General features: G+C 37.7%; 4 protein-coding genes and 2 pseudogenes across 4 annotated transcripts; all 6 read left to right on the top strand.

The window, feature by feature from the left end:
• Positions 1-4,036: 4,036 nt before the first annotated feature.
• LOC140240315 (uncharacterized) lies at positions 4,037-7,400 on the top strand. Its single transcript, XM_072320098.1, has 2 exons — positions 4,037-4,320; positions 6,743-7,400. Exons 1-2 carry the CDS (start codon positions 4,037-4,039, stop codon positions 7,398-7,400), a joined length of 942 nt encoding a protein of 313 aa, XP_072176199.1.
• A 7,174-nt stretch (positions 7,401-14,574) lies between these two features.
• LOC140240152 (uncharacterized) lies at positions 14,575-16,174 on the top strand. The gene is made up of 2 exons (XM_072319958.1): positions 14,575-14,858; positions 15,509-16,174. The coding sequence occupies exons 1-2, from the start codon at positions 14,575-14,577 to the stop codon at positions 16,164-16,166; spliced, it is 942 nt and encodes a 313-aa protein (XP_072176059.1). The 3' UTR covers positions 16,167-16,174.
• Positions 16,175-22,489: 6,315 nt separating this feature from the next.
• LOC140240306 (uncharacterized) lies at positions 22,490-24,107 on the top strand. The gene is made up of 2 exons (XM_072320089.1): positions 22,490-22,773; positions 23,414-24,107. Exons 1-2 carry the CDS (start codon positions 22,490-22,492, stop codon positions 24,069-24,071), a joined length of 942 nt encoding a protein of 313 aa, XP_072176190.1. The 3' UTR covers positions 24,072-24,107.
• Positions 24,108-33,145: 9,038 nt separating this feature from the next.
• Positions 33,146-34,783, top strand: LOC140240120 (uncharacterized). The gene is made up of 2 exons (XM_072319931.1): positions 33,146-33,459; positions 34,126-34,783. The coding sequence occupies exons 1-2, from the start codon at positions 33,176-33,178 to the stop codon at positions 34,781-34,783; spliced, it is 942 nt and encodes a 313-aa protein (XP_072176032.1). The 5' UTR covers positions 33,146-33,175.
• A 6,661-nt stretch (positions 34,784-41,444) lies between these two features.
• LOC140239705 (uncharacterized) lies at positions 41,445-42,728 on the top strand (annotated as a pseudogene).
• A 2,949-nt stretch (positions 42,729-45,677) lies between these two features.
• On the top strand, positions 45,678-46,498 carry LOC140240311 (uncharacterized; annotated as a pseudogene).
• The last annotated feature ends 25,591 nt before the right edge of the window (positions 46,499-72,089 follow it).

The following is a 72,089-nucleotide window of genomic DNA, read 5'->3' as shown; positions in this document are numbered from 1 at the left end:
TAATCCCTTTTTCTTCCCTTCCAGGTATTACGCAAGGAAGGTGTCAACGAATTCATCATAGGCATTCTTACTGAAAATAAAATACCTCAGTCTCTCTTTGGGAGCTTACATGCTGAGATATCAAAAGATAAGGTAGATCCCCTTTTCATCAAAATTTGATGAAAGTTATACCAACCAAGGTATCAAACGGATGATTGGTAGGCATCTAGCACTATACATAACTAGAATATTTCACATATTCAAAATTAAGTAAGTGAAGTTATTTACATGATTTTATATTTCCGTAACTTTAAGTTAAATGTGTTTAGAAAATGGCTTCGGACATGAAAATGCCTTATCTTAGGTAGTTTCATGTCCGAAGCCATCTTCTAAATACATTATTAACATTTTTCTGCTGTTAGAAAATACTTCGCAAATGAATTATGTCTGTATTAAATCATGTGCTTTTTCTTCTCTGCCTTAAGATGAGGAAAATGTATTACAATGTTATCCGTATATAAAGTATAATATATATTATAAGACTATCATTGTAATTATGTACAGTACCTGACTGTAACACACTGTATAGGTGATGCATTGATATCTGATTACAATTCGCGTCATTTTTTTTTTGTCCCCCTGGAAATCGAAAATTTTTCAAATCGATTTCATTTTTGTACCAAACAGATTTTAAAGGTGTATAGCTGTTAAACCAGAATAGACTGCTGAACTGCTGATCTCATACACTTACAAAGTAATTGATGGATAAGTTTAATGAATGATGAAAAGTGATTATTTTATCCATTTTCTTGTCATGGACTTTGGACAGTGTGTATGACTCATGGGGGCTTCTGTGCCAAAATGGCAGCTAAAGCATGCCGAGGGTTAAGTTCACCCAGTGTTTTTAAGGTTAATTTCGACAACATCCTTAGGTTGACGCTACAGAATATGGAGTGAAATCACTTTACCCAATTATTCTTCCTTCTCAGTGCCCTCAGTGGTGTTACAGTATTGTTTACCATGGGGAGCAGTGATTAAAAAAAAGTTCCAGTTATCACATCAATTTTGATGCATATGTGTAGGTCAGTTGTATCACAAAATATCTTACCGTATAAGAAAGTTCGCAATAAAGCCGTAAAAACAAGGAGATATCACTATTTTTCTCAATGAACCATTTTTTTGTAGACGGTATATTTTAGAGACAATTTTATTATTACTATTGTTCACCTTGTGTATGTTTATATTTAAGAATATTTGAACTTGATTATACTTAGTATCAGTTGTACATTGGTTGTTCCTATCCCTCACTTACATTTTAGAATTACATTGAAGCATTAAAGCTGGGTTGTTGGTTTGTTTTTTTTTTCATCTGCAATTGGTAAATAATGCCTTTCAGTTGTCTTAATAGAGTTTTGGAGAAAAGGTCCTATTGCTTGCTTAGATTTCTTATCTGCGATGAACAAGCACTTACGGCTCTCTACCCCCGTAGATGTAAAAATCAGCCGGAACAAGATAAATGCAATTCCTGAAGACTGGCTTTCTCGGATAGGCTTTAGTCGCCGTCCATTATAGCATTATACTGCTGCTTTTAATATCTCCACGGTGATAACGTGAGCTAGCCGACTTCCTTGAACGCTCAGATTTCTCAGCAGGACCGGTCATGCATGCTGAATGAACGTATGAATGTCTGGAACACATTTTTATGCCTACAGCGCCTTTATAAAGAAATGAAACCCGAGTCTTTGTAATTTGAAAGTAGTACTTTTTTTTTTTCTCAAGAAAATAACCAGATACTCACTGATAGTCAATCATGACGTTTCAATATTAGATACACAGGGGCTTAATAATTTATGCAATTACCTGTCACACTGCGGATATATTTTGAACCCCTTATAAAGGTTTTCGTTTCATGATTTGTTCCAAATGAAATGGAAATGGAATGAACAAATACTGGTTATATCATTGTTATCTCATCTTCAAGTGAAAAAGACTAAAATACCCAAGTTGTTCACGACCTAACTGGAAAAAAGTATCCAATCTATATGCTGCGACCGACTTTTGTAAAGCTCAATTTTATCTTTCCAGGCTGTCAAGATGGTGATCCCTATGTGCAAGTTTACAAGATGATTATGACCTTGGACATGACCTTTAACCCTTTTGAACAAGGTGAAGGACTGCTAACAAGAATCCTGTGGTGGTGTCGACAATTCTCGAGGAAAAAGCAGTTGAAACAGCCTATTATAGGCAAGAACTGCGGAAGGTTATCAATAGTAATAATAGTAGCAGTAGTAGTATTAGAAGTAGGCTTATAGTAGTTGAATTGTAGTAGTAGTAATGATAATAATAATAGTAATAATAAAAATAATAATAACAATGATAATAATAATAACAATGATGTTAAAATAATCATTATCATACGAAAAATAGAAATTATTGTTATCATGTTTTTTAATGACAATTTACCTTTCGCCTGTCACTTAAGAGTTCCATCACATCATGTCGTCATTTTATTATCATAATTGCTCTTTTCAATCGGTTACCATTTCTTGATTCTAATTATGATAAAACACATTACTCATGATTGTGTTCCGAAACTTTTTTTTAATGTGGACGGGAGACAGCTGTTCTTTTTAAATGTTCTTGAAATTTTTAATTCATTTAATTATTTCAATACCCAGAGGAAGACAGGTAGTGGATTGTGATTATTTTGGAGAAAGAGTGGATTTTTGAAGACTCTTTCTTTTGTTTGAAAGTGTTTGTGTGTTTATCAAATGGCCAGTGACAACTGCAAACCTCTTTAAAAGTTAGATTTCAAACTACGTAGTCAATTATTGTCATCAGATTTTTTTTTTCTACAAATCGAAGGAATAATTATATGTAGGATTCTACCTCAGGACTACAATTTACATTATCAACTAAACATACACAACATCAGCCACAGATCCAACTATAAATGATCTGTTTCAGCAATGCACATTTCGATAGACGTTATTTGAAAAGTAAATAGAAGAACCAAAGAAATTGAAAAAGTCTAAATCTTAAACAGACAGGCATCGTCATCGTCTATGTTTTCATAGTGTCTGTGAAACGAGTGTGTGTTTTATGTATATTATCCATATTACTTGTGTACGTCATTATTTGGAAAATTAACAACGGAATTAGTGGAACTTCTATCATCAAATCAGGGCGCTTATGCGACGTTAAAATACGAAGATATATACGTATCTATGAATTTGATTATATGAGATTAAAGCTTCTGGAAAACAGGGAAAGCAGAATATGCATGATAGTTGTAATGACATCTTAAAAAAATATTGTCCCTTAATGAGTGCAGTACCACACAAGGACATTAAATAACGTATAGATCCAGGTGGTAACGACCATTACACTATGACCACCTGTAAAAACTGCTCGGGAGTCTTCTTATGCACAATCATGCAATCTAAACAGACCTTCTACGTGTAAACAGAGAAAACAACCTCTTTCAAATATTTTAAATCACGGCGGCGATTGAGATCACCATTAAAGGACTCGTGTCAGTGAGTCGTCTAACTATTACTAGCATATCCATACCAATTAACTCTAAGATATTACGTGATGTAACACAGAAATGTTTCTATGCTTTTGATAAATTGCAAACTCTTTCATTGTTACGGGAACTTTATTTGTCATATTCCGTCATAGAACCCTGTTTTTTGATATGTAACTATTTCTACATATGTATGCGAACACGTCTGTTGTGTGTACGGAACCCTTCGTTGACATAACGGAGGAGAATATACTAATATATGCAGATGATCAACTTTAAGTAGTCCTGTGAAACGCTAATAAGGGATTTAGTGACCTGTAAACAAGAATACGTTCTTGTCGCTTTTGTTTATGTGCGGTCGTAATCTAATGGTCGATACAAAGCGGGTCTAAAGGTTGATTGTGGGTTGAACTGTGTGTTTTAAAATATTGGGGACTTTGTTCCATTGCGCACAGCTGTGGAGGACTTTGCAGCAAGATACAACGTACGAGGTGATCTGGCCTGAGCGACAGATTTCGTATCGCAACGATGGCTCATCAACCTACCAGAAATCCCGCTCCTACTGGCAAGGCTATCCTGTGGATGACTCCTCGCATGATCTCCACGGCTTTTGCCAAGTGCCTGAGTGGTGTTCCCGGCTGCCAAGTATGGATAGAGCCTTTCGGCTTCTCCTTCTTTGCCAGAGAAGAAATGAAGAAAGCAGGTATCACCGAACTACCTTGGTGCTACGATGGTCACGAGAAGGAATTCAAAGTGGCGTCTGAGAACCTCGAGAAGGTTTTCAATTGCTACTTCCCTACAGGAAGACTACCGTAAGTTATCAAAAAAGAAACAAGAAATTCACGAAGGATTAATAAAGAGTTGGGTTTCAAAAGGTACTACATCCATGATTTCAAGTTCTGAGAAAAACTTAATTTTTTGATTAACATGTTCAGCAAGCTCAGATTGGAATAATATTTCTTCCCATTATATATTACAACACTAATACCACTCTAAAAGAAAATCCAGGTGCTTCCTTTTTTTTAAATGAATTAATCATTTTTATATTTTTGTACTACCTTATGAAACCGACATTTCACATACCAGAAATGGATTCATTTTGATATCATGTGATGTTTCATGGATTTATTTTTTTCAGCCATTGCGTTGATGGGGATGGGATATGAGGTCAAATGGACCAATAGGTAATTGGCAATGCCCTGCCCCAATTAACAGCTAGAATAACAAAATAGTTCACATCTAACCCGCTTCTCCCTTGCTGACCAATATTCTGAATAAATGATTGTCATTGGTCATGAGCATTCAAACAAATTCCGTCCGCTTTAATGTCCTGGATCCATCGAGCATGAGGGGGGGGGGGGGTCCATCATGCACTAAATGTAATAGTAGGGGAGGAGTCACGAAAGGACAGCGCCCCAATACAGGATTATTCAACCAGTGTGCGAGGACATTTGGACATACGGTACCTGCTATGTTTCCCTGCTATTTTTTCCTCCACAGACTTTATTTCTCGTCTTCCTTCTACACCACCCGATTTTTTTCTTTCTGCTTTCTTCCGATTCTTGTTTTCTTTTTCTTTTCACCGTGTGATTTTTCTTTACCCTTTTCTCCCTTTTTTCTCTCATGGATATTTCTCATGATGTTAGTGTTTCTTCTTTGTAATCATTTTTTTTTTTTGCTATTTTGCTTTCTGTGAGTTATCCCGTCAGGTGTCCCTAGAACTCTACCATTGATAGTAGTAACACAGTAACTGACAGTAAACGCAGTGCATGGGACTACACAAAAGTTACTTATTTTTCCAGATTCGCCACTTTTTCTCATTTGCTATTGGCCACTCCTGTTCATCCCTGCCCTGGTCCTTTTCTTGGGATGGTTTGTTATGTAATTGAATTTTCCTTCATTTTTCCCCCATTGCTTGATCAAATTGTGATGAAATTTTCCAAGATATTTGCCAGATTTGCGTGGTGATTTTAACAGGAAGCCAAAAGCCAAAAGGCAACTTCTATTGTTCACAGTTTAGGTCAGTAATACAAATGATGCACAGGACAGAGTGGATCGGTGAGATTTGGATGAGCGAGTTCAACTTTGGAAGTGTTTAAACCCACGAGCGCAGCGAGTGGATTTTAGACCGTTCTATAGTTAAACGAGGGCATCCAATTCTCACTGATCCAGGAAATGGGCCTGTGCATCATTTGTGTTATAAAATGGGCCCGTAAATTCATGAAATACAACCACTTTCCCCATCATGCCTCCGGTACACCTATCACACTATACAAGACTTGAGTCGTGCGTTCGGATTTTACCGGACGCATGGCTCAGTGTGGCTCAGTAAAAATCTATGCATGACAATAGACCAATCAAATTGCAGAGATTCTAAAGCCCATATTTTTATAAAAGGCAGTGGTAGAGCGATCAAGTCAATACTCCTCTCTGATTGGTCAATTTTCCTATGATGTCAATGGAATGGATGTAGTACCTTATGAAACCGAACTTATTTTTTAATGTAATTCTTCAATACTTTCTGGTTGGAAATTCAGCTTTATGTTCGGATAAGTGTATTCAAAAGAGGTCCTAAAATGAGTACATTCAGACCAAAAGTGGTTTTAATAAAAAATGGATGCATTACCATTTTTTTTTGCAACTGAGCTCTTCAAAAGTACAAAAATGTTTATTGGCCTAGGAATTCGGCATATCTCTGAGTAAAAAGGACGGAGAGAGAGAGAGAGAGAGAGAAAGAGAGGAAATAAGTTTTTCATCTTGCCTTGCTTTGTTTTGCCTTCGTACTTTAATATGTAAATGTATTTTGGTTCCGTTTATTGCTGGTTTATTTTTTCTATAGACCATCAAAGCCGAACGAGTGCATATTTGCTGAAAGACAATACTGTCAAAAACTATAGGTTATCATTGAATCAGTTCGCGTCTCAGTCAGCACAGTACGTTGCTTCAGAACGACGAAGTTAACGCGTTTAATTTATTTGATTTACATGGAGATGAAGACCGAATGGTTTTGAAGCGCCATGCCCTTTCTCGATTAGGTATGCATGTAAGAAATCCATCCATCTTTCCTTTCGCAAGACGTGCCCGCCATAGTAGCAGAAATTTCACGAGATGTGAATAACGCTTTTTTTAATCAAACCGTAATGACATGAAGAGTATCATGAACTCTTAATTCCTAGATCTGTTAATGCTCACATGAGGAGATGGTATAGTTTCAGCAATTTGTTTCATTATCAGGTATGCAAACGTAAAAAAGTCCCTGGAGGAATCTGACAGCAAGTATGTATTCGTGAAGGATGAAAGCGTGTCGATGCAATCCGACGACGCCAGGAAGTATCTCCCAACTGGCTACAAGCACTCTTTCTTACTTCGGCACCCTCTCCTGGTCTTCAACTCCCTCCGAAAGGCATTGTTTAGGCAACTATCTGCCAGCAACATCCTGAAGGATGAGTCTCACAAAAGCGAGGACGTGTATGACTTGCGCCTTTACGTCCGTGACTACTACGTCGAAGACCTCTTCGAAAACCATTATAACATGTGGAAGTACGTGAACGAGAACATCGATCCATCCCCTATGGTGATCGACGCTGCCGACCTCCTCGACCATCCCCATCAGGTGGTATCCAAATACTGCGAGTCCGTGGGTTTCCCTTACTCGGAGTCTCTGCTGAAATGGAACCCTTCGCCGGAAGTAGCTACTGCCTGGAAGTGGCCGTCGGACACTTTGTACCGCAACAAGATTTTTGGGGGTCCATCTATGGAGAGTTCCGAGTTCACCAAAGCGCCACCTGTTCCAGCGAAGGAGCAGCTTACCGAAGACGTGGTAGAGCTCGCAGAGCAGGCGATGCCATTCTACGACGAAATGTATCGTCATCGACTGCAGATTTCTGCCTAGACCGTCCTGAGTCAAACGTTATCTAGAGCTCAGTCGGATAAAATTTCAAAATTGATATCTTGAAATAGATGTTAAAGGGATGGCATAGTATCGATTGAGATGAGGTTTCAGCTTTAAACTTTTTGCCACATGCTTACAAACCACTTTATGAATGTTAAAGAGCATACATTTCTAGAGAAATGCAAAGTTTATTTGATGAAAAGCAGTTTTGGAATTGCTGTGCTAAAAAAAAAAATGTTAAACAAAACGATCGTATAGTAAAAACAAAGTGGGTCATATCTCGGCCATGAAAACTAATTTTCATCAAATATACTCTGAATTTTTGTTAGAATTATATGCTTTTACATATTTCATATCATATTATATGAGGTTTCTCATCATCTTAAAAAAATCCCCCCCCCCCTAATAGTTGAAAATCTGAAGTCCCATCTGACCTGGAACTATACCATTTCTTTAATCTAAGAGTGTTCATGGGATACACAATTTGAATAAGAATTATTCCACATTAATCTTTGCTTCCTTCTGATCTGGCGAAACGAAGATAAAATTTTTACTGAAAGGTTATGCTCCTCAGCAAGTTTAATCCTATATTTTTCGTTTACCATAATTAACATCTTCAAAAGTTTGACATGAGGGTTCGTATACGTTATCAAATCAATCTAAATACAAATACACTGTAAGTAGTGCAATGACATCGTAATAATTGTCACTGAAACAAGGGAAAGTTTCCTGGAGTTTGCAACTTTCCTAGACTGCACTAGCCTTTCGTGAGATCTCGTTTAGGTGCATAATAGCTAGATAACACACTAGTACGATACCTTTGATGCTGATTCCAATCTCCCAATTAATGCGGAGAAAACATATCCTAATTTCAGTCTTAACACGGACAAGGTATGTTTACACAGTGCATTTATAATGACTACACATTCCTTTGAACACTCCGTATTGCACTTAGCGTTTTTGAAAGTAATGGAACAGTGTGACCTTTACTGTCCTATCACAACTCAAAATAAGGACGAGTTACTATCATTAGAACAAAATCAGCGCTTGCTGAGCAATTACTGTTTGATATCTCTGAGCTGGATATAAATAGACATATGGCTTACCATTCTATGTAAAGGTGTTGAATTATGTCATCAGAGTAAGAAGTGCTCGTATTCTTGAAAGATAACTTAATTTGTAGACCCGATGAACTATGACAGAAATTTATCTGCCCATCTCTCAATTTTTCTTTACATTTTGATAAAGAGATGCACTGTATTCTTCACTACAGCTATAGGAATTCGAACATTTCTTCATTCACAAAGTTAAGACTGTATATAATACATGCATTTTGTATCGCACTTAGTAATAATTTAGAATGAAGATATCTAGGATTAATAAGATTTGCAGTCTTTATATACCGAACAGTTAACGTTGTCACCATCATGAACGTCCGGTCACTGTACGACTCTAACTTTAATGATTTTACTCCAATATCCCTTATTTTGCTGTTTTCTTTTCTACAAAAGTAAAGATATTGGGCACATTGTACCAGTAATATTATGTAATCTGAATTTGTATCAAATTGATGAATATTTCTCTTTTCTTTTGCAGCTTACCACGGCATTGGTTTACAAAAGAAAAAAAAAAATCAGTCACAGTCTGCTTGTCATTACGTTTGAATGTATGGGGTGGCCACAAATTATCTGAATCGAAATCAGTTAAAGAAATGCATAATTACGTTTTCATGCTTATTTCGTTTCTGGTTCTGTACTTAAAGAGTGAGACAATTAATCCTAGTTTGTTTGATATTGTAAGTATTGACTTATGTACATCATGTCAAACATCGTCTAGTTTTTAGAAGGTATCATAATTTTGTTGAAATACCAATGTTATAGAATTACTTCAAAGGGAAAACCAGGCATTCTAGTACTTTAGATTTACTTCAAAGGAAAAACCGGCCATTCTAGTATGTCTGTCAGTTGACATTGTTGTTTTTTTTAAACTTTTTTTCGTATATCTGTTTGTAGTTTCATTAAGGCATTGTTCGTTCTCTTATGTATGATCTGAGGGTCCCATACGGTACAGGCTTTGTTTTTTTAGTGGGACCCTCCATTTCCATTCAAATCCTTGAATTATGCATATGTATACCTTACAAAAATGAATGTATGTTGTTACTTGTTTGTTAATGTACGTTTTTGAAATTATTACAAATAATATTATATTCTGTTAATGAATTGTATATAATTTTACCTATTTATTCAATGGAAATGAAAAATAGAGTTGACTAATTGATTGATTGATTGTGTGCTCTTGGTGCATTTCTTGTTATTGAGTGCATATTTGTCCACATATATTCTCATTTGGAAGTTATTCCGTGAAATTCTTAGATGAAGACCAAAATTGAACCAGCACACAAAGTCTGGTTAGTACCCCTCAATTACGTTCAGACGGTGATCCTTAACCTGGAGAAGAGCTATCTTCGAGGATATTTCGTAGTGAAGAACAGCATAGACGAACTCGAAGGTAAGCTAACTTGAGAAGTTAACTGCAAGATAGCTAACCAGGAGACCTAATGGATTAGCGCTCTATCAACGAGCTGCGGGGGGGGGGGGGGGGGCACTCGTAGTTTAGCACTGTGTGAGTGGACAAGATAATCAATGTGATGAACTTGTAGATAAGCCTGACCTCCTCATAAACTCAGTCCCCAGCCCAGCATTTTCCTCTGCTTCCGGGCCGATTTAAATGCACAACATGGACAATGGTGGATGGAGTCGAAACATATTACAGTACTCTCCGCATAATCGGATAGGCTCGGGCAGAACGTTTCTTACCCGGTTAAGCACGTCTCATTCACAATTGACACACACAATGTGTATGTACATGCATTGTACACTGCACCAAACACCTACACTGTATGCTTAAAGATAATAAAAAGTTTTGGTACCTCAAAAATTTCCTTGTCTTAGTTTGTGTTTCAGGTTAAAGTACCTTTCATATAACTAACACTGTGAGACTTACTCACCCCAAAGTGCTCTCATGTCTTAGTAATCATGCAATTAACTGCGACCAGCAGCCCCATACGCATAGCGACAAGCAGTCCCATACGCATAGCGTAATCGGGCTTCGCATTGTAGCATTCAAGATCATGACAGATTTAGTATCGCGGGATAAATGTTAACTTAAAATACCAAAAATTCTTCAATTTGAAGACTTACCAATTAAGTGAAGTATTGAAAACAGGCTTCGGGCAACGTTTGGTTCTGCCTATAGTCCCTTTCTGTTCGAATTGATGACTGAATGTGACTCAGCCGAGAGGACCTTGGGAGAGCTACATACACCATGTACACTGAATACTACAGCCAGTGCATGGGAACACATCACATGCGCACAAATTTCAAATCCCATATCAACGGATAAGATGTTTGTGTGCGCATGCGCTGGCCGTAGTAGTCAGTGTATGCATCGGTTCATGGTGTATATAGCTCTCCCAAGGTCTTCTCGACCGAGTCACATTCAGTCATCAATTCGAAAAGAAAGGGACTATATTGGCAGAACCAAACGTTATTCGAAGCCTGTTTTCAATAATTCATCTTAATTGGTAAGTCTTTAAATCGAAGAAATTTTGGGATTTTAAATTGACATTTACCCGCGATACTAATTCTGTCATGATCCTGAATGTTACAATGCGAAGCCCCATTACGCTATGCGTATGGGGCTGCTGGTCGCAGTTAGCTATGCGTACAATGGGCTGCACGCTGCTGGTCGCAGTCAGTGGTTTCGTACAATATTATTTATCGACGCTGTACGGCGACGGCTCTGGACGAAACCATTATTGCATGATTACGAAGACATGAGAGCACTTTGGGGCGAGTAATTCTCACAGACAACGTACTTTAACGTGAAACAAAAACCAAGACAAGGAAATTCAGGGAAACTTTTGAGGTACCAAAACTTTTTTATTATCTTTAACCGCGTGCTTGCACGGTACATTATACATACCTTACACTTGCTCAGTCACGAGCAATAATTTACACTCTTTTTTATGGACAAATATGTCTTCAGAAAACTTTGTCGTTTGACTATAGCCTCCTCGCTAAACACGCAGGCATTTTCCAAAATGAACACGTCTCTTTGCGCGCAGTAGTCATGTAGAACGTCGGGTTACTTTTCGAGAAGTGACTGGGGAAGAGCAAAATTATGGAGCTGGTGCGTGGCCTGATTTTCGTTGCAAACTTCTCGTACCATGAACCTTGTTAGCCATTAATGTTTATGTATATCCATTTATATGTATGGTACCATCAATGTATTATGTGTATGTATCTGCATGAGTAATGACATAATGCAGGAACCAATAAAATCAAATCAAATCAAATCAAATCAAATCAAATGTTGTTGTTGCGGAGCAAAGGGAGAAGCGCAAACTGTTAAACTCCTGTCTGTAATTTGGGAGTGCCAGCTACATGTGAAATGTTCGTTTACGTGTGGCAAGTCGGTACGTGTGCATGTGTTTTCATGTTTAATCACTCCCCAAATGATCGGTCTTCTTTTTGATTAAGCGGAGAATGCGATTAGCTGTTGAAAATTTGACATTCATGATTTCTTAAAGTGTTATATCTGCGATGAAATGTAGGTCGAAATTAGATTAGAATAAAATTATTCACCCATTTATGCGGAGAGGCAACCCGATTATTGGGTAATTATTTTTAATGTGCATTGGAACAGTCTGACATTATTACTCAATTAAACGGAGTACCCGTTTAAGCGATACCCGATTACGCGGAAAGTAATGTATTACACCCTCGTTACCATTATCGCGAAACTTCTGGTTCTGTCAGTGTCTGTGTTTTTATTGTCGAGTGGGACTCGCTCGTAGTTACGGGGGCACGGGCTTATCCTAAATTATAGCTACCTTCCAGAATAAGCTTCTCTTTTTGAACGGGCGTCGTAGTTAGGCAAGGTATCAGGGCTTATCCTTGAAGATAGCTATTCTCGAGTTAAGGATTACAGTCTGAACTTAACTGTAGTGCTTGCACATGCATTATGGATTTTTTTTTTCCTCGTCAGCAATCCAAGCATCTTACCATTTAGATACAGGTCAACCATACATTTTTTTTTTCTCTAAAAATACAAGAAGATTTTTTTTTTTTTTGTCAACAAGTTTGTAATGGCTATTATCGTCGAATTTTTCCGCAATGTCCATGTTGAATAGTATGAATGATATGAGTAATGAAATGGATGTGTTGTGTAATTACACCCACGCACGGAGGATGTATACATATCCGTACATGCCGCAAATAGCTAAGAAGATTATAAGCCTGATATACTTACTTCTAAACTCACAAACGCCCAAGTTGATACTTGATTTTGATGCGAATGAGACCTGCCCAACAGATATCACTTGGAAGATAATGAAATTTCATCATCTTATTTAGAATCAAATAAATTTATTACACGTATTTCACACTTTAATATCAGGAGTCTGTGATCAATTCCATGTGTTCGTGAATAAAATCAAGTTTGACAGTCAAGTTATCGGAATCAATGAAGACTGGAAAGGAAACATCACCTTTTTCCCAATTTACCCATTACTGGTTTCACACTATTCAGTGACAACAAGACCGGCAAAAAACAAACAAACAAACAAAGTAACAAAAAAACCCAAAACAAAACAAAAAGGGTGGGGATGGGCTTTACGTCACTCAGGATTTTAATATGCAATTATTTTAGATATAGGTAGGTGAGCGAAGGTGTCGTGTGTACGAAACCCCTTCGTTGACATAACGGAGCAGATATGCACATATGCAGATGATCAACATTGAGTTTTGCTGTGAAACACTGATGAGGGTTTACGTGACTTGTAGATATAATGAAAAAGCCTTTCTTGCCGCTTTACGTGTGGTCATAAACTAATGGTTGGGACAATTTGCATCTACAGATTTGTTGAGGGTTATCTGAGTGTTAAAGGGAGCGTATAGTTTTGGTTGAGACCTAACTTCAGGTTTCTAATATTTTGATGAGATAATGAGAAACCTCTCATAAGATATCAAACAGCATGTAGTTCCAAGAGGGATTCAACATTTGTATGATGAAAATCGGTTTCAGAATGGCTGAGATATAAAAAAGGGGCATTCCGAATAAATAACGGGACACACCTTTTATTACGATCGCTTTGTCTTACTTTGTTATTGGACGTCCCAGGGATTGCAAAACCAATTTTCATCTAACAAACTTTGGATTCTTCTTAAAATGGTATGCTCTGTGTTAATTCATAAGTGATTTCTTGGTATCTCACAAGTTAAAAGCCCAATTCTCATCTCCCCCAGTACTATACAAGCCCTTTCAGATATTAGAGACTTCTTTGCATTAATTGCGCATAGTTGTAGAGGACTTTGCAGCAAGATACAGCGTAAGAGGTGATCTGGCCTGAGCGACAGATTTCGTATGGTAACGATGGTTAATCAACCAACCAGCAATCCCGCTCCTACGGGCAAGGCTATCCTGTGGATGACTCCTCGGATGATCTCCACAGCTTTTGCTAAATGCATGAGTGGTGTTCCCGGCTGCCAAGTACAATGGATTCCCGTTATAAAGAAGTCCTCGGGACCGACAGTTTTTTTGTCGTTATACCGAAATTTCGTTATAACAGAACAAATAACCAATAGGAATACACAGAGCGGTTAATGTTGCGGTCTGAATTTTTACTTCGTTGTAACCGGAATTTCGCAATAATCGTGTTCGTTATAACGGGATTTCACTGTATGGGTAGGGCCGTTCGGCACAGGTACGTTTCTGCACTTTCGGAAAGTTATGGTGAGGACCTTTGTATGCCATATTTCGTCGAATAACAGAACCCAGTTTCTTTTAACAACAATTTTTAGATATGTGTGCGAGTATGTTGTGTGTACGGAAATATTTTGTTGATATAACGGAACAGACATGCATATTTGCAGACTTTCCACCTTGAGACTTCATGCGAAATACGTGACTTGTAAGAAGACTCCCTGTCCCCTTTACGTGTGGTCATGAATTAATGGTTGTGACATTTTGGGTCTAAAGGTTGATAATAGGGGTCTTACTGAGTGTTTAAGATATTCGAGACTTCGTTGCATTGCGCATACCAGTAGAAGACTTTGCAACGAGATACAACGTAAGCGGTGATTTCGCCTGAGCGACAGATTTCATAGTAACGATGGCTAATCAACCGACCAGCAATCCCGCTCCTACGGGCAAGGCTATCCTGTGGATGACTCCTCGCATGATATCCACGGCTTTTGCTAAATGCATGAGTGGTGTTCCCGGCTGCCAAGTATGGATAGAACCTTTCGGCTTCTCGCACTTTGCCAGGGAAGAAATGAAGAAAGCAGGTATCACCGAACTACCTTGGTGCTACGAGGGTCACGAGAAGGAATTCAAAGTGGCGTCTGAGAATCTCGAGAAGATTTTCAATTGCTACTTCCCTACGGAAAGACTACCGTAAGTTTAAAAAAGAAGAGAGAGAGAGAGAGAGAGAGAGAGAGAGCGAAGAAATTCACTGATAAAAAATGTACGAAAAAACACTGTTAATTGGCCTAGGATTTCAGTATACTTCGGAGCAAACACACACACACACACACACACACACACATATGATAGAGAGAGAGAGGGGGGGGGGGGTAAATATTTGGTTGTTGTTGACTTTGTTCTGACTTCATACTCGTGTATATTATTGTCGGTATTTCACTTCTTCAATCTTTCGTTGTTGTTTTCGGTATAGGCCGCCAATGCAAAGCCAGTGCATATTTAGCTGATACAATGTCAAACACTATTTAAGCTGAAATATGAATTTTAATCAATTCATGTCTTAATCAGCAAAATGCGTAGCTTTGGAACAACTATGTTACCGCATTCATTTTGAATTATTTATTATGGAGATGAAGATCTATATATTTTGATTAGGTAAAGGATGCTTGCAAAAAGCCATACTTCTTTCCTTTCATAATTATGGCGTGCCGCCGTAATAACAGGATTTTTCCTGTGAATATTATTGTTCTTTTTTTTATTAAACTGTTATAATATGAAGAGAATCATGAACTTTTTTATTTGTGAGCGCAGACTATAGTTTCAGCAATTTGCTACATCATCAGGTATGCAAACGTGAAAAAGGTCCTGGAGGAATCCGACAGCAAGTACGTATTCGTGAAGGATGAGAGCGTGTCGATGAAAGTCGACGACGCCAGGAAGTATCTCCCAACTGGCTACAAGCACTCTTTTTTACTTCGACATCCTCTCCTGGTCTTTAACTCCTTCCGGAAGGCGTCGTTTAGGCAATTTTCTGCCAGCAACATCCTGAAGGATGAATCTCACAAAAGCGAGGATGTATATGACTTGCGCCTTTACGTCCATGACTACTACATCGAAAACCTCTTCGAAAACCATTATAAGATGTGGAAGTACGTGAAGGAGAACATCGATCCGTCCCCTATGGTGTTCGACGCTGCCGACCTCCTCGACCATCCCCATCAGGTGGTATCCAAATACTGCGAGTCCACGGGTTTCCCTTACTCTGAGTCTCTGCTGAAATGGGACCCCTCGCCGGAAGTAGCTACTGCCTGGAAGTGGCCGTCGGACACTTTGTACCGCAACAAGATTCTCGTGGGTCCATCTATGGAGAGTTCCGAGTTCACCAAAGCGCCACCTGTTCCTGCGAAGGAGCAGTTCACCGAAGACGTGGTAGAGCTCGCAGAGCAGGCGATGCCATTCTACGACGAAATGTATCGTCATCGACTGCAGATTTCTGCCTAGAGCGTCCTGAGTCAAACGTTCTCTATAGAGCTCTATCGGATGAAATTTCAAAATCGATGTCTTAAAATAGAGGTCTCGTTAAATAGAGAAATTCAATGTTTATTTGATGATAAGCAGTTTTGGAATTGCTGTGATAAAAATCAATGTAAAATAAAACGATCGTAACACAAAATGGGTCCTTCCTTTCAATATACAGTAGCTTTCTTTGTTTTGTATATATTTTAGCCAGTTTAAAACGAATTTTCATCAAATAGACTCTGCATTCTTGTTAGAATTTTACGCTGTTACATATTTCATTTCATATTATTAGAGATTTCTCATCTGAGCCAGAACTATTAATACCATCCCTTTAATCTAACAGAGTTCATGGGATACATAACTTGAATAACAGTTGTTCCATCATAATCTTTACTTCCTTCTGACCTGGTGAAAAGAAGATATTAATTTCTACTGATAGGTTATGCTCCTCCTATTTTTGTTTACCATAAATGAGACCTTCAATAGTTTGACATGAGGGTTTTTAGTTATCAAATCAAGTTTATAGAATGAATTGTAAGTATTGCAATGACCTTGTAATAATTGTCATTGGAACAAGGGAGAGTTTGCTGGAGTTTGCAACTTTCCTGGACTGCACTATATCCTTTCGTGAGATCTCATATAGGTGTATAATAGCTATAGATGACTCATTAGTATGATACCTTTAATGTTGATTCCAATCGCCGCCATGTTAGCGCGGAGAAGACATATCCTAATTTCAGTCTTAACACGTACAAGGTATGTTTACACCGTGCATTGATAATGACTACACAATCTTTTGAAAACTCCGTATAGAGCACTTAGCTTTTTCGAAAGTAATGGAACAGTGTGACCTTTACTGACTGATCACAACTCATAATAAAGACGAGTTAATATCATTAGAACAAAATCAACACTTGCTGAGCAATTACCGTTTGATATCTTTGAGCTGGATATAAATAGACACATGATTTGCCATTTTATGTTTAAAGATGTTGAATTATGTCATCAAAGTAAGAAGTGCTCGTATTCTTGAAAGATAACTTGATATGTGGTGATATGTTGTGATGAACTATGATAGAAATTTGCTTGCCCATCTCAATTTTTCGTTACATTTTGATATAGGGATACACTGTATTCTTCACTAGTTAGCTACAACAGTTTGAGCATTTCTTCATTCACAAAGTTACGACTGTACATGATAGATGTGTTACGGCGGTGAGTTGGCTCAGTCGGTAGCTCGTCTGCCTCACGATCACTCGGCCCGGGTTCGAGCCCGAGTCTGGACTGAGCAATGTTGTGTGTGAGCATACCGTCCCCTTTAGCAAGAGGCAAAACACTCTGTCCCTCGGATAGGACATAAAATGGGGGTCCCGTGTATGAGAGAGTAACAACTCATGCACGTAAAAGATCCCGCTTCATTCATCGCAAAGAGCAGGGTGTTTAACCCGGTGAAGTGGTCCCACCTCACATCCAATCGACCCCATGGAAGACCAGCTTAACGTAGCTGAATATGGGCTATCCAGCTACCTTCTCAGAAGGAAAATGAACAAACAAAACAAAACATGTATTTGGTATCGCACTTAGTAATAATTTAGAATGAAGTTATCTAGGATTGATTTGGAGTCTTAATGTACCAAAGAGTTTGTATAATGTTGTCACCATCATGAACGTCCGGTCACTATACAACTCTAAATCTAATGATTTTACTTCAATATCGTTCTATTTCATTTTTGTTTAAGCAACAGTAAAGACCTTGGGCACATTGTATCAGTAATCTGTAATCTGAATTTGTATTAAAATGATGAATATTTTCTTTTCTTTTCCTGCTTATAACAGGCTTGGGTTGACAAAAGAAAAAAGAAATCAATCATAGTCTGTTCATCATTAAGTTTAAGGGGGTGGCCACAAATTTTCTGAATCGAAATCAGTTGAAGAAATGCATATTTACGTTTTCATGTTTAATGCGTTTCTGGTTCTGTACTTAAAGAGTGAGACAATTAATTTTAGTTTGTTTGATATTGTAAGTATTGGCATCATGTCAAACATCGTCTAGTTTTCGAGTTCTTAGAAGGTATAATTTTGTCGAAATACAAATTAATAGATTTACTTGAAAGTGAAAATCACCCATTCTAGTATTTTAGATTTACTTCAAAGGAAAAACCGGCCATTCCAGTATGTCTGTCAGTTGACATTGTTTTTTTTTTATAATTTTGTTTCATATATCTGTTGGAAGTTTCATTAAGGCATTGTTCGTTCTCTTATTTGTATACCTTAAAAAATGAATTTACGTTGTTACTTGTGATCACATGTATTTTGTTAATTTACCTTTTTGAAATTATTACAAATAATATGTTCTGTTAATGCATTGTATGTAATTTTCCCTGTTTATTCAATGGAAATGAAAAATAGAGTTGACTGATTGATTGATTGATTGATTGTGTGCTCTTGGTGCATTTCTTGTTTTGAGTGCATATTTGTCCACATATTCTCATTTGGAAGTTATTCTGTGAAATTCTTAGGTGAAGACCAAAATTGAACCAGCACACAAAGTCTGGTTAGTACCCCTAAATTACGTTCAGACGGTGATCCTTAACCTGGAGGAGAGCTATCTTCGAGGATATTTCGTAGTTAAGAACAGCGTAGACGAACTCGAAGGTAAGCTAACTTGAGAAGTTAACTGCAAGATAGCTAACCAGGAGACATAATGGATTAGCGCTCTATCAACGAGCCGCGGGGGGGGGGGGGGTGGGGGGGGGTACTCGTAGTTTAGCACTGTGTGGGTGGACAGGATAATCAATGTGATGAACTTGTAGATAAGCCTGACCTCCTCATGAACTCAGTCCCCTGCCCAGCATTTTCCTCTACTTCCGGGTCAATTTAAATGCACAACGTGGACAATGGTGGATGGAGTCGAAACAGTACTCTCCGCATAATGGGATAGGTTCAGGCAGAACGTTTCTTACCCGGTTAAGCGGAGACCCGATTAACAGAAGAACACGTCTCATTCACAATTGACACACACAATGTGTATGTACATGCATTGTACACTGCACCAAACACCTACACTGTATGCTTAACCGCGTGCTTGCACGGCACATTATACATACCTTACACTTGCTCAGTCACGAGCAATAATTTACGCTCTTTTTTATGGACAAATATGTCTTCAGAAAACTTTGTCTTGACTATAGACTCCTCGCTAAACACGCAGGCGTTTTCCAAAATGAACACGTCTCTTTGCGCGCAGTAGTCATGTAGAACGTCGGGTTTCTTTTCGAGAAGTGACTGAGGAAGAGCAAAATTATGGAGCTGGTGCGTGGCCTGATTTTCGTTGCAAGCTTCTCGTACCATGAACCTTGTTACCAATTAATGTTTATGTATATCCATTTATATGTATGGTACCATCAATGTATATGATATATTTGTATGTATGTCCATGAGTAATGACATAATGCAGGAACCAATAAAATCAAATCAAATCAAATCAAATCAAATCAAATGTTGTTGTTGCGGAGCAAAGGGAGAAGCGCAAACTGTTAAACTCCTGTCTGTATATATTGTGAGTGCCAGCTACATGTGAAATGTTCGTTTACGTGTGGCAAGTCGATACGTGTGCATGTGTTTTCATGTTTAATCACTCCCCAAATGATCGGTCTTCTTTTTAATTAAGCGGAGAATGCGATTAGCTGTTGAAAATTTGACATTCATGATTTCTTAAAGTGTTATATCTGCGATGAAATGTAGGTCGAAATTAGATTAGAATAAAATTATTCACCCATTTATGCGGAGAGGCAACCCGACTTTTGGGTAATTATTTTTAATGTGCATTGGAACAGTCTGACATTATTACTCAATTAAACGGAGTACCCGTTTAAGCGATACCCGATTACGCGGAAAGTAATGTATTACACCCTCGTTACCATTATCGAGAAACTTCTGGTTCTGTCAGTGTCTGTGTTTTTATTGTCGAGTGGGACTCGCTCGTAGTTACGGGGGCACGGGCTTATCCTAAATTATAGCTACCTTCCAGAATAAGCTTCTCTTTTTGAACGGGCGTCGTAGTTAGGCAAGGTATCAGGCCTTATCCTTGAAGGTAGCTATTCTCGAGTTAAGGATTACAGTCCTGAACTTAACTGTAGTGCTTGCACATGCATTATGGAAATATTTTTTTTTCCTCGTCAGCAATCTAAGCATCTTACCATTTAGATACCAGTCAACCATACATTTTTTTTCTCTAAAAATACAAGTAGATCTTTTTGTCAACAAGTTTGTAATGGCTATTATCGTCGAATTTTTCCGCAATGTCCATGTTGAATAGTATGAATGATATGAGTAATGAAATGGATGTGTTGTGTAATTACACCCACGCCCGGAGGATGTATACATATCCGTATATGCCGCAAATAGCTAAGAAGATTATAAGCCTGATATACTTACTTCTAAACTCACAAACGCCCAAGTTGATACTTGATTTTGATGCGAATGAGACCTGCCCAACAGATATCACTTGGAAGATAATGAAATTTCATCATCCTATTTAGAATCAAATAAATTTATCACACCTATTTTACACTTTAATATCAGGAGTCTGTGATCAATTCCATGTGTTCGTGAATAAAATCAAGTTTGACAGTCAAGTTATCGGAATCAATGAAGACTGGAAAGAAAATATCACCTTTTCCCCAATTTACCCATTACTGGTTTCACACTATTCAGTAACAACAAGACCGGCAAAAAACAAACAAACAAAGTAACAAAAAAAAAAAAACCCAAAACAAAACAAAAAGGGTGGGGATGGGCTTTGCGTCACTCAGGATTTTAATATGCAATTATTTTAGATATAGGTAGGTGAGCGAAGGTGTCGTGTGTATGAAACCCCTTCGTTGACATAACGGAGCAGATATACACATATGCAGATGATCAACATTGAGTTTTGCTGTGAAACACTGATGAGGGTTTACGTGACTTGTAGATATAATGAAAAAGCCTTTCTTGCCGCTTTACGTGTGGTCATAAACTAATGGTTGGGACAATAATATTTGCATCTACAGATTTGTTGGGGGTTATCTGAGTGTTAAAGGGAGCGTATAGTTTTGGTTGAGACCTAACTTCAGGTTTCTAATATTTTGATGAGATAATGAGAAACATCTCATAAGATACCAAACAGCATGTAGTTCCAAGAGGGATTCAACATTTGTATGATGAAAATCGGTTTCAGAATGGCTGAGATATAAAAAAGGGGCATTCCGAATAAATACTGGGACACACCTTGTATTACGATCGCTTTGTCTTACTTTGTTATTGGACGTCCCAGGGATTGCAAAACCAATTTTAATCTAACAAACTTTGGATTCTTCTTAAAATGGTATGCTCTGTGTTAATTCATAAGTGATTTCTTGGTATCTCACAAGTGAAAACCCCAATTCTCATCTCCCCCAGTACTATACAAGCCCTTTCAGATATTAGAGACTTCTTTGCATTAATTGCGCATAGCTGTAGAGGACTTTGCAGCAAGATACAGCGTAAGAGGTGATCTGGCCTGAGCGACAAATTTCGTATGGTAACGATGATTAATCAACCAACCAGCAATCCCGCTCCTACGGGCAAGGCTATCCTGTGGATGACTCCTCGCATGATCTCCACAGCTTTTGCTAAATGCATGAGTGGTGTTCCCGGCTGCCAGGTACAATGGATTCCCGTTATATTGAAGTCCTCGGGACCGACAGTTTTTTGTCGTTATATCGAAATTTCGTTATAACAGAACAAATAACCAATAGGAATACATAGAGCGGTAAATGTTGCGGTCTGAATTTTTACTTCGTTGTAACCGGAATTTCGCAATAATCGTGTTCGTTATAACGGGATTTCATTGTATGGGTAGGGCCGTTCGGCACAGATACGTTTCTGCACTTTCGGAAAGTTATGGTTAGGACCTTTGTATGCCATATTTCGTCGAATAACAGAACCCCGTTTCTCTTAACAACAATTTTTAAATATGTGTGCGAGTATGTTGTGTGTACGGAAACATTTTGTTGATATAACGGAACAGACATGCATATTTGCAGACTTTCCACCTTGAGACTTCATGCGAAATACGTGACTTGTAAGAAGACTCCCTGTCCCCTTTACGTGTGGTCATGAATTAATGGTTGTGACATTTTGGGTCTAAAGGTTGATAATAGGGGTCTTACTGAGTGTTTAAGATATTCGAGACTTCGTTGCATTGCGCATACCAGTAGAAGACTTTGCAACGAGATACAACGTAAGCGGTGATTTCGCCTGAGCGACAGATTTTCATAGTAACGATGGCTAATCAACCGACCAGCAATTCCGCTCCTACGGGCAAGGCTATCCTGTGGATGACTCCTCGCATGATATCCACGGCTTTTGCTAAATGCATGAGTGGTGTTCCCGGCTGCCAAGTATGGATAGAGCCTTTCGGCTTCTCGCACTTTGCCAGGGAAGAAATGAAGAAAGCAGGTATCACCGAACTACCTTGGTGCTACGAGGGTCATGAGAAGGAATTCAAAGTGGCGTCTGAGAATCTCAAGAAGATTTTCAATTGCTACTTCCCTACGGAAAGACTACCGTAAGTTTAAAAAAGAAGAGAGAGAGAGAGAGAGAGAGAGCGAAGAAATTCACTGATAAAAAATGTACGAAAAAAACATTGTTAATTGGCCTAGGATTTCAGTATACTTCGGAGCAAACATACACACACACACACACACACACACACACACACAGATATGATAGAGAGAGAGGGGGGGGGGAAATATTTGGTTGTTGTTGACTTTGTTCTGACTTCATACTCGTGTATATTATTGTCGGTATTTCACTTCTTCAATATCTTTCGTTGTTGTTTTCGGTATAGGCCGCCAGTGCATATTTAGCTGATACAATGTCAAACACTATTTAAGCTGAAATATGAATTTTAATCAATTCGTGTCTTAATCAGCATAATGCGTAGCTTTGGAACAACTATGTTACCGCATTCATTTTGAATTATTCATTATGGAGATGAAGATCTATATATTTCGATTAGGTAAAGGATGCTTGGAAGAAGCCATACTTCTTTCCTTTCATAGTATATGGCGTGCCGCCATAATAACAGGATTTTTCCTGTGAATATTATTGCTCTTTTTTATTAAACTGTTATGATATGAAGAGAATCATGAACTTTTTCATTTGTGAGCGCAGACTATAGTTTCAGCAATTTGCTACATCATCAGGTATGCAAACGTGAAAAAGGTCCTGGAGGAATCCGACAGCAAGTACGTATTCGTGAAGGATGAGAGCGTGTCGATGAAAGTCGACGACGCCAGGAAGTATCTCCCAACTGGCTACAAGCACTCTTTTTTACTTCGACATCCTCTCCTGGTCTTTAACTCCTTCCGGAAGGCGTCGTTCAGGCAATTTTCTGCCAGCAACATCCTGAAGGATGAATCTCACAAAAGCGAGGATGTATATGACTTGCGCCTTTACGTCCATGACTACTACATCGAAAACCTCTTCGAAAACCATTATAAGATGTGGAAGTACGTGAAGGAGAACATCGATCCGTCCCCTATGGTGTTCGACGCTGCCGACCTCCTCGACCATCCCGATCAGGTGGTATCCAAATACTGCGAGTCCATGGGTTTCCCTTACTCCGAATCTTTGCTGAAATGGGACCCCTCGCCGGAAGTAGCTACTGCCTGGAAGTGGCCGTCCGACACTTTGTACCGCAACAAGATTCTCGTGGGTCCATCTATGGAGAGTTCCGAGTTCACCAAAGCGCCACCTGTTCCTGCGAAGGAGCAGTTCACCGAAGACGTGGTAGAGCTCGCAGAGCAGGCGATGCCATTCTACGACGAAATGTATCGTCATCGACTGGAGATTTCTGCCTAGAGCGTCCTGAGTCAAACGTTCTCTATAGAGCTCTATCGGATGAAATTTCAAAATCGATGTCTTGAAATAGAGGTCTCTTTAAATAGAGAAATTCAAAGTTTATTTGATGATAAGCAGTTTTGGAATTGCTGTGATAAAAATCAATGTAAAATAAAACGATCGTAACACAAAATGGGTCCTTCCTTTCAATATACATTAGCTTTCTTTGTTTTGTACATATTTTAGCCAGTTTAAAACTAATTTTCATCAAATAGACTCTGCATTCTTGTTAGAATTTTACGCTGTTACATATTTCATTTCATATTATTAGAGATTTTTCATCTGAGCCAGAACTATTAATACCATCCCTTTAATCTAACAGAGTTCATGGGATACATAACTTGAATAACAGCTGTTCCACCATAATCTCTACTTCCTTCTGACCTGGTGAAAAGAAGATATTAATTTCTACTGATAGGTTATGCTCCTCAAGAAAGTTGAATCCTATTTTCGTTTACCATAAATAAGACCTTCAAAAGTTTGACATGAGGGTTTTTAGTTATCAAATCAAGTTTATAGAATAAATTGTAAGTATTGCAATGACCTTGTAATAATTGTCATTGGAACAAGGTAGAGTTTGCTGGAGTTTGCAACTTTCCTGGACTGCACTATATCCTTTCGTGAGATCTTATATAGGTGTATAATAGCTATAGATGACTCATTAGTATGATAACTTTAATGTTGATTCCAATCGCCGCCATGTTAGTGCGGAGAAGACATATCCTAATTTCAGTCTTAACACATACAAGGTATGTTTACACCGTGCATTGATAATGACTACACAATCTTTTGAAAACTCCGTATAGAGCACTTAGCTTTTTCGAAGGTAATGGAACAGTGTGACCTTTACTGACTGATCACAACGCATAATAAAGACGAGTTAATATCATTAGAAAAAAATCAACACTTGCTGAGCAATTACCGTTTGATATCTTTGATATGACTTGCCATTTTATGTTTAAAGATGTTGAATTATGTCATCAAAGTAAGAAGTGCTCGTATTCTTGAAAGATAACTTGATATGTGGTGATATGTTGTGATGAACTATGATAGAAATTTGTTTGCCCATCTCCTCAATTTTTCGTTACATTTTGATATAGGGATACACTGTATTCTTCACTAGTTAGCTACAACAGTTCAAGCATTTCTTCATTCATAAAGTTACGACTGTACATGATAGATGTGTTACGGCGGTGAGTTGGCTCAGTCGGTAGCTCTTCTGCCTCACGATCACTCGGCCCGGGTTCGAGCCCGAGTCTGGACTGAGCAATGTTGTGTGTGAGCATACCGTCACCTTTAGCAAGAGGCAAAACACTCTGTCCCTCGGATAGGACATAAAATGGAGGTCCCGTGTATGAGAGAGTAACAACTCATGCACGTAAAAGATCCCGCTTCATTCATCGCAAAGAGCAGGGTGTTTAACCCGGTGAAGTGGTCCCACCTCACATCCAATCGACCCCATGGAAGACCAGCTTAACGTAGCTGAATATGGGCTATCCAGCTACCTTCTCAGAAGGAAAATGAACAAACAAAACAAAACATGTATTTGGTATCGCACTTAGTAATAAGTTAGAATGAAGTTATCTAGGATTGATTTGGAGTCTTAATGTACCAAAGAGTTTGTATAATGTTGTCACCATCATGAACGTCCGGTCACTATACAACTCTAAATCTAATGATTTTACTTCAATATCGTTCTATTTCATTTTTGTTTAAGCAACAGTAAAGACCTTGGGCACATTGTATCAGTAATCTGTAATCTGAATTTGTATGAAAATGATGAATATTTTCTTTTCTTTTCCTGCTTATAACAGGCATGGGTTGACAAACGAAAAAAGAAATCAATCATAGTCTGTTCATCATTAAGTTTAAGGGGGTGGCCACAAATTTTCTGAATCGAAATCAGTTGAAGAAATGCATATTTACGTTTTCATGTTTAATGCGTTTCTGGTTCTGTACTTAAAGAGTGAGACAATTAATTTTAGTTTGTTTGATATTGTAAGTATTGGCATCATGTCAAACATCGTCTAGTTTTCGAGTTCTTAGAAGGTATAATTTTGTTGAAATACAAATTTAATAGATTTACTTGAAAGTGAAAATCACCCATTCTAGTATTTTAGATTTACTTCAAAAGAAAAACCGGCCATTCCAGTATGTCTGTCAGTTGACATTGTTTTTTTTTTTTATAATTTTGTTTCATATATCTGTTGGAAGTTTCATTAAGGCATTGTTCGTTCTCTTATGTGTATACCTTAAAAAATGAATTTATGTTGTTACTTGTGATCACATGTATTTTGTTAATTTACCTTTTTGAAATTATTACAAATAATATGTTCTGTTAATGCATTGTATGTAATTTTCCCTGTTTATTCAATGGAAATGAAAAATAGAGTTGACTGATTGATTGATTGATTGATTGTGTGCTCTTGGTGCATTTCTTGTTTTGAGTGCATATTTGTCCACATATTCTCATTTGGAAGTTATTCTTTAAAATTCTTAGGTGAAGACCAAAATTGAACCAGCACACAAAGTCTGGTTAATACCCCTAAATTACGTTCAGACGGTGATCCTTAACCTGGAGGAGAGCTATCTTCGAGGATATTTCGTAGTTAAGAACAGCGTAGACGAACTCGAAGGTAAGCTAACTTGAGAAGTTAACTGCAAGATAGCTAACCAGGAGACATAATGGATTAGCGCTCTATCAACGAGCCGCGGGGGGGGGGGGGGGGGGGGTGGGGGGTACTCGTAGTTTAGCACTGTGTGGGTGGACAGGATAATCAATGTGATGAACTTGTAGATAAGCCTGACCTCCTCATGAACTCAGTCCCCTGCCCAGCATTTTCCTCTACTTCCGGGTCAATTTAAATGCACAACGTGGACAATGGTGGATGGAGTCGAAACATATTACAGTACTCTCCGCATAATCGGATAGGTTCAGGCAGAACGTTTCTTACCCGGTTAAGCGGAGACCCGATTAACAGAAGAACACGTCTCATTCACAATTGACACACACAATGTGTATGTACATGCATTGTACACTGCACCAAACACCTACACTGTATGCTTAACCGCGTGCTTGCACGGTACATTATACATACCTTACACTTGCTCAGTCACGAGCAATAATTTACGCTCTTTTTTATGGACAAATATGTCTTCAGAAAACTTTGTCTTGACTATAGACTCCTCGCTAAACACGCAGGCGTTTTCCAAAATGAACACGTCTCTTTGCGCGCAGTAGTCATGTAGAACGTCGGGTTTCTTTTCGAGAAGTGACTGAGGAAGAGCAAAATTATGGAGCTGGTGCGTGGCCTGATTTTCGTTGCAAACTTCTCGTATTGTGAATGTTGTTGTTGCGGAGCAAAGGGAGAAGCGCAAACTGTTAAACTCCTGCCTGTATATATTGTGAGTGCCAGCTACATGTGAAATGTTTGTTTACGTGTGGCAAGTCGGTACGTGTACATTTGTTTTCATGTTTAATCACTCCCCAAATAATCGGTCATCTTTTTAATTAAGCGGAGAATGCGATTAGCTGTTGAAAATTTGACATTCATGATTTCTTAAAGTGTTATATCTGCGATGAAATGTAGGTCGAAATTAGATTAGAATGAAATTACCCATTCATCCATTTATGCGAAGAGGCAACCCGATTATCGGGTACTAGTAATTGTTTTTAATGTGCATTGGAACTGAGTCTGACATTACTACCCAATTAAACGGAGTACCCGTTTAAGCGATACCCGATTACGCGGAAAGTACTGTATTACACCCTCGTTACCTCTGGGGTCATCGCGAAACTTCCGGTTCTGTCAGTGTCTGTGTTTTTATTATCGAGTGGGGCTCACTCGTAGTTACGGGGGCACGGGCTTATCCTAAAGGATAGCTACCTTCCAGAATAAGCTTCTCTTTTTGAACGGGCGTCGTAGTTAGGCAAGGAATCAGAGCTTATCCTTGAAGATAGCTATCCTCGAGTTAAGGATTACAGTCTGAACTTAACTGTAGTGTTTGCACATGCATTATGGAAATATTTTTTCCTCGTCAGGAATCTAAGCATCTTACCATTTAGATACCAGTCAACAATACAATACAAGTAGATTTTTTTGTCAACAAGTTTGTAATGGCTATTATCTTCGAATTTTTCCGCAATGTCCATGTTGAATAGTATGAATGATATGAGTAATGAAATGGATGTGTTGTCTATTATTACACCCACGCACGGAGGATGTATACATATCCGTACATGCCGCAAATAGCAAAGAAGATTGTAAGCCTGATATACTTACTTCTAAACTCACAAACGCCCAAGCTGATGCTTGATTTTGATGCGACCTGCCCAACAGATATCACTTGGAAGACAATGTAATGTCATCATCCTATTTAGAATCAAATAAATTTATTACACGTATATCAGGAGTCTGTGATCAATAAGCCAGTTCGGGGTTAGCTCATGGGCACATCGGTACAAATGACCTTTCTTCTTTTTCAGTTGATTAGGCGCTCCACGAGTTTTCAAGCGAGAGAAGGTATTTCAGCTTACCCGACGTAACAATTTATGGAATTCATCAGTCATGCTCAAACAAAGAATGAACTTGCGTAGACCAAGTGACCAGAATGATCCATCAATTAGCACTTTTGAAAGCATCCATTTCATTATTTCTCATTGAATGTATTAACAATCTTTCTCTATTGATATTGTCAAATTCCGTTTTTGCTGTCACGTGGATGTGCTGGCAAGCACCACTCATAATGATCACTTGAATAATCATAACATCACAGATGCTTATCCCAGTGAATAAAAAACCAACATGCTCTGCTGGTACTGATGACCTTTTTCTGCTCATGCTCAAAGTGGAACCCCGAACTGGCTTATTCCATGTGTTCGTGAATAAAATCAAGTTTGACAGTCAAGTTATCGGAATCAATGAAGACTGGAAAGGAAACATCACCTTTTTCCCAATTTACCATTACTTGTTTCACACTATTCAGTAACAATAAGACCGGCAAAAAAAAAAAAAAAAAAAAAAAATGGTGGGGATGGGCTTTACGTCACTCAGAATTTTAATATGCAACTATTTTAGATATAGGTATGTGAGCGAATGTGCCGTGTGTACCGTACGAAAACCCTTCGTTGACATAACGGAGCAGATATGCACATATGCAGATGATCAATGTTGAGTTTTGCTGTGATACACTGATGAGGAATTACGTGACTTGTAGAGATAATGAAAAAGCCTTTCTTGCCGCTTTACGTGTGGTCATAAACTAATGGTCTGGACAATTTGAGTCTATAGATTGGTTGAGGGTTGTCTGAGTGTTAAAGGGAGCGTATAGTTTTGGTTGAGACCTAACTTCAGGTTTTTTAATATTTTGGTGATATAATGAGAAACCTCTCATAAAATGTGAAACAGCATGTAGTTCCAAGATGGATTCAACATTTATTTGATGAAAATCGGTTTTAGAATGGCTGAGATATCTAAAAAAGAACATCCGAATAAATAACGGCACCCACCTTTTATTACGATCGCTTTGTCTTACTTTGTTATTGGATGTCTCAGGGTTTGCAAAACCAATTTTCATCTAACAAACTTTTGATTCCTCTTAAAATGGTACGCTCTGTACTATTTCATAAGTGATTTCTTGGTATCTCACAACAAGTTAAAAACGCAATTCTCATCTCCACCAGTACTATACAATACGTTTCAGATATTTAAGAGTCTATGCATTGCGCATAGCTGTAGAGTACTTTGCAGCAAGATACAGCGTAAGAGGTGATCTGGCCTGAGCGACAGATTTCGTATGGTAACGATGGCTAATCAACCGACCAGGAATCCCGCTCCTACGGGCAAGGCTATCCTGTGGATGACTCCTCGCATAATCTCCACGGCTTTTGCTAAATGCCTGAGTGGTGTTCCCGGCTGCCAAGTACAGTGGATTCCCGTTATAACGAAGTCCTCGGGACCGACAGTTTTCTTTCGTTATATCGAAATTCCCTCATAACTGAATAAATAACCAATAGAAACACAAAGAGCGGAGAATATTGGGCCATTCTCAGATTAAGTGTTCAATTCCATGTGAGTAAAACCGAAAAATCAACCACAAAGTAATACATTCAAAGATGTGTTTTCGGTAACTTCAAAACCGGTCAAATACGAAACAAAAAGTGGAACATGCTAAATGATGGCCATTCATTGAGTAAAAATGAATTGAAATAGAGCATCATATATGATTTTTGATCACCAATCAGATACGTTACCGCAAATTTACATGTTGTAATGGACTCCTAACTTTGAATTAAATTTATTGTTTTGATCTAATTTATGTTCAGGAAAAGACATCTGTCCCCCCTAAAGATATTGGGGGTTTTCAAGAGGTAAAGATGTTGTCTTCCCTTGCTAATTGGTAGAAATTATTTCTGTGTGGAAGGTTGAAATATGTTTTTTGCTGAAATGAAATATAATCTTAAGATTCACTTTGTATTTTTAACAATTTCGCTTACAAAGTAAGTTTCGAATCCCACAAATCATGCAAAGGGAACGATCCGATTTGGAATTTCCACAGGAAACAAATATGAATTGCTTTCCTGGGGAAATAACTATTGAAAAACATCGAATCGCCTTTGGTAACGTACCTGATAAAATATAAGTAATAATTTTAGTTGTGTATGAATTAATAAATATCACCTGTTTAATTACTTACCTTATGAATTGATGTAAAAATGAATGCTGTAAGCCCAAATTAACCATTTCAAACATTGTACGTAATATTTAAACTATGAAATGTAGTGGAAAAGAGACCTAAATGTGAAAGCTGAGTTCTTCATTCACAGAATATTCTCATCTTACATCTGAATGTATTTATCCATCTGACTATAAATATTCATTAAGTTTTGATGGATAATGCAAACAAGGTTTAAAAAAATATATTTTTGCAGGCACTTAGAAGGAAGTAGGTACAGTCTCTATGAACTCGATATACTAAAAAGTTGTTTGGCCTATGGTAACGTATTTCGCTCACCCCTTTTAATGAAAATGAATAAATAATTGCTCAACTTATCAATGAATCTTGAGTAGTTCTTCATATGTTGAAAAACACTAGAATAAATATGCAACAGAACACTGAAACTTTTCTCGGAAGCTTTTCATAAACTACTTTTTACTCTTTCAAAGTTTGGTAACGTATCTGGCGTACCGTAAATGAATCTGTCGGTGAAGTTACAGAGCAATTTCTACTGAATATTCTTCATTTGAACATAACTTTAATTTTTTTATGGAAGTGTCATTCTATGCAGAATTTTTTTATGAACACGTTGTTTTACATAACATTATTTGTCACCGTGGGTGCCCTGAATTATACGTAACGTATCCGCTAAATCTGAAAAGCAAGAAACTGATATGCTGAATCATAGCTTCGTCTTGTGAAATAAACGTTCAAAGTTGTTGCATAGAATATGAAAGTGGCTGGGTTTTATAGAATAGAACTTTGGAGTTTGTGAGAACACAACGATTTGTTTGTCAAAACATTTACAATTTTTTTCAGCATTTTGATTATATGGTAACGTATCTGTCGGAAAACTTGGCATTAAGTTGTGAGACACTGACGCAGAAAGAAAAATCATGTGGAAGCGTTGCTCTTTTCACCTCTCTGTCCTTTTGGTGTAAGAATATAATCCTGAGGTCCAACAAAACGAAGCATGTAATGTGTAGGGATGAATTTTGACCAGATTTGATCCCCTGAAAGCACAAGACCAATGAGCAAAATTCGGTAACGTATCTGTGGTAACGTATATGGTCGATCATGTTATTATGAGAGCGATATCTACCAAATATTTCTCACTGGTACTAAACCTTAATGTTGAATCGATGCGTCATTCCGAGGAGTAATGTATAACATACAATTTGTCTGACATTGCAATATCTGTCGCAGTGGGGGCGTGAAATGTATGTAACGTATCTGTCCAAATAAAAATGTAGAAAACCGATATTTCAAACATTGTACCTTATTCTCAATAAATAGCTGTTGCACAAAAAATCTAAGTACTTGCAATGTACGAAGTATATCCTCAGGGTTTCATATACACAGGGTCATTGAATAGTCTTGTTATTTTCGCAATGCTGTAACACTAAAGAAACTGGTAACGTATCTGGCGGTGAACTTGGCGACAGGTTTCAAAAGGCTATAAAAAAGAAGTCAATAAAAATTTTGGAACTTTTCGAGTATTGTGATTAGCACATATGATATGCTCATCGTCCATGAAAATGATATTTGGAAAGTGTGTTTGTGGACGGAGAGGAGCAATAAAACATAATTCTAAAATAGCCGGCGACACTGCGTTTTGGGGGTATTAACGAAGTTTAACAGCAAAATTTTATACAAAAAGGCAGACAACCGCATTTGATCGTGTTTATTTTTGACATATAAGGTCCTCGTGATATATTATAAACATTTAAATAGTATCTAATAGGTTTCAGGGAACTGCAAACTGTCATGGAATGTCGGCGACACCAAAATTCCGTATTTGAACGCTTTTACTGAGAATGGGCCTATTGCCGTCTGAATTTTTACTTCGTTGTAAACGGAATTTCGTTATAACAGTGTTCGTTATAACGGGATTTCACTGTATGGGTAGGGTCGTTCGGCACAGATACGTTTCTGCACTTTCGGAAAGTTGCAAACTCCTTCATGGTAAGGACCTCTGTATGCCATATTTCGTCGAATAACAGAACCCCGTTTCTTTTAGCATGTAACTATTTTTAAATATGTGTGTGAGTATGTTGTGTGTACGGGAATATTTTTGTTGACATAACGGAACAGACATGCATATTTGCAGACTTTCCACCTTGAGACTTCATGCGAAATACGTGACTTGTAAGAAGACTCCCTCTCCGCTTTACGTGTGGTCATGAATTAATGGTTGTGACATTTTGGGTCTAAAGGTTGATAATAGGGATCTTACTGAGTGTTTAAGATATTCGAGACTTCGCTGCATTGCGCATAGCTGTAGAAGACTTGCAGCGAGATACAACGTAAGCGGTGATTTCGCCTGAGCGACCGATATCGTAGTAACGATGGCTAATCAACCGACCAGCAATCCCGCTCCTACGGGCAAGGCTATCCTGTGGATGACTCCTCGCATGATATCCACGGCTTTTGCTAAATGCATGAGTGGTGTTCCCGGCTGCCAAGTATGGATAGAGCCTTTCGGCTTCTCGCACTTTGCCAGGGAAGAAATGAAGAAAGCAGGTATCACCGAACTACCTTGGTGCTACGAGGGTCACGAGAAGGAATTCAAAGTGGCGTCTGAGAATCTCGAGAAGATTTTCAATTGCTACTTCCCTACAGAAAGACTACCGTAAGTAAAAAAAAAAAGAAAAGAGAGAGAGAGAAATAGAAGAAATTCACTGATAAAAAAAATGTACGAAAAAACATTGTTAATTGGCCAGGTATTTCAGTATACTTCGGAGCAAACACACACACACAGGTATATATATATATATATATATATATATATATATATATATATATATTGATAGAGAGAGAGAGAGAAAAAAAAATATTTGGTTGTTGTTGACTCTGTTCTGACTTCATACTTATATCGGTATTTGTCGGTATTTCACTTCCTTCAATCTTTCGTTGTTGTTTTCGGTATAGACCGCCAATGCAAAGCCAGTGCATATTTAGCTGATAGACGATAATGTCAAACACTAAAGCTGAAATATGAATTTTAATCAATTCGTGTCTTAGTCAGCAAAATGCGTAGCTTTGGAACGACTATGTTACCGCATTCATTTTGAATTATTTATTATGGAGATGAAGATCTATATCTCGATTAGGTAAAGGATGCTTGCAAAAAGCCATACTTCTTTCCTTTCATAATTATGACGTGCCGCCATAATAACAGGATTTTTCCTGTGAACTATTGCTCTTTTTTTATTAAACCGTTATAATATGAAGAGAATCATGAACTTTTTTATTAGTGAGCACAGACTATAGTTTCAGCGATTTGCTTCATCATCAGGTATGCAAACGTGAAAAAGGACCTGGAGGAATCCGAAAGCAAGTACGTATTCGTGAAGGATGAGAGCGTGGCGATGAAAGTCGACGACGCCAGGAAGTATCTCCCAACTGGCTACAAGCACTCTTTTTTACTTCGACATCCTCTCCTGGTCTTTAACTCCTTACGGAAGGCGGCGTTTAAGCAATTTTCTGCCAGCAACATCCTGAAGGATGAATCTCACAAAAGCGAGGATGTATATGACTTGCGCCTTTACGTCCATGACTACTACTTCGAAGACCTCTTCGAGAACCATTATAAGATGTGGAAGTACGTGAAGGAGAACATCGATCCGTCCCCTATGGTGTTCGACGCTGCCGACCTCCTCAACCACCCCCATCAGGTGGTATCCAAATACTGCGAGTCCATGGGTTTCCCTTACTCCGAATCTTTGCTGAAATGGGACCCCTCGCCGGAAGTAGCTACTGCCTGGAAGTGGCCGTCCGACACTTTGTACCGCAACAAGATTCTCGTGGGTCCATCTATGGAAAGTTCAGAGTTCACCAAAGCGCCACCTGTTCCTGCGAAGGAGCAGCTCACCGAAGACGTGGTACAGCTCGCACAGCAGGCGATGCCATTCTACGACGAAATGTATCGTCATCGACTGCAGATCTCTGCCTAGACCGTCCTGAGTCAAACGTTATCTATAGAGCTCAGTCGGAAAAAAATTTCAAAATCGATGTCCTGAAATAGAGATCTCTTTAAATAGAGAAATTCAAAGTTTATTCGATGATAAGCAGTTTTGGAATTGCTGTGATAAAAAAAATCAATGGAAAACAAAACGATCGTAATACAAAGTTGGTCCTTCCTTTCAAGATAGCTTTCTTTGTTTTGGATATCTAAGCCATTTTAAAACTAATTTTCATCAAATAGACTCTGCATTCTTGTTAAAATTTAACGCTCTTACATATCTCATTACATATTATTAGAGATTTCTCATATGAACCAGAACTATTAATACCATTCCTTTAATCTAAGAGAGTTCATGGGATACATAACTTGAATAACAATTGTTCCCCCATAATCTTTACTTCCTTCTGACCTGGTGAAAAGAAGATATTAATTTTTACTGATAGGTTTTGTTCCTCAAGAAAGTTAAATCCTATTTTCCTTTACAATAAATAAGACCTTCAAAAGTTTGACATGAGGGTTTTTAGCTTGTCAAATCAAGTTTATAGAAATAAATTGTAAGTAATGCAATGACCTTGTAATGATTGTCACTGGAACAAGGGAGAGTTTGCTGGAGTTTGCAACTTTCCTGGACTGCACTATATCCTTTCGTGAGATCTCATTTAGGTGTATAATAGCTATAGATGACTCATTAGTATGATACCTTTAACACTGATTCCAACGCCATCATGTTAGTGCGGAGAAGACATATCCTAATTTCAGTCTTAACACGTACAAGGTATGTTTACACAGTGCATTGATAATGACTACACAATCTTTTGAAAACTCCGTACAGAGCACTTAGCTTTTTCGAAAAGTAATGGAACAGTGTGACCTTTACTGACTTATCACAACTCAAAATAAAGACGAATTACTATCATTAGAACAAAAGCAACACTTGCTGAGCAATATTACCGTTTGATATCTTTGAGCTGGATATATATAGACACATGACTTGCCATTTTAAGTTTAAAGATGTTGAATTATGTCATCAAGTAAGAAGTGCTCGTATTCTTGAAAGATAACTTGATATGTGGCGATGTGTTGTGATGAACTATGACAGAAATTTATTTGCCCATCTCCTCAATTTTTCGTTACATTTTGATATAGGGATACACTGTATTCTTCACTAGTTAGCTACAACAGTTCGAGCATTTCTTCATTCATAAAGTTACGACTGTACATGATACATGTGTTAAGGCGGTGAGTTTGCTCAGTCGGTAGCGCGTCTGCCTCACGTTCACTCGGCCCGGGTTCGAGCCCGAGTCTGGACTGAGCAGTGTCGTGTGTGAGCATACCGTCCCCTCTAGCAGTACTGCACGAGGCAAAACACTCTGTCCCTCGGATAGGACATAAAATGGAGGTCCCGTGTATGAGAGAGTCACAGTTATGCACGTAAAAGATCCCGCTTCATTCATTCATCTCAAAGAGCAGGGTGTTTAACCCGGTGAAGTGGTTCCACCTCACATCCAAATGGACCCCATTGAAGACCAGCTTAATAGCTGAATATGGGCTATCCAGGAATCTTCTCAGATGGAAAATGAACAAACAAAACAGAACATGTATTTGGTATCGCACTTAATAATGAAATACATATATATAAATATATAATAAATAGTAATAATTTAGAATGAAGTTATCTAGGATTAATTTGGAGTCTTGATGTACCAAAGAGTTTGTATATGTTGTCACCATCATGAACGTCCGGTCACTATACGACTCTAAATCTAATGATTTTACTTCAATATCGTTCTATTTCATTTTTGTTTAAGCAACAATAAAGACATTGGGCACATTGTATCAGTAATCTGTAATCTGAATTTGTATTAAAATGTTTAATATTTTCTTTTCTTTTCCTGTTTATAACAGGCATGGGTTGACAAAAGAAAAAAGAAATCAATCATAGTCTGTTCGTCATTAAGTTTGAATATATGGGGGTGGCCACAAATTATCTGAATCGAAATCAGTTGAAGAAATGCACAATTACGTTTTCATGTTTATTTCGTTTCTGGTTCTGTGTTTAAAGTTTGAGACAATTAATCTTAGTTTGCTTGATATTGTACGTCTTGGTTTCTGCACATCATGTTCAAGTTCGTGTAGTCTTTGAGTTGTTAGAAGACATCATACAACCATACAAGTGGGGTTTTTTCTCCTTTAAAAATAAAGAGCAGAGTTTGGTGTCAACAAGTTAATGTAATGTCTTTTATCATGGAAGTTTTCCGCAATGTCCATGTTGAATAGTATGAATGATATGAGTAATGAAATGGCTGTGTTGTCTAATTATACCCACACACAGAAGGTTGTAAGCCTGATATACTTATTTTAACTCACAAACGCCCGAGCTGATACTTGATGCAAATGAGACCTGACCAACAGATATGACTTGGAACATAATGTAATTTCATCATCCTATTTAGAATCAAATCAATTTATTACACGTATTTCACACTTTAATATCAGGAGTATAAAAAGAAATTGTGATCATTTCCATATGTTTGTGAACAAAAAATCAAGTTTGGCAGTCAAGTTATCGAAATCAATGAAGAATGGAAAGGAAACATTACCTTCTTCCCAATTTACCATTACTGGTTTCACACTATTCAGTAACAACAAGACAGGTAAAAAACAAAACAAAACAAAACAAAACAAAAATGGTGGGGATGGGCTTTACGTCACCCAGAATTTTAATATGTAACTATCTTTAGATATAGGTATGTGAGCGAATGTGTCGTGCGTACTAAAACCCTTCGTTGACATAACGGAGAAGATATGCAGATATGCAGATGATCAATATTGAGTTTTGCTGTGAAACACTGATGAGGGATGGCTATACGTGATTTGTAGATATAATGAAACAGCCTTTCTTGCCGCTTTACGTGTTTTCATAAACTAATGGTCTTGACAATTTGCGTCTATAGATTTGTTGAGGGTTATCTGAGTGTTAAAGGGAGCGTATAATTTGTAACTTCAGGTTTCTAATATTTTGATGAGATAATGAGAAACCTCTCGTAAAATATGAAACAGCATGTAGTTCCAAGCGGAATTCAACATTCATTTGATGAAAATCGGTTTTAGAATGGCCGAGGTATAAAAAAAAGAGCATTCCGAATAAATAACGGGAACCACCTTTTATTACGATAGCTTTGTCTTACTTTGTTATTGGGTGTCTCAGGGATTGGAAAACCAATTTTCATCTAACAAACTTTGGATTCTTCTTAAAATGGTATTCTCTGTGCTTTTTCAAAAGTGATTTCTTGGTATCTCACAACAAGTTAAAAGCCCAATTCTCATCTCCACCAGTACTACACAATCCCTTTCAGATATTTGAGACTTCTTTGCATTGCGCATAGCTGTAGATTACTTTGCAGCAAGATACAGCGTAAGAGGTGATCTGGCCTGAGCGACAGATTTCGTATGGTAACGATGGTTAATCAACCAACCAGCAATTCCGCTTCTACGGGCAAGGCTATCCTGGGGATGACTCCTCGCATGATCTCCACGGCTTTTGCTAAATGCCTGAGTGGTGTTCCGGGCTGCCAAGTACAGTGGATACAGTGGATAACGAAGTCCTCGGGACCGACAGTTTTTTGTCGTTATATCGAAATTTCGTTATAACTGAACAAATAACCAATAGAAATACATAGAGCGGATAATGTTGCGATCTGAATTTTTACTTCGTTGTATCCGGAATTTCGCTATAACCGTGTTCGTTACAACGGGATTTCACTGTAAGGGTAGGGCCGTTCGGCACCGATACGTTTCTGCACTTTTGGAAAGTTGCAATCTCCTTTATGGTTAGGCACCTTTGTCATATTTCGTCGAATAACAGTAGCCCGTTTCTTTTAACATTTAATTATTCTTAAATATGTGTATGAGTGTGTTGTGTGTACGGAAGCATATTGTTGACAAAACGCAACAGACATGCATATTTGCAGATTACCATGCCTGAGACTTCGTGCGAAATACGTGACTTGTAAGTGTAACAAATTTGCCTCTTTGTTATTACTGAGTATTTCATCAACTCAGTCGGGATACTAGCCAAAGTGTATGGCTGGCAGGCACCTCTGCTTATCGTTATAAGCTGCTTATCGTATCGCGATTCAAGTACAGAGCGAGTACAGAGCGAGAGACTTGAGAAGTACAGAGACCTATAGTGCATGAGCAGCATCCAGGGCAGTACCGTACGTAGTAAAAGTCAAGACTTCACCCCGCTACAATCCCCGGACACAAGGGAGTTTTCAATTCAATTCAATCGTAGTTTATTTCAAATCAACGAAAATCAAAACATAATACAAAGTATACATGTCATGAAATGATATTGTCCAAACGTTTACAAAAGATTCATGTAGTATACGAAATAAATTATATACAACAACATATCATTATGTACAATAATTACGAGGAACAATGCATGTATACTTCGTGAGCGTTCGGAAAATAACTTCAATTATGGAAAATAGCGATTTTTTTTTATTTTTTTTTTTACCGCTGGATTGTATTAAATATGAATTACTTAAGTCATTTGTAAAAAGATAGTTATTTTAAGATACGCTGGCTTCGGCAATAATAAGAAATAAGAATAGAGTATCAATGCTAATGCCCAGACAGTGTTCATTGAACTGCGTGTACCGGGAAAATATGAAAAGGACGACACACTCGTACAGACATTCAGTTACCCACACACATATAAGACGCGAGACAGTACCGACAAGAGAGAAGACAATAACAATACATGTCTACGAAGAACAGAAGACAGGAAAGGAAGAGGAAAGAAGAGAGAAGAGAGGTCTGCATACAGAACACGCCAAGTGCTGCGACATCAGGACAGGTGAAACCTCAAGCATGAATTAAAGCAATTTAAATTATCTAGAATTATCTATTAATTATATTAATTATTTTCGATTGGGTGAACAAGAAGGACGTGCCGCCGAGCGCAACCGTACGTCAAGGCGTTACGTCTGTACGTTGAGCCGCTGCTAAAACACATTTCGATTTCGGGCGTCACGTCTCGTAGCGTGGCGCGTGCAGAAGGCAACTTGTGCCTTGGGTGCATTATGCATTATTATAAAATGGGTTCAAGAATGTAGCCAATTGGAAGCGCTGAAATGAGTCACGTGCGAGTGCATTATTTTTTACGATCATGCACGGCCTGACGTCACAATGTTTACACTAGCAGTGCGCACTCAATCAGTTGTTACAAGTGCGCGTCACGCGCTACTATACGCGCTGTCAATCCTGTAAACAACTTCTAGTTCGGGCTGCCAGCCGGCCTTTCTTGTGCATAACATATGGCGTACGTATACTCTTATACGTACAGTATGTGCGGGATTTCCGAGTGCGACGTGCGTAAATGTTTGGGACGAACATCTTCGGACATCTTGACTTTTGAGCGAGTGCTACATGTAGCTGACTGGTATTGACCCACAAAGGTACGTGAAAAATGCTGTTAGTTTTCGACCCATTTTATTAAAAAAAAAAAATGATGCACAGGATTATTTCGTGGCGTTAGTGAAGGTGCGGCGCACTCTCCAGTAAATACTCTCGAGTCAATACTCTCGAGTGCGCCGCACCTTCACTAACGCACTCTATCCTGTGCATCATTTGTATATTTGTGACTTGTTTCTGTACTTGTAATATTTATTTTGTCTTTGACTAGATGCCGAATAAGTATCCTGGGATGGATTTTGTGGATTTTAAAACATGATGCATGGTAAGACTACAAGGTAAATGCACTGCACCAGCCTAAGCACCGAGATGTGATTGCGTACAGCATTACGTGTGAATGCATGTGTGGGACTATGGTATGCAGTTGGAAAGTGCGAAACAGTGAAAGCGCGGGCAAATAAATTTGGTAACAGAGGCTGTAGTTTGCATGTCAGCGCTGCTGATGTGACGCATCAAGATCATAAGCTTTCATGTAATTAGAATATCAATATTCTCTCGAAAGAAAAAGGAAAACAGGTGAACTGAGCACGGATTTCCGGAGAGTCATCGTGCTCTTTCGAATGATTTTCGTCTATCGCGAGGGGAGTGTGACGTCATAGATAAGGTGAGTTGAGCGCGGCGCAACCCATTTGGGTGGACGGTGATAACCGGAGTTAACGTGTTCGAAATTTGTGCGATGAGCAGAGGGTCGACACTCGCGCATGCGCAGTACGTACAAACTACGTCATAACAGGGTGACGCCTGGCTCAACGTGCAAATCGAAAAGTCCCAACTGAATACATCACTAAACCAATGCACTGAACTTTGCACTTAACCTGACACTGCTGGGTCAGGCACACACAATCATCATGACCCGGTGTACTCCAACATATGACCTCTATGTCTACAGTACAATACACACGGCAGTGCACACTCCTGGACTGATCCATTACAGTGAGAGGGGTGCTCTAGGCAATTTTGTGACGTAAGGAAGAAGACTCCCTTTCCGCGTTATGTGTGGTCATAAATTCATGGTTGTGATATTTTGGGTCTAGAGGTTGATAATAGGGGTCTTACTGAGTGTTTAATATATTCGAGACTTCGTTGCATTGCGCATAGATGTAAAAGACTTTGCAGCGAGATACAACGTAAGTGGTGATTTCGCCTGAGCGACCGATTTCGTAGTAACGATGGCTAATCAACCGACCAGCAATCCCGCTCCTACGGGCAAGGCTATCTTGTGGATGACTCCTCGCATGATATCCACGGCTTTTGCTAAATGCATGAGTGGTGTTCCCGGCTGCCAAGTATGGATAGAGCTGGGCCCCCAAGTCATTTAGTTGGCTCTTTCCAGACCCGGGCTGCAGTATGCCCAACCTGGCGCACCGATAACTCTCTATTGTGCGTTTTTATTTTGACAAATGTTATATTGATATTTGTGACTCAAAGCCGCATAAATAATAATGATAATGATAATAATAATAATAATGATAATAATAACGATAAATTTGTCTCTTAGTCAGCACAGTGCGTTGCTTTGGAACGACAAAGTTACCGCATTCATTTTGAATTATATTATGGAGATGAAGATCGAGATCTCGATGAGGTAAAGGATGCTCGGAAGAAGTTCATAAATCTTTCTTTTCATAATTATGATCGACGTACCGCCATAATAACAGGATTTTTACTGTGAACATTATCGTTCTTTATGATTAAATTGTTATAATATGAAGAGAATCATGAACTTTTATATTCCTAGAACTGCTAATCCTCACTTGAGCGCAGACTATAGTTTCAGCAATTTGCTTCATCGTCAGGTATGCAAACGTTAAAAAGGACCTGGAGGAATCCGAAAGCAAGTGCGTATTCATGAAGGGTGAGAGCGTGTCAATGAAAGTCGGCGATGCCAAGAAGTATCTCCCAACTGGTTACAAACACTCTTTCTTACTTCGACATCCTCTCCTGGTCTTTAACTCCTTCCGGAAGGCGTCGTTTAGGCAATTAGTCTGCCAGCAACATCCTGAAGGATGAATCTCACAAAAACGAGGTTGTATATGACTTGCGCCTTTACGTCCGTGACTACTACATCCAAGACCTCTTCGAAAACCATTATAAGATGTGGAAGTACGTGAAGGAGAACATCGATCCGTCCCCTAGTGTTCGACGCTGCCAACCTCCTCGACCATCCCCAACATGTGGTATCCAAATACTGCGAGTCCATGGGTTTCCCTTACTCCGAATCTTTGCTGAAATGGAACCCTTCGCCGGAAGTAGCTACTGCCTGGAAGTGGCCGTCCGACACTTTGTACCGCAACAAAATTCTCGTGGGTCCATCTATGGAAAGTTCCGAGTTCACCAAAACGCCACCTGTTCCTGCGAAGGAGCAGCTCACCGAAGACGTGGTAGAGCTTGCAGAGCAGGCAATGTCATTCTACGAGGAAATGTACCGTCATCGACTGCAAATTTCTGCCTAGATCGTCCTGAGTCTAGAGCTCTCCCGAATGGATGAAATATCAAAACTGATGCCTTGAAATAGATGCTAATCTAAGAGAATTCGTAGTATACACAACTAATGACAAGAATTTTTCAAACATAATCTTTACTTCCTAGCAGTGAAATGAGTGTAAAACTTTTACTGAACGGTTAGCATTGGTTAGGCTCCTAAAGGAAGTTAAATCCTATTTTCGTTTACCAAAATGAAAAGCTTCAAGAGATTGACTTAAAGGTTCACAGGTTATCAAAACAATTTTCTTGAAATCTATTGTAAGTAATGCAACGACCTCATAATTATTGTCACTGAAACAAGAAGCAATTTGTTGGAGTTTGCAAATTTCATAGACTGTACTAGCGATTCTGTGTGTACATGTAATATTTCATTTAGCTGTAAACTAACTAGAAGACTCATTAGTATGATTTCTTTAATGCTGATTCCAATTGTCGCAATATTGTTGCAGAGAAGTGATATAAGTTCGGTGTTTATACACGCACGAGGTATGTTTACACATTGCATTGATAATGGTGACACATTCCTTTGTACTCTCCGCATATATCACTTAGTGTTTCGAATCTTGGAACAGTATGACCTCTATTGACTTATCATACCTCAAAATAGAGACGAATTACTATTATTAGAACAAAATACATACTCTCCAAGCAATTACCACTCGATATCTCTGCGCTGGATATTAATAGATGAATTGCTTGCTATTTTAAGTTTAAGAGTGTTGATTTATGTCATCAAAGTAAGGAGTGATCGTATTCTTGAAAGCTGACTTGATGTGTTGGCCTAATGAACCATGGCAGAAATTTATTTGCCGATCCAAAGTGAAAAGATGGAGTTTATTTTCTTTACATTTTGATATAGACATGTACCAACTGTATTCTTCACTTAAGCTATTAGATTTTGAGCATTTGTTCATTCACAAAGTTACAACTGTACACAATACATGTGCGTATCGCACTTAATATCGAACTTAGAATAAAGTTGTCTAAGATGAACTTGCAGTCTTTATGTACCAAACAGTTTGTTTAAATGTTGTCACCGTCATAGACGTCCGGTCACGATGACTCTAACTTCTACGATTTTAATTCAATATCCCTTCTTTTGTTATTTCTTTTTCAACAAAAGTAAAGATATTGTGCACATTGTATCAGTAATTTCTAATCTGAATTTGTGTATTTCAAGGTGATAAATATTTCTCTTTTCTTTGGCTGCTTACAACAGGCATGGGTTGACAAAAGAAAAAAAAATCATAGTCTGTTCGTCATTACGTTTAAATATAAGGAGGGGGTGGCCACAAATTATCTGAATCGAAATCAGTTTAAGAATTGGTTATATTACGTTTTCATGTTAATTGTGTTTCTGGTTCTGTGCTTTAAGATTGAGACAGCTATTCTTACTTTGATATTGTAATTCTTGGTTTATGTACATTTTGTTCAACATCGTTTTGACTTCTCGTTCTTAGAAGGTATCATAATTTTGTTAAAATACCAAATTGAAGTTTCACAAATTTTATTCGTTCTTTTCATATGCTTGCCAAGCGTCCACTTTTGAACGCCTGTAGTACCAAGTGTATCTCTGCAATTCCTGTTATATTTTGTGACCTCGTGGACTTCACACTTCTCTCTCTGCATGTCTGCAGATATTTCAGTAGCCAAATGCAAAACCGCCCTCAATATTTTATGCACTCTGTAAATACAACATATTAATACACTCTATGTGACTGTGCATCACAAAACCAACAAAAAGTCTCACCCCTTGATTTTATGATTACGACATAAAACGGTTGAAACGTGTCAACCAAATCAATCTTGAGTTTTTCATATTTTCTGAAAGAGTTATTATTTTTCTGTTTTATCTGCTTCAGTTTGGAACCATAAAATGAACCGGAACGTATGTTTTCAGCCTTTCTTCTACAACCTTTTTATTTTTTTATTAATTTTTTTTTGTAGAGAAGTGTGATCAGGTATTTCTCAGCGGCCCCTTCTCATTTCTTGAAAATCCTTGGCACACTCTTAATTTTCAACTCTAATAACTTTAGAAAGGATAATGCTACTGCTTTGAAAGTTGGCATTAATCATAGACAGAATAGACAAAACAGAACGTTAATAGAGCATGTTTAATTCCAGGTTAATCAGATACTCCTAGTAATCTCTTCATTGTTGTCTCTATACGGTGGTTTACATCCTGTTTTTTTCCACTTATCGCACAGCTATCACGTCTCTGTAAAGAATAGACGTTGTACTTCAGAGCCCTTTTTCTCAGTTCACACTATACCAAAGTATGTGCTCTCTTTCCAATATTAAGATAGATTAGAAGAGTCCATAGAGTGTGCTCTTTTAAAATCTGCTTTTAACTAAAAATCCTCGCCTGGCGACTTTTTGGTGATTTTGTGATGCGGGGAAACCTATTATCTCCAGAGTCCCTTCATTTTTGGTTGTACACGTTCAGCTGACTTTTCTACTGTAAATATCTTTGCGCACTTAGTCACTCAAATGTTATAAATTTACTTCACAGGAAAAAAAAAAAACAGCTATTCCAGTATATCTGTGTGCTCTTGGTGCATTTTCTTGTTGTTGAGTTCATATTTTTCAAGGGATATTGTCATTTAGAATTGTTTTTTTTTTCCGTCAAATTCGTAGCTAAAGACAAAACTCAAACCAGCATTCAATGTTTGTTTCTGCCATAATTTACGCTCAGACGGTGATCCTTTACCTCGAGGAGAGCTATCTTCGAAGATATCTCGTAGTTAAGAACCGTGTAGATACACTCGAAGGCATTGAATGCCAGTGGCAATTCGCGAAAATTTCATGCCGCGAATATATCATGTTTCACAGTACCCTCGTTAGTTTTGTGGTCTAAATTTCGGTTCTGTGGTTTTATCATCGAATGGGATTCGCTGGGAGGAGCTTATCCTTCGTCGATGAAATCCGACGACGCCAGGAAGTATCTCCCAACTGGCTACAAGCACTCTTTTTTACTTCGGCACCCTCTCCTGGTCTCTAACTCCCTCCGGAATGCGTCGTTTAGGCAACTGTCTGCCACCAACATCCTGAAGGATGAGTCTCACAAAAGCGAGGACGTATTTGATTATCGCCTTTACATCCATGACTATTTCGATGACCTCTTCAAACACCATTTCAACATGTGGAAGTACGTTAAGGAAAATGTAGACCCATCCCCAATGATGATCAACGCTGCCGACCTCCTCGACCATCCCCATCAGGTGGTATCTAAATACTGCGAGTCCGTGGGCTTCCCTTATTCTGAGTCTTTGCTGAAATGGGACCCCTAGTTTTTTTTTAGACGGCGCAGATTGGGGACCCTAAAAATCTATTGGGGACCCTATCCCTAAACCTAACCCTAATCCTAATCCTAACCCTAACCATCAAACCCTAACCCTAACCCTAACTCTAATCAAAAACCCTAACCCAACGTTTTTCCCATAGGTTTAACACGCACCATGCCCCAATCTGTGCCGTCTTAAAAAAAAAAGAAAAAAAAAAAGAAAAAAGAAAAAAAAAAAAACGCTCGCCGGAAGTAGCCACTGCCTGGAAGTGGCCGTCCGACACTTTGTACCGCAACAAGATTCTCGTGGGTCCATCTATGGAAAGTTCCGAGTTCATCAAAGCGACACCTGTTCCAGCGAAGGAGCAGCTCACCGAAGACGTGGTAGAGCTCGCAGAGCAGGCGATGTCATTCTACGACGAAATGTATCGTCATCGACTGCAGATTTCTGCCTAGACCGTCCTGAGTCAAACGTTATCTTGAGCTCTAATGGATGAAATATCCAAATAGATATCCTGAAATAGATTTTAACGGGATGGTAAAGCATTGATAATGATGATTCAGCTTTAAACTTTTTGCAACCACTTTATGAGGGTTAAAGAGCATACATTTCTAGGGGAATCCACAGTTTAAATGATGAAAAGCAGTTTTGGATTTGCGCTGTGAAGAAAAAAAAACACAATGTAAAAGAAAAAGATCCTAATAAAAGGTGGGTCCCACCTTTTATCAAGATAGCTTTGTTTTGGATATCTCAACATTTGAAAAACAAGTTCCATCAAATAGACTCTGAATTCCTGTTAGAATTATATGCGCATATGCATTCCATTATTTAAGAGGTTTCTCATTATCAATATATATATGAACAGTTTGTTTGCAAAAACCGATAAGTCCATATTTGTCAAATGGAGATATTTGCGATTAAAGGTCAAGAAAAATAAAGAGAATAATAAGGAAATTTTGCTTCTTTTGATCATAACTTCAAAAATGTACCTTTATATGTAGTGACCAATATTTCATTTAAAAGGTGTTATTTTGTACTTTATGACAGAGACCGTACTTCAAAATCTTCAAAAATGGACTTATCGGTTTTTGCAAACAAACTCTTCATATATATATATATATATATATATATATATATATATATATATATCTTTAAAACACTTAAAACCTGAGGTCCCATGTGAACCAGAACTATACCATCCTTTTAATCTAAGAGAGCTCATGGGATACACAACTAAAGTTAAAAAATGTTCACCATAATCGTTGCTTCTTTCTGACCTGGTGAAATGAGTGTAAAACTTTTACTGAAAGGTAACTATACACAGCCCAGTCGCTTTAAAACGCGATGAAACTTAAATCCTACTTTCGTTTACCAAAATTATGAGCTTCAATAGATTGACATGAGGGTTCTTAGGTTATGAAATCAATTTTCCAGAAATACATTGCAAGTATAATGCAACGAACTTATAATTAATGTCACTGGAACGAGAATGAGTTTACTGGAGTTTGCAACTTTCCTAAACACTGCACTTTAGCATTTGTCTGTGTACACGTGATATCTCATTTAGGTGTATGACTCATGGTATGTGTGGCATACCTTCAATACTGATTCCAATCGCCAAATTAGTGCGGGGAAGTGATATAATGCTACTGTTTACACGTACAACGTACATGTTTACACTGTGCATCACATCCATTGTAGTCTAAGCACATGCTTAATAGTCTGGGTGCTAAAGCCACTTTTTGGGCCTAACCTTGTTTTACCGTCCACCCAATGTTTTTTGATGGTTTTGCCCTATTTCGAGGGTGCTGAATCCGAATCTGGATGATGCAACTTTTGCATCCTTGAGGGTTTTGAGATACTCACGATGGCCGCCAAAATGGCCGCCCAAACCGGAAATTCCCATGTTTTTCTTTCTAAATGGTGAGAAATTGAGAACAATTGATGGTTTTACCTTATTTCGAGGATGCTGAATCCGAATCTGGATAATGCAACTCTTGCATCCTTGAGGATTTTGAGATATTCAAGATGGCCGCCAAAATGGCCGCCCACACGGAAATTCCGATGTATTCCCTTCTAAATGGTGAGAAATTGAAAACAATCGATGGTTTTACCCTATTTCGAGGGTGCTGATTCTGAATCTGGATGATGCAAGTCTTGCATCCTTGAGGATTTTGAGATATTCAAGATGGCCGCCAAAATGGCTGCCAAAACTGGAAATTTCTATGTATTTCCTTTTAAATGGTGAGAAATTGAAAACAATCGATGGTTTTACCCTACTTTGATGGTGTTGAATCCGAATCTGGATGATGCAACTCTTGCATCCTTGAGGGTTTTGAGATGTTCAAGATGGCCGCCAAAGTGGCCGCCGAATTGACCGTAAATTAAAACCTGAAATTCCGATGTATTTCCTCCTAAATGGTAAGAAATTGAAAACAATTGATGGTTTTACCCTGTTTGGAGGGTGCTGAATCCGAATCTGGATGATGCATCTCCTGCATCCTTGAGGATTTTGAGATATTCAAGATGGCCGCCAAAATGGCCGCCAAAACCGGAAATGTTCACGTATTTCATTCTCAATGGTTCAAATTTGAGAACAATTGATGGTTCTATCCTATTCCGATTTCAAAATGGCCGCCAAAACCGGAAATTTCCACGTATTTCAATTTTAATGTTTCGTAATTGAGAACAATTTTATTGATGATTCTACCCTATTTCGATCACTATGCTGAATGCGAATCTGGACGATACCACCCTTTCATCATTGAGAGTTTGGAGATATTCAAGATAGCCGCTAATGCTCGCCAGAATGGTGAGAAATTGATAACAATTGATGGTTTTACCCTATTTCAGGTTTTTGTCAATGGCAAAATCTAAACCCGACCATACTCTGCTGATAAACGAACGCATATTGTACATCCCAGTTTGAACTTGCTGTACAGTGAAACCAGCTTTACCGGATATCTTGGAGTTTGTAAGATACAGCTGTGCCAGGAATGAATCCGGCAAGACTACAGATGCGGTTGAATATTTGAAAGATTACACTGTTTCATCTACATAGTATTATCATGGATGAACACTAACAGTCAGTGGACAAGACATACCCATCTCGATCATATTGTGATAGTGATGTGAAGAAGTTTACTGAGATTCCCAACATTACCTGTTAATCCATGAACAGTTTTAATCGTTTCATCCATGAACACTCACATTGGTTAATTGGTTTATATTGGTGGTCTTGATGACATTGTTGAAGACAAGAGTTGATCATTTTTATAGTTCTGCTTCAATTTTTTCTTCAATATGATGTAATATCATATATATATGTATATATATATATATACATATATATATATATATATATATATATATATATATATACATACATATATGGGGTGACAAACCTCGTATCTACAAAATGTCACATGTTCAGGAGAGAAAAACAAAAACGAAAACAAAAAGCAAACAAACATGGCAGCCAAAGCACTATAACAAATGAGAGAACCTTTCCTTTGACATGCCATGGTATAGCTTCATTTTTGAGGTAAGACAACTAAGGTTTGGACAGGACATCATTAACTGATTATCTGACTGTTTATTCAAAAAAGTCATTTTCACTAAAATTTCAGATACAGGGTCTTGCCACCCAAGCGACGATATCATATATAAACACGAAAGTCACAGGTAACGCGCAGTAAAAAACAAACAAACAAACAAACAAACAAAACAAACGACAACATGTAAGGTAATAGTTGATAGTCCAGTATACTTACGAATATCATAATCACGCAGAGTACTTTTGAAATTACCCTTATATTGATATCCACTATAATGGTCATGGATGCAACCATTTCTAGTGACGTAATCAGAATATGCCACAAGTTTTATAAGAGTACGCGGCGAGACTCATAAGAATACAAGACAAATTTCAACACCAAATACCAGCAGGCCATAATTTAATATTACTGTTACAGCCAAAAAGGATTAACTTTACATCAGTCTGCGGAGCCCTTATTGGCTACCACAGGCATTACTTTAGGGTGCATAAAAAATTTTCAGTCTTATCTTTGTGTTATTTGTACGTTTCAGTATGATATCAATATAATTTTTCTTTCCATTACGTGTTAAAGTTCCGTTTGAGACATATCGGAATATCTCAGTATATTACAATACCATTCTGACAGTCATTTTGGATGCCATATTGTTGGCTGATTTGACAAATTTGCTCAACCGAGTTGAATTCAAGAATACGGATTACTGCTTTTAATCCCTCGCTTCACGTTATAACACAATATTTCACAATTTATAAGAAAATATCAAGGAATTTCAGTTTATACAGGACATTTGTAAATATCTCAAAACCTTCAGCACCCTCGAAATGGGGTGAGACCATCAATTAATTTTCACATTTTCACCATTTAGAAAAAAGATATTAACATTGGAATTTCAATTTCTGCCAATTACTTTGGCGGTCATCGTGGACATCTGAAAACCCTAAGGTATACAAAAATGGCAACAAGAAAATGTCGAGGGTGCTGAATAGGGTCTCAAAATTTTCAATATTAACTGTTATTTTGGCGGTCGTCTTGGAATTCTCAAAACCCGCAAAACACAAGAGTTGCATCAACCAGGTTCGGATTCAGCACCCTCAAATTAGGGTAAAGCCACCAATTGTTTTCAATTTCACACCATTTAGAACGAATTAGGGGGCCTACATGGGAATTTTTCCGTTTTTGACGGCCATTTGGGGGCCATTTTGGCGGCCATCTTTATAATCTCGAAACCATCAAGGATGCAAGAGCTGTATCCTGCAGCTTCAAATTCAGCAAACTCAAAATAGGGTAAAACCATCAATTTGTTTCCATTTTTACACCATTTAGAAGGAAAAAAGGGGTCTACATGTGAGTTTCCATTTTTGGCAGTCATTTTGGTGGCCATCCTTATTATCTCACAACCCTTAAGGATACAAGAGTTTTATGAAGATTCTGATCCAGCACCCTCGAACTAAGGTAAAACCATCAACAGTTTTTCAATTTCTCACCATTTAGAAGGAAATACAGGGGAACATCCAGATTTGGATTCACCACCGTCGAAATAGCTTCGAACTATCAATTATTTTCAATTACTCAACATTCAGAAGGAAATACATAGGAAATTCCGGTTTGGGCGGCCATTTTGGCGGCCATCTTGAATATCTCAAAATCCTCAAGGGTACAAGAGTCGCATCAGCCAGATTCGGATACAGCACCCTCGAAACAGCTTAGAACCATCAACTGTTTTGAACTTGATCTCACCATCTAGAAGGAAATACATACGAATTTCCTGGTTTTGACGGCCATTTTGGCGGCCATCTTGAATACCTCAAAATCTTCAAGTATGCAAGAGTCGCATCGGCCAGATTCGGATTCAGCACCCTCGAAATAGCTTAGAACCATCAATTGTTTTCAATTTCTCACCATCTAGAAGGAAATACATAGGAATTTCCGGTTTTGGCGGCCATTTTGGCGGCCATCTTGAATATCTCAAAATCCTCAAGGATGCAAGAGTTGGATCATCCAGATTTGGATTCAGCATCCTCAAAATAGGGTAAAACCATCGATTGTTTTCAATTTCTCACCATTTAAAAGGAAATACATAGGAATTTCCGGTTTGGGCGGCCATTTTGACGGCCATCTTGAATATCTCAAAACCCTCAAGGATGCAAGAGTTGCATCATGCAGATTCGGATTCAGCACCCCCGAAATAGGGTAACACCATCAAAAAACATTGGGTGGACGGTAAAACAAGGTTCCGCCTTTGGCACCCAGACTATAATGTTTTCGAACGTCATTGATGTGTATGACCTCCAATGACTTATCATACCACAAAATAGAAACGATTTACTATTGCAGATTTTGCAAATGGGGGAGGGGGTGGAGAGGGCATGGCGTGCATCCTCTTTAATTTTGTTTTCTGTTTGTTAGATTAATAAAAATAAAATAATTGAAGTGGACGGTGGTCAGACGGTTTAATTCTACTTTTTTACACATAAAATATGCATGAAATATATATATATATATATATATATATATATATATATATATATATATATATATATATTACAGAGATATTGACTGGTACGGGGTGGAATGTAACATTCTTTGGACCGCCAGGGAGTTATATTTTCCCAAGGGATTACACAAATGAGAAATACAAAAACGAAACCCAACTCTCAAAATACATCTGGAGCCTGAAAGAAAAACGCGTAAACTTCATACCGACATGGGATATCCAAAAAAAGTCAAACTTAACTCGAAGAAGGAGTGGCCTGTGCAACCTCTGCCTCGATGAGAAGGCCATCATCATCCGAAACAAAAACGCACTCAATAAAAGGTCCGAGCTTATATCCAAATGCAGACACCGGAAAAGAAAAATCATCCATGCGTCAAACCGATCCACCGCGCCACATGAGCACAGAAACACATCACTTTGTCAGTCTGCCTGAGGATCGCGACAGCGTGAAACCGCCGGTAGCAGACAAGGCACCAAAACACAAGTACGTATATATATATATATAAACTTATACGTTTCCTTTTTTTTCCCCTTTTTGGCTTGTCAGGTGATGAAACCTGAAAGAGGCATGAGAATACTGACACAATTTGCATTTTTTTTTGCGTGTTGTCCTAGTCTTTTTCACTTGTTAACAAGAAGTCTGATAAAAGTGGTACTCGCATTTCTGATGCCACAGCAACTCTTAGTGACAATTGAGTATCTGAATATAAGAACGACCCAAGTCCATGAAAGACCATTTTGAGTAGACTTAAAAAAAAACCCAAACTTCATATCTTTTTTATTTGTCCAATAATATTCTATTTAACTGTGATGGGAAGGCAACATTGTATATAAAAAATATTAGAACATATATTATTTTGACAATTAACACTTACATTAATTGTGGAGAGGCCATTTTGTGTGATGGACTTGGGTCGTTCTTTGAATCATATACATGATATTCTGCTATAGAGATGAGAGAAGGATGAGAGAGGGCGCTATAATATGAATGTAAGAATGACCCAAGTCCTTCATTCTTACATTCATATAAGATTAACTCATTCATTTCAGGCACTTCCGTGGATAATTAGGATTTATCATTTATACCCAAGATGAGTCCATGCATAAGCTACAATTTCCCATGTCAAACTGAATTTGGCCAAAAACTGGACTTGGGTCCTTCTTATATATAGGTCTTCAATCAACTGAAATGAATTTATCAATATTATCTCAGAAGATAGCATAAGAATGATAACGCTTATGATGCACCACTAGCCTGGCTCTATTTGAATGAGTTTATTTATGTTTACGATTATATATATATATATATATATATATATATATATATATATATATATATATATTTGTGTGCGTGTGTGTACGTGCGTGTGTGCAATATTAAAAGAGTGTTTGCCGATGTATTGCGGATGACACAATCGCTGAGAGGCTGAAAGTGATCTGAAAGACTTTTCAAACTAATGGCTGTGTATAGTTTCAAAGAATACGGGAAGACATACCAAACCCCTATGAAATATGAAGGATAACACATGAGAGTATCACAACAAAGTCCACAACACGAAATACAGTCATCTCGAAATGAAAAAAAGAAACCGACATTCCCTCCTTTAATCTAACCCGTTCATGGTCTCTTTTCCCTTGATTTAGATATCTTTGTTTTGTTCCAACAAATTCGCTACCGTATAAAAAAGAACTCTCTTCTGTTTCAATACAGAGCAATATTGCAATAAAAGGTGGGACCCACCTTTTATTACATACACTTCGTTTTACGGTGTTTTTGATGCCTCAGTCATTCAAAAACAGATTTTCATCAAATAAACATTGAATTCCTCTTAGAATGGTATTCTCTATACTATTTCATAAGTGGTTCTTGGTATTTCGCAAAAATTAAGAGCCCAATACTCTTCTCCACCAATATCATATCACATCCCTTTAATATTTTCTTTTCGACAAGGAATTTCTAAACGCGTACATGACAGTGCTAGTTTTCATGCATTAATGAATGAAACAACTGTGTAATGCACACATTTGATGGACATGCAACTTTTATTTTTTTCTCACTTTTGGGGTGGGGGTAACGCCAGCTCCAGCAATAAGGGTTTATGTAAACCATAAGATAAGGAAATCAGCACTGTTAGTCGAATGATCTACTCACACCGATATTGTCATGTCATTAGATATGTATTTTTTGTCATTGGGATCACGTTGATATCATCTTTACTGTAGCAAATGCTATTTTTTTTTTCAATTCAATTCAATTCATTTCAGTTTTATACTTTTTTCCCAACAAAACCTAACAGAAAGTAGCTACAAAGATCTTCCGGTTGCATCTGACTGTGAAAACAAAATTAAATGTTAGTTAGCAAAAAAAAAAAAAAAAAAAAAAAAGATGATCCATGCATACCTGCAAAGTGCAAAAACGCTAAGAGAGAGAGAGAGAGAGAGAGAGAGAGAGCGAGAAAACGAATTCAGAGGTCCACTATAAAACCTTGTTTGTATACTGTGAACCACTCAAGGAAGTTTATGAAAGTACTCAACTGCAAATGCTGAGCACCAAACAATTCAAAACTAGACGAAATAAAACAGAAGAAACAATACAACATGAAATTACTGTAAGGTACGAGAAATTAGGACAATACAGGACAAAAGGAAGGAAATGAGAAAAAGGAAGAGAACTGATACAAGCTGATCAAGGGGAATTGGAAGGGGAACTTAGGACATCATGGAGGAGGTGCTTCGGGCAGCTTTTGGCTGCACTCAGCTGAGCAAGGATTGTGCAAGAAGGGATGCGTATTTCATTATTTTTATTATGATGATAAGCACCAGGTATGATTATTAAAACATGCGGACAAAACAAGCAACGCACACGTAATGGTTAGGGGTTATGATATTTGATGTGATGCTATTTGCTTTAAGCTTCCACACTTTCAAAACAAATTCATGAAGCGGTATGATAGAAATAGTCCAATGACATAAATATATCTGTTAAAATGATGATAATGAAAAAAAAAGCAAGATAGTGTCATGATGGGTGACACCGTATTTTTATTTCATTTTCTTTTGTCAGTTTTTGTAAATGAATCAAAAATGTATTGAAAACCTGAAGGAGAATTACGTTTTGTTGGTATCTTACAAAATGATTCACGACGAAACGTTTTCGAGCATCGAAAGTTCAGGGACTTATCTCCAATTACTACGTCCTTTATTTTTCTCCGGTAATAAATTAGCTTAAGACAATATGATTACATCCACTGAATTATTATTCCTAGTATTGCAAAACACACACACACACACACAGAGAAATAGTTGACACTCGAAATCATTACAGCAATAAAAATGTAGACAAACGTGACGTGTTATCAGGGCGTACATATTTGCTGGTTGTGAGATATCACATAGTATTAAGTGAAAAAAAAAAAAGAAAAGGAGGAGCGCCAGTTGATTAGGAAGTCTTGAATTTTCCAAACATGGCCTTCTCAAGACCCATTCAAGACACATTCGACTACCAAGGAAAGTATGGCTCCTGAGACATAAGAGAAAACGAGGTTTTCGACGTATATGTGTAGCTCTGGAATGAAAAAAAAAAAAAAAAAAGGTTGAGCGATTTTTTTTTTTTTTGTGGTTATGTGTTGTGTGGCTCTGAGTGGGTTATTTGTTTCTGTGTTTTCTTCTTCTTTCTTTTTCCTTTCTTTCTTTCTTGTTTTCTGAAAGCTTCTAAGAAGGTTTGTACTCTTGATGTATGTAAAATGTATATTTATTTTTCCTCTTTTTGTACTAAAGATTTATATGGTAATTCGTAGTGTTAAAACCGTATTAATTGTGTATACAGTATGTTTGAATGATTTCCTTTCTTTGTATTTATTGTGGTTGTGATATTATTCTGTTTATTTTAATGTATAATCTTTGTATATCTGTGTAATTCGACTTTAAGTCGCCCACTCAGATTTTGTTGAATAAAGACCTTCTAATCAATCAATCAATGGTGATATAGAGTTATGACTTCCTTTTATAATGGAAAAGGGGGAGGGGCGGTGGAAGAAATCGACTTCAGGAGAATTTGCTTAAATACTTAATATGACATGGTATGCGGGAGGCCTATCACATTGCTTTCATGATAAAAAAAAAAGATGTGTGTCTGTAATCTTTTGTCTTTTACATTTGTCTGCTTGAAACGTTAGGAAACAGGACAAAATCATGTGTTTTTTTTTTTACTTCCTGGCTCCCAGTTAATTGGACTATATATGTTTTTTTTTTTCCATTAAAACAAACGATAAAGATTGTCCAACACCAAGAGTCTTCCATAAGCATTAAGTGTTAGCTGAGGTAGAAATTTGCAAGCAATACATATAATTTCCTAAAACACTCCTCAACTTCACATTGTTTTATTACAAAGAGGAAAGATATATTAAGCAGCAATAGATAAAAACGGTAACATTTCAAGTAGCCAACATGAGTATCCAATGACTTGGAGAAATCTCGGTAAAACACATTATAATGGCATTTAGATTTAGTTTTTACAATGTGGATAATTTCAAATCTAAACTGAATATTCGAACTTCAAATCAAGACTAAATATTCGACACTTTACTTTCTCTGAAAGTTGTGTCCCTTTAAGCGAAATACTGCATCGTCCACATGGAATAAAGCTTGTAACAAATCAAGGGCCTTCTCGTCAAGAAAGCAACATTATGATTTATACAAGATACATAATATATTGTCTAGTGGGCTTTGAACAGTGAATGTACTTTTCTATCATCGGCGGTAGAGAACTATATCATCTTTAAAAAGTATTGTTGAGAAAAGTGTCGTTAGACACGCAAAGACCATCTATACACGACTTTGCCACGATCCACCGGTCGTACGACCTTGCGATAGGAAGTGTGACGTCACAAGCCTTGCCAGCTTCTAGTCGCAATGCCAGTCGTAGAAATTTGCCTCTTCAAAATTTCATGACCGGTCATTGACTTTCAGCCGATCACGCTATAATGTCATGCCTTGCTGTGTAGTCTGATAGTTAACAAAAAAAAAAAAAATGAATTGTGCGGTGTCGAGCTGAGCGACTGGTAGTATGACACGGCTTGACTCCACAGTCGTTCGACCTTTGCCGTTGGAACATGTAGTGTGCGGTTGGCATTAAAAAGGAAATTAAAACCCAAAGAGCAACATGGATTGAGTGGAAGCAGCAACATTAGTAGAACACATCAGTGAAAGATTTAGGATAATTTACGGATAATTGATGCAAAAGTTATGAATTAGCTTTTTTCTAAAGTTTTGGTGTTGTAATGACTGGATAAGGATACAACTAGAGTTTTTGTCGACATGTCGACATAATGTATGTACAAGATTATGAACCATCTAATAACTGTTTTGTAAAAGAAAATTATCAAATTGTCACATTGATATCTTTCGTTTAGAAAACAAATATTACTTAACAAGGGTGGATCTGTAGCAAGCAATTTCTCAGATCTTACAAAAGTGCGTTTTTGACAAGCAGCAAAACATATCAAATGTTTAATTTATCTCTACTTACCTCTACAAATCGTGCATCATCGTTCATGAGCTCAGAAACGCTGTCATAGTCCATTCCGTTGCCGGTGAAATGTTGCTTGAGAGGACATGGTTTCATATCCATCTCTTGCCGATGACCCCCCCCCCCAAAAAAAAAAAAAACAAACAAACAAACAAACAAACAAAAAACAAACAAACAAACAAACAAACAAAACAAAACAAAAAAACAAAAACAAAAAACAACAACAACAACAACAAATAAATAAAAAAGGTTGTCTTTGAATCATAATTCTCTTTACATGAATATTCATACCAGTATTGTAATATTGTGATGGCCGATACACAGATGCTTGCCTGTACCATTAACACCTACAGTATCCTTTATTTCCCCCCTGAGTTTTAATCACACTTTGATTGTTTTTGATCACTCGATGATATAATGATTTCTGTTTTAGTCTTTTTCTTTTACAATGTACTTGGCGATGCAGGATTGGCACTTTAATATTCCATGTTGTCTATTCAATAAGCTTCAGTAATACCTTGTAAGAAAATGATTTATGGTGATGTGGGAGAAACACAGGTCTGTTATGTTATGGTTTGAGGATACCATCCGTACATTTCTTTATCTAACACTACATAATCGACCATTCCCCAAACACACACACAGAAATAGGTTTCTATTTTTCTTGCAAGTGGTGTTTACCATGGTGGAATGACTTCCAAACATGTTGATGTGGTATATGACTTTATTTCGAGTGGATTTCATTACTAGCTTAAAGCTTGAATGATGACATGTTAAACCTTCTCACCTAGCTCAACGTATGTATATCGCGACCTAGTTTCTGAGTATTCATCAATATTTTTATTATACAGTAGGGTGCCTACTTGTTATTAGTCAGCCTATAGAGCAGCAACGTTTGCGAACCCCTCACACTCACCCCACTGACACCACACACAACAGCTGGCATACCCCCAACGCCTTAAAAGGTAACCAGTGTGTTTTAATTTATACGGTTCCACCTATGTTGGTTTATGTATTTCGAATGATTTCATTGCAACCATTACCACGATTACCGCTGTTATTGCTTATCTATACTATGCAACTACTACTGTTCCATTATTTTCACTGCCAGTGTATGTCATAATATTGCCGCTCCGTTGTAGTGAATGTCATGTTGCAGTCTATATTCCGTTTAATTTTCTTTTGATTTTCCTTTGGCTTTTTTATTTTGCCTTGTTTTTGTCCTATTCTGTTCAAATGTATGCAAATTGGTTGCTTTTCTGCTTTTGTGTTTACGTCTCAAGCCCTTGAAAAAGACCGGTAACTCAGTCGAAAGCTCGGGAGAATAAAAGTCTAGAGTGAACATACTGCAACGTCTGCGAGCAGTCATTCCTCCGTCACACCTATACATAAAGATAATGCAGCACCTACAACGTACGAGGCCGAGCCCACTTCACTATATATATATATAAATATATATATATATATATATATATATATATATATATATATATATATATATATATATAGTTGAAAGAAATTGGACTGAGGCGGGACGTTGCTCTCGATCTTAGTCTCCCTTTTATTTGTCAAGCTTTCGGCCCGTCATTGGGCCTTCGTCAGGACCTACCAACAGAACGATTATTATATGAATAACCTGATGTGTCATATAATATATAATGCAATTTCACATATTACCAATCTTCTCAATCCTTTCCTTTATATACACAAATCAATCATTCAATTCAATACAAATATCCACTCTAACCTCCAATCATCATCAGAATAACATCATATGTCCAAAAAATATATAAATAAATTCTTATATCATAATGCTGCCATATAATAATCATATTGTCTTATAATTCTTAGCATGATGATCACAAACAGAATCATTATACATATATATCATATTCATATGTCTATTTGCAATATGTGAAATTGCATTATATATTATATGACACATCAGGTTATTCATATAATAATCGTTCTGTTGGTAGGTCCTGACGAAGGCCCAATGACGGGCCGAAAGCTTGACAAATAAAAGGGAGACTAAGATCGAGAGCAACGTCCCGCCTCAGTCCAATTTCTTTCAACTATATGCATCCAACAATGCGGCACCGCGTACGTTCGGGACCCAGGGAACTATTTCTCACATTATATATATATATATATATATATATATATATATATATATATATATACAATATACATGCTAACATATACACACACATATATATATATATATATATATATATATATATATATGATATACATAATAACATATACATAATATACATACATATATATATATATATATATATATATATGGGCCGTGACGCGAGAAAAGGGCCCTTAGGGCATTAAATACCGAAAATGAGGTTATACCTCCACATTGTAGAAGGATCTCTGACGCATTTAGATATGCAAACCTTTTTCTGAAATTCCAATCCTAAATGACCCCATTACGATATTAAAAAAAGCATGTTTTGCCCAAATCCTGTCACTTTTTGATACGTCTATGCGTGTGCGCGTAGTTATAGCCAGTTGATCTTTTTTGCGCGTATTGCTTTGTCAAACTTCCGCGCGGTTTTCTGGCGTTTGCGCGCAGCGGTGCTAAGGGCCCTTTTCTCGCGTCACGGCCCATATATATATATACAGTCAGACCATTATGTTATGTTACTCCCGCACGCACTGCGCACGGGGTCGCTTCGTGCGGCTGCGTGCAGGTTCGTGCGATCTCGCACGGGAGCGTATGGCTCCGTGCGCCCCTGTACGCACCCGTGCGTAGTCGTGCACCTCCGTGCGGATCTGCACGCCCCCGTGCAGATCCGCACGCCTGCGTGCGGATCCATACTCCCTCGCACGCTGTCGCACGGACCCGTGCGGGTCTGGCGCACGGTCCCGTGCGGGTCGGGCGCACGGACCCGTGCGGCTTTTGGGTGCGATTTCGCACGGCCCCGTGCCGCCAGTGCTTGGTTCCCGCATGATCCCATCTCACCTCCCTGGTTCCCGCAGTGCTTACACGGTACGTGTGTATCAGGTGTATACCGCGTGCGAGTCCATGCGCCATTCCCCGGCCGACAGTTTCAGCGCAAGCGTGAAATGAGACAATTCCCGACAATACGAAAGGCTTGTTACTTGCGCCAAGGAGCTTCAAACCCTTGCTTGCTTATTGCCAGTCAGTCGGCAAGCCGAAAAACCCCGTCTAGAATATCCAAGTTCTCGCACGTGTGACCTCGAGTTGACCCCGCAGATCATGATCACTGAATTACGTTTTCACATGATTTTTTTTTTTTTTTTTTAATTTGACAGGTTAAGGTTAAAACCTGAATGCAATATTGTTTAAATTTTCCAAGAGCGACATGAAAGGTCATCGACTTCGTGCATGGCTAATTCATTACCGATGTCCCGGAAATAATGGGTTCACATACTCGTCTAAAATTCCCCAAAGAGTCTTCTTTTTCATTGTAGGGCACTAACGAACGCATACCATGTAAAAGGAAAATTATTTTCCAGCTATAAGATGATACCTAAGGTGTAACGTGATGATTTGATGGGTCAGCAGCGCGCGCCAGCAGAAATCATAAGGATATCATTCCTTTACTCGGCACGAAATCGCGAAAATATTGTACTGTCCCACATATAGAAATTGACGTGTTCCATGGAGGCCCTTTGTGTGTTATGAGCGACCCCAGCGTAACTGACATGGTCAATTATAAGCGTCTGCTAGCAGCGATATACCTTGTTTGTGTCTGTCGGTGGGCATTATGAACAAGTAGCCTATTGCCTCTTGCTTGGCCTCTCTCTCTCTCTCTCTCTCTCTCTCTCTTCTCTCTCTCTCTCTCAACAAGTCATGAATTCACTTTACCCATCATGCCTAATCGAACTACGACATGATTGAGGTAACCGCGCCTTTTTATTCTCATAGTCAAAATCAAACTAATTCTTTACATATTTAAAAAAAAAAATCTTCATATAATTTCTCAAAATACTCAAAAGATGGCCTCAGTCAAAACTTTCTACAAAGATTGCATACGCCAATCTTTACGGCCTAAACAAGTTTTTTTAGAGAGCTATTAGTTCACCCTGTGACGATGACTTCGATTGCGTTTTGAACTTGTACCGAACTACTTTCAACACAACTATTACCTTTATAGTTCGATTGATGAACTAGTCTTTTGAATTGATAACCGACATTCGTAATCGTAAGCATACAGTAACAAAATACTGTCAATAACAGTTGGAAAATGCAAATGCTATAATAATAGCGCGAAATACACGAGTAACGATCATCTTCATACATTCTAATTCCCAAGTGATGTCGCTTCGAAAATGACACATGGTTTGACTATTGCTTCAAGCAAAGAAAAGTAAAAGGAATGGGATATACTTCTAATGATAATATCACGCCGTACAAGGCATTCCACTGTATTTGGTAATGTCGGTTACGTTTTTGTGCGCTTTACGTACGGAAAATAAAAGGCAGATTGATGCTATTAAATGCTAACACAACGCATTCAAATGATTTTTTGAAATAGACCGTGTACAATGTAATGTTTTAGTATTCGGTTTGAAACTTTAAATTTGCGAGTCCTTTATAAAGTCATATGGGTTATTATATTATCAATTCAAGCAAAAATTACAGTACTTTAAGGATTCGGATTTGCTCAGAAGATTAACAATGCTATCTTTGGCAATAGTTTGCAACAGAGACAATCCGCTTCAATAGATATACGATGTAATTCTGTTTTCATAAATAGAAAGGAAAACGTAAATAAGTCAACTTTATAACTTCAATGAGCTTTCTCACCAACTGAACTTGATTTGATCTGCCGTGCATGATATCGCTGTGTGTTCTATTAATTCTATGATATTGTTGAATTTGATATTGTTTAATTGGCACACGTGTTTTTTTTATGCAGAATATTTCAGGTAAGTATAATTCATTGAAGCTAATAATGTTTGTACATATGACGTGTTCGTTGTTTTGTATTTTCATTTTTATAATATATCACGTGTCCATTATCTGATTATGACTACGAAAATATGACAACTGTTTAAATGCGGAGTATGTACTGGAACACTAATGTCTCCCACCAGTATAGACAAACTAATTTCTAGTCGTCTATCCCCGCTTGAAATGGAAATGAAATTACACACCAAAAAAAAAAAAAGAAGAAAGGAAACGAAGTTCAATTTTCAGTAGATTTCAACTGTTTTGTTTAGTGCCTGATACATATAATGGGCAAAATTCTTTAGCGCATAAGCAATCACACAACTTTTGGGAATAAAATGTATGTCTTAATGATTGTATCTTATGGAAGAAACAAACACAGGAGTACTGAGACGCACTACGAAATGCTTCCTTTTTTTTTGGGGGGGGGGGGGGTTATTGATTATTCTGAAGGTTCATAGATCACACAATTCATATGGTTCGCTATTAGCTTAGGTTCGTTAAGAAAAAAAAAAATAAACAGATAAATGCGTTCCTTTTCCGGTGGTTCCTTTACCCGAAAGTAATCAAGCAATCACTTATTTCAGTATAAGATTTGTGAATACAAAACGATACGACGACGGCCTTTAAAGCATTAATTCCGAATATAATTGTAAATATGACTATCGGTCTATACTCAACTTCTCAAATGCAGAAAGATTGCAACTGTAAATGTGGTGTTCTGTAAAAAAAAAAATAATAATAATAAACAAAAATAAAAATAGGTTTAAGCTACAAGTTAATGGTTCTTTATATGCTATGGTATCATAAAAGTGACCGAGAATAAGAAGCACTATAATTTCAAATTAATATGATACAATCATAATTATAAAAAAAAAAAAACAACATGAAGCTGTTAGGCCTATACATCAACATTTGCTTCTGATACGTATAGTATAAATTATGTGCAGCTTTGGCAAGCGCGATAAAAGCGATAGATAATGTGGACGCAATGCCTATAAGGGAAATGTGCCTAATATGGCGGGAATTCAGAATGTTACGGCTGTATACAGCTGCAGCAGAGCAGGCACGAAAGCAGTCGTTGATGCTCTGCAACATTATGACCATGTGCATTATTAGAGGGTTTTTAGTACACGCAAAGAACACGATCTGAAAAGACGACTATCGTTAATTAACTTCATTAACTTCCTCTATTGATGCTGTCTTTTGTATCCCCGCCTACAATGGGTTCTCAGGTTCTATTCACTCTAGTAGTCCATGGGCCAGGCCAGATATTGGTACCATCTGAGGTGGCAATACCTTTTTGGTGTCATTTTGTTTGTCGGGCATAGATATGCCTATCAAGCTATGATAGCATTTCCAAATGAGTAGCTTAGTCATAGTAAATTAATTTTAAACCAATTTGGTCTCGTTGTTATATCCCTCTACTTCTGAATCGAGACCAACCGCTATACAAAGAAGAGTACTGTCTTCTGTATATTCACAGGTGTTCTGTTGTAAACGCGGTGCGCTTAGTCTTTATTCAAGGCAGCGAAGGGAATATCCAAGGGTTATGATATCCACGGCGCTTAGTCTAATATTCAAGACGGCGAAGGGAATATCCAAAGCTTATAAAACAGTGTATATCCCTTTATCTAAAAACAACAACAACAACAAAGCAATTATTTATCATTTTCCGCTGAAAACGCTACGGTGAAAACGCTAATACCATGCCAATGTCGCTTTATTTCCATTCAAACAATGAAATATTATGCAAAAACAATGTACCGGTACACTACAATACATTATAATTGATAATGTTGTAAATGAACAGAGTGATTTTTGTTTATAATTGATGTATTTGTTGAGAGGGTGGTATAAAAACAGTATAGATAATCCCTTTTATTAGGAACTTTAGATATGATAACGGTATACATTGTTCTAGATAAAGACTAAGCGCATTGCACCGCATGACAGCTGTGGACATCATAACCCTTTGGATATTCCCTTCGCTGCCTTGAATAAAGACTAAGCGCATCGCGTTTACAACAGAACACCTGTGGACATACAGAAGGCAGTGCTCTTCTTTGTATAGCGGTTAGTTTCGATTCAGAAGTATAGGGATATAAAAACGAAACCAAAGTGGTTAAAAATTCATTTATTATGACTAAGCTACTCATTTGGAAATGCTATCATAGCTTGATAAGCGTATCTATGTCCGACAAACAAAATGACACCAAAAAGGTTTTGCCACCTCGAGTGGTACCAACAACCCATTTTTCGGGTCTTGGCCCATGGACTATAGGTATTGGTACTTGCTAAACGCATCTCCTTTAGTTTCCACTGACAACAATATGGGAGGAGAATGGAAGCGATCAAGGCCCTCGCTAAAAGACGCTTGTTGTAATACGCATTGCGTGCCTTTCATAGCTTGATAAGCGTATCTATGTCCGACAAACAAAATGACACCAAAAAGGTTTTGCCACCTCGAGTGGTACCAACAACCCATTTTTCGGGTCTTGGCCCATGGACTATAGGTATTGGTACTTGCTAAACGCATCTCCTTTAGTTTCCACTGACAACAATATGGGAGGAGAATGGAAGCGATCAAGGCCCTCGCTAAAAGACGCTTGTTGTAATACGCATTGCGTGCCTTTCTTTCTTTTTTTCTACTGTTTCCTATTGTTTGTGAGTTAAAAACTTGCGGCAACTAAGTCACCGCAGCCGACACACAACGCTTACCGACTCATTCATGCGGCGGCAGCGGCACGGACACAAACGCACTTCAGTTTACATTCGGGCTGCCGTATTGGTTAGAATAGTTAATGATAGACCTGTCCTGCGATTGGGTCATTTGCCATCTTACACATCCAAGCTATGCCGTATACGGTAGTGCGTGCGATTGAGCGTAAACGCCGTCGCTAAGCAGGAAGGTTGTATTGTTTCGTCTATAGTGAAAGAAACAGGTTGTTAGCTTGAACATAGCCCGAACTTTAAGAGCGATTTTCTCCGTTATTTAGAAAATGGACTGACATCATAAGCGTAGATAATATTCGTTTCTATGATCCATAGGGATGTCCAAATGAGTTGTATTACATATCAGTGTAAAGCTTAGTGTCTGTAGAATTCACATATAGGCATAACTACGATCTCATTTTTTGCGACTTTTGACTCATTCCGACGGAGCGCATCACGTGTGTGGCGCTCAGACAAAATGAGTCATAAGTCGCACGGCGAGTTTTCCCGTAATGAGCCGCAAATGAAGGGGAAGCAGTGCTCGGGTCGAAATTTTTTTATACGGATTTTGATTCCTTGATGTTTTATCTGTTTGTACAGAAAATTTCAGCGTGTAAAAATGAGTACAAGTGTCCCAAATCACAGTTTTTCTGAGACAATTTTTTCGGTTACATTTTTTTCGAACGCTCGCCTTTGCGTTGCGTTTCGCACCTATTGTTCTTGCCCGATTGAGACTCCACCTCCGTTTCTAGGGTGTATGCTAATGAGGCATTGCTCTTGACCCCATTGAAGACAAAACAAAGCATGGTGCGCGCGGCGGTCAAGCGGTGAGGGCTTTAGAATTACGCAATAATAGTGAGCTGACCAAGGCTATCGATTGCATGACCAGCGAGTTTCGTTTGATACATGCCCTCCATTTCATGAAGTGGTGATTGATGTTACGCACAAATCGCGCTGAAAAAAAAAATAATTCCAACGAACGTTCACGCAGAATTTATAATACTTTATCTATGAGCTAATACAATGATCATAATAATCGAACTTGAAACCTCTGTATGCGAGTGTGTACTTTTACAACGGTTATTAATTGGCCTCATTAATGAATTCATTCAAATAATCATAACTTTCTTTCCCTGGTATGTGCCTTGCTGTTTAAAGTTCATCTCTGGAGATATAGTAGGGCCTATAAGTTGTCAATTACATGTATTCTCGTTTTTATTAAGTCGACAATTCGTGTGATAATTCGCCAAATTTATGTAATGCATACTATTGTTTCCCTGGCTAATAAAACTTATTGCCCTATTTCTTATGATGGTTTGGGCCGCGACGGCATGGAGAGAAATCGGAAGATAAACATTATTAATGCCCAAATACAATGTAGGTCGTGTTCCCTTTTGAGGATATTCTGACTCTTGTCATCTGTGTATTTTTTTAGAGGTAGGACCTATCTGAGAAAGGGACAGAAAGCTGTGTCGCTACTCAAAAGTGTGCTTCTTCATTTTGTTTTGTTTTTTAATCAGAATGTTTGTAATGATAGCTGTTTGTCGTGTATTGCGTGTAGCTGACATGTGAGAGGTCAAGTCTGCAAAGAATTTGGCTAACAGCTTTGCGAAGTAGCAGCGCTAATTGCCCATTGAATTGCGTATTCTGAGGAATTTCAAATGAAAGAACTCGGACGACACTGTTCACGCCTTGTATCCGAGTAAACCCCGCATCAACGAAGCCTTAAACAATGAAAGGTAAACTTCCTGCTATCAAGGGGTGGATAAAGACGCAACCAGTATTCTTTCTTCGCCATTGATAGCAGAATCAGTGACTGAATGGAGCAACAGTGTTGGAGGATCGGCATTATGTCTGCTAATTTGTAAAAGAATTTTTCAGTCCCCTTTTGTCTTCAGAACCACAGTCAGGCACGCTAAGTTACTCTATCTCCTACAAGCTGTCGTTACTATCTTAAAACGTGAATTTTATGAAAGGTTAAAAGTGATCGCGGAATCAGTTCTTCTGCGTGACACATGCAGGCTTTTATAATAGCATACCAAGCTTAAATCGTTTACCTGTATAGAAAGGGCGGGGATACACACTTATCTCAATTATCCGGATTTGAGAGTAATACACTCTACTACTTTTCTTCATCTTTCCCTCAACAGAGACCATGGTAATTCAAAACAAACAAACAAACTAACTAACTAACTAACAAACAAGCAGTTGCATTATATCAGAACGTACACAAATTTTTGTGTTTCATGTATGTATAGGTCATCTCTTGATGTATAGTACGCATTTGTTGTCGTTTTTACAGTGTTTCCTAATAAATGCCTATAGCGAAAACCCAACACAACTTTTATCAAGGAGGAAAGGGAACTTACATTTAAATATAACATAGTTTACAGAAATCAGACATGTAAATAAGGCAATCATATACATCCGCACGGCCGATTATAATCTCTTACTTTGATTATCAAACATGATCGCCGGCATTTACGTGCTTTTTTCTAATTTTTTGAACTTTGCCTCATTTTCTCTTTTTTTTTTAAACAACTGCTCGAAACATTTAAAAATCGTAACACAGTCTGCTAACCCACAACATGATATTCCATTTGATTCGTCACTTATTGTTGGTCGGGTGACGCCAAATGTTGGAATCTCGAGCGATGATACACGGCATTTTGTTTGTTGGTTTTCGTCTCATCGCTCAAAAGAATTTTGACTACGATTACAGAGGTATCATCTACAAGACATAACTGATAGTTTACAGTAGTGATCATCAATTCAGTAAGGATTAGTCAAGTCATGAATTCACTTTACCCATCATGTCTTTTCGAACTACGACATTGTTTGGGTAACCGCGCCTTTTTGTTCTCATAGTTCAAACTAATTCTTGACATAATCAAAACAAATAATTTTCTTTATATAATTTCTCAAAATACTCGAAAGATGGCCTAAGTCAAAACTTTCTACAAAGATTGCATACGGCAATCTTTACTAGCCTCAACAAGTTTTCTAGAGCTATCAGTTCCCCCTATGACGATGATTTCGATTGCGTTTTGAATTTGCATCGAACTACTTTCAAAACAGCTATTACCTTTATGTTTCGATTAATAAACCAGTCTTTTGAATTCATAACCAACATTCGTAATCGTAACCATACAGTAACATAATACTGCATGTCAATAAAAGTTGGAAAATGTAAATGCTATGTCAGTAGCGCAAAATAAATGAGTACCGATTATCTTCATACATTCTAATTCCTAAATGATGTCGCTACGAAAATGACGCATGGTTTGACGACTGCTTCTAGCAAATAAAAGTAAAAAGGAATGGGATATACTTCTAATGATAGTACCACGCCGTACAATGCATTTCACTGTATTTGGTAACGTTTGGTTACGTTTCTGTGCGCTTTACGTACGGAAAATAAAAGGCAGATTGATGCTATTAACATGCTTACACACAACGCATTCAAAATGTTTTTTGAAATACACCGTGTGCAATATAATATTTTAGTATACGTTTTGAAACTTTGAATTTGCGAGTCCTTTATAAAGTTATAAGCAGGGTTATTACATTATCAAGCAAAAATTTAAGTATTTAGGGATTAGGATTTGCGGAGACGACTAACAGTGCTATATATAGCGATCGTTCGCAACAGAGACAATCCTCTTCATTAGATATACAATGTAATTCTGTCTTCATGAATTGAAAGAGAAACGAAAAGAAGTCAACTTTTTAACTTCATGTAGCTTTCTCACCAATTGAACTTGATTTGATCCGCCATGCATGATATTGCTGTGTGTTCTATTAATTCTATTAAATTATCTAATCGGCGTGCTTGTTTTTATGCAGAATATCACAAGTAAGTTTAATTCATTGAAGTTCATAATATTTGTACATATGGCGTGTTCGTAGTTTCGTATTTTCATTTTTATAATATATCATTTGTCCATTATCTGATTCTGACCACGAAAATATGGTGACTGTTTAAATGCGGAGCATGTACTGGAAAAATGTAATGTCTCCTGTCAGTATAGACAAACAAATTTCTAGTCTATCCCCGCTTTAAATGGAAATGAAAAAAAAAAAAACAAGTTCGACTTTCAGTAGATTTCAACCGTTTTGTATAGTGCCTGATTCATGTAATGGACACAATTCTTTAGCACATAAGCAATCACACAACTTTCGGGAATAGATGTATGTCTTAATGATTGTATCTCATGGAAGAAAACTCGTCTCCTTGCCTGAATTTTAGCTTCTTCCTGTTCAAGCTTGCGTGAAAGAAATAGTTGAACATCAATCGCAATCATTAAGAGAGGCACATCCTTAAAAATAAGCACAGGAGTACTGTTTTCTGTATGTTCCGTAGAGCTGTAAAATGCAGCTCTATGGTATGTTCACAGGTATTCTGTTGTAAACGCGGTGCGCTTAGTCTTTATTCTAGACGGCGAAGGGAATATCCAAAGCTTATGATACAGTGTATATCCTTTTATCTTAAAACAACAACAACAACAACCAAAAAAAAAAAGATTCCTCTTGAATTTTACCGTATTTTGCAATTATCTATCATTTTCCGGCAAAAACGCTAGTGTGAAAACGCTAACACCACGCCGATGTCGCTTTATTTTCATCCAACAAAAAAAGGATAATGCAAAAACAATGGACCGGTACACTACAATACATTATAATGAATAATATTGTAAATAAACAGAGTGATTTTTGTTTAAAATTGATTTATTTGTTTAGAGGGTAGTATAAAAATAGTATAGATAATCCCTTATATGAGGAACTTTAGATATGATAACGGTACATTGGTCCAGATGAAGACTATATAAGCGCACCGCGTGACAGCTGTGGACATCATAACCCTTTGGATATTCCCTTCGCTGCCTTGAATAAAGACTAAGCGCATCGCGTTTACAACAGAACACCTGTGGACGTACGGAAGACAGTGCTCTTCTTTTTATAGCGGTTAGTTTCGATTCAGAAGTATAGGGATATAAAAACGAGACCAAATTGGTTTAAAAAAAAAAAAAAACATTTGTTATGACTAAGCTACTCATTTGGAAATGCTATCATAGCTTGATAAGCATATCTCTGCCCAACAAACAAACTGACACCAAAAAGGTTTTGCCACCTCAGGTGGTACCAACAACTCATTTTTCGGGTCTTGGCCCATGGACTATAAATTGAAGTGTGTTCATGCTACATTTGAAGGGATAGCATATAGCGAAGGGAAAACAGACCTGAATGGCCATCTTCAGGAAGCTATTTTTTGTTGGCGATTATGAATTACTTAACTATGAAATTGAAATAAAAACATACAGAAAAACGACTGCAAAATCTTTGCATAATGTGCCATTATTTATAATCAAGTTTCCATTACTTTTCTTTTATGATACATTTCCTTCGATTAGTGCTCCTTTATTCTTTCCCATTACATTTCATCACTTTCCTTTCCGGCTATCCACTTCATTCCCGCCTACAAACGTATACAGATATTTTGCCCGTATATACAATCTCAAAAGATATTGCCATAACATAGATAGGCAAACCTGACCGGATGTAACATTACATTTCGATTGCTAAAGTGTGATCGGATTACCATCCATCAAAAAGAATTTAGAAGACCATCATATTTCTCCCCCCCCCACCCTCTTTGATCTCTCTCCCTCTCTTTCCAGTTATCCAATTCTTTGATTGAATAATATCATTAGTGAAGATCACTTCTCGATGATGCTTTGCCTGTATTATATATATATATATATATATATATATATATATATATATATATATATATATATATATATATATTTATATATATACGTATATATATATATATATATATATATATACAACAATATCTAATATATGTACATTCATCAAACAACATTTAGAAGATCAGCCTATTTTTCTCCCTCTGCACCTTTCTCTCCCTTTCAATCTTTCTTCTCATCGCTATAGATTCCAGTGTTTCGCCTGAAGACCGGAAGACCTCATAAATGTTCTATCAAATATACAAATTTCACAAAACAATAGTCTTTCCGTTTAGTGATGAGTTTTCATCATAATAATATTATAACAAATAACTTCTGTCTTATCACTATGTGAAATCTTATTTCATGTGATTCGTAATGAGCAATACTTCTTGGCAGTAGAGTTTTAAGTCAATTATAACATTGTACATACAATTGGCAGCATTTAACCCTTACTGTTGAATCACAAATGTGCTCGTTGATCTCTTTTATTAAATCCCATGGAAACCTTAAGTCATATCTGTAGGCAGACATAATGGATAATTCCAGAAAGCAAACTTCTTATACAAAAAAAAAAAGAGAAGAAACTTCTGTGTGGATGGCAGGTACCGCAATAGCATGGATTTTTTTCAGATTTAGTTATCATAAGTTGTCAAAGAAAGCAAGAAAGATGCAATTATTTATTTGAATATTGAAAATCCCATCAGGCTCTTGTCAACATTATGAAAGGGATAATTGCTGAAACAAAACCGAGAAACTAACTCAAATGAAAGATTGGTCTGCGAAACTCAACTTCGATGTTGCTTGAAGTTGTTTTTTTTTTTCTTTCTCTCATACCTATGAATGACAGTCTGATTATGTCATTTACAGGTCGTTCAAATAATCTACTTGGCCAACAAACCAAATAGAGGATATTCTGTATAACATTCATGCAACGCAAGAGCCGATGGTTATTGCCTTTATGGGGTCCTATATATTCATCATGGTGAAACACAGCCTAACATATGCGAATGTTTTACGCAAGAATACTTTGAATAGACCAGGTGGCCAGAGTATCAGGTTACATT

Source organism: Diadema setosum, chromosome 16, assembly GCF_964275005.1.
Source record: "Diadema setosum chromosome 16, eeDiaSeto1, whole genome shotgun sequence".
Taxonomy (NCBI): Eukaryota; Metazoa; Echinodermata; class Echinoidea; order Diadematoida; family Diadematidae; genus Diadema; species Diadema setosum.
This window is presented reverse-complemented; position numbering and strand designations above follow the sequence as displayed.

Coding starts and splice junctions, on each gene's coding strand:
- LOC140240120 (XM_072319931.1), top strand. CDS start 33,176: ATGGCTAATCAACCGACCAGCAATCCCGCTCCTACGGGCAAGGCTATC. Junction 33,460..34,125: donor TTCCCTACAGAAAGACTACC/GTAAGTAAAAAA, acceptor CTTCATCATCAG/GTATGCAAACGTGAAAAAGG.
- LOC140240315 (XM_072320098.1), top strand. CDS start 4,037: ATGGCTCATCAACCTACCAGAAATCCCGCTCCTACTGGCAAGGCTATC. Junction 4,321..6,742: donor TTCCCTACAGGAAGACTACC/GTAAGTTATCAA, acceptor TTTCATTATCAG/GTATGCAAACGTAAAAAAGT.
- LOC140240306 (XM_072320089.1), top strand. CDS start 22,490: ATGGCTAATCAACCGACCAGCAATTCCGCTCCTACGGGCAAGGCTATC. Junction 22,774..23,413: donor TTCCCTACGGAAAGACTACC/GTAAGTTTAAAA, acceptor CTACATCATCAG/GTATGCAAACGTGAAAAAGG.
- LOC140240152 (XM_072319958.1), top strand. CDS start 14,575: ATGGCTAATCAACCGACCAGCAATCCCGCTCCTACGGGCAAGGCTATC. Junction 14,859..15,508: donor TTCCCTACGGAAAGACTACC/GTAAGTTTAAAA, acceptor CTACATCATCAG/GTATGCAAACGTGAAAAAGG.